Below are 64713 nucleotides of genomic sequence, written 5' to 3'. Positions count from 1 at the left end.
TTGGACATCCAATTGGAGTAGATGCCCATTTTATTTATGTCTTCTATGATTTAACCAATTTCCGAAACATAGGAACATAGCAGCAGGGGAGGCCATATGGCCCCTCAAGCCTGCTCCACCATAATTAGATCATGGCAGATTTTCAATCTCAACGCCATCTTATCCCATTATCCCTTGGTGTCACTGGTATCTAGAAATCTATCAGCCTCTGCTTTGAACATACTCAATGACTGAGCCTCCACAGCCCTCTGAGGCAGAGAATTCCAAAGATTCACGACCCTCTGATTGAAGAAATTCCTCCTCATCTCGGTTCTAAATGGTCTACCTCTTATTCTGAGACTGTGAGACACCCCAGCCAAGGAAAACATTCTTTCTGCATCTACCTGTCGAGCCCTGTAAGAATTTTGTACACTTCAATGAGATCACCTTTCATTCCTCTAAAGTCAAAAGAATACAGGCCCAGTTTCCTCAATCTCTCCTCATGGGACAAGCTTGCCATCCCAAGGATTAGTCTGGTGAACCTTCATTGCACTCCCTCTATGGCCAGCAAATCCTTCCATAGGTAAGGAGACCAAACCTGTACACAATACTCCAGGTGTGGTCTCACCGAGGCCCTGTACAACTGCAGCAAGACTTCCCTACTCATGTACTCAAATCCCCTTGCAATAAAAGCTAACCATTTGCCTTCCTAATTGCTTGTTGCACCTGCATGTTAGCTTTCAGTGAGTTATGAACAAGGACACCAAGTCCCTTTGACATCAACACATCCCAATCTACATACTCTACATTCCTGTTTCCCTACCTAACTTCACATTTTTCCATGTTAAATTCCATCTGCCATGTTCTTGGCCTCTCACTTCGCCTGTCGAAACCCCCTTGAAGCCTTTTTGAATCCTTCTCAGAACTCACATTCCCATCAAGTTTTATGTCATCAGCAAACTTGGAAATATTATTACATTTGGTCCCCACATCCAAATCAGCAAGGAGAGAAGCTGCAACGAGGTTCAGCAATGACTCCCTTCCATCCCTGATCCGTAGAGTCTGCCAGCATCTGGATGTCCTCTGCCCAGGGATGGCTCCAGGAGGCCCACCAGACTCATCTCGCTGGCCTGGAAGGTGGTTGCAAGGGAGGTCAGCTCATTGGGCAGCTGCTAGAGGAATGCAATCCAGTGCAGGAAGAAGATGAATGATCTCATCCGCTCCGCCAGGGTAAGTCAACTTTCAGTTCACTCCAATCTCACACTCTCATAGTGGCATCATGCACTCAAAGGGTTACAGTGATCAGGGATCTCACACAATATTAGCAGCTCCATCCACATCCTCATCTGCAACCAAGAGTGATGAGTTGGAAATAAGCAGCCCAGGAAACCCATCACCGCAGAGGGAGCAGTCGGCCCACGAGTGATTCTGGAGGTAAAAGTGTGTGTGGGGCCAGGCCTTTCGGAGCCTTGTGCAAACACTCTCACACGCACACAGATCCTTTACATTTCACACACATTTCAATATCCTGAGCATTTTGAATGCTGCCCGCTGGGGTTCGCTTTCAATTGTCCATCTGTGCTGACCTGCACCTCCGTCCACTCAATGATCACGCCCCAATGCAGCACCTGATCTCGCCCACCACAAATGTCATTTCACTTTCAATTCGAACAGCATGGTGCTAATTTGGTTTACTTTCTCTCCCCAGTCATTCATTTCCTCTCCTCCATCACAGTTGACACCCCCTCCAACCCCAGCATAACCTTCCACCTGCCCTCTGTCACCTATCAGCCACAGTCCTTTTCCTTCGGAGATGTCCAGGTGAATGTGCACATTCCCTTCCATCCTGAAAGTCCCACCCGCATCCACATCCGTCTCCCTGATCTCCTCCTTCCCAACCCCAGGGTCCATGTTTGCCTCCGGGTCCCCTCCAACGATCGTCGCTGTCCCTATCACTACCGTCAAACACTCACCCTCCCACCCTACCGCCTCTCTCTGCCCTCAGTCATCCTCACCCTTCCTCCATACCACGCCCACCATCAGTTCGCTGTCCAGGAGGCAGACATGGACCTATCCAACCCCTCTTGTTCACCTGAACATCTCCCCCTCTGCACCCCTTCCCCCACCCAGAACCCCTTCCCCACTGGAACCTCTTTCCCCCAGCTCCGCAGCACATGCTCCCCTGGAACCCCTTTCCCCATCCCCGGAATCCTTTCCCCCCCCCACAGTCCTACCAACACCCCCCCGCCAGACTTCCTTCCCCCCCCACTTAGTCCCTCCCCCCTTCCTGACTCCTTCCTCCAGCCTTACCTCTTCAGCCACCCTTAGCCCACAACTCCTTCCTCCAGCCTCACTTCTTCCTCCAACCTTACTACTACCCCCTTCCTGACTCCTTCCTCCACTCTTGCTTCTTCCTCAACCCTTACTCCCTCCCCTCTCCACACCTCTTCCTCCCCCTGGACACCCTCCCCTCTCCGCACCCCTGCCTCCCCACTGGAAACGCTCTCCTCTTCGCAGCCTTTCCTCTCCCCGGACGCCTTTCCCTCTTCCTTCCACCTCCCGGACACTCTCCCCTCTCCGGCCTCCTCCGGGGGTCCCCAGCATCACAGGTGCCAGTTTTCAGCCAATTCGATACACTCCGCATGATATCAAGAAACGGCTTAAGGCTTAACTGCAAAGGCTAGGGACCCTGACAATATTCTGGCATTAGTACTGAAGGCTTGTGCTCCAGAACTTGCCGCGCCCCTAGCCAAGCTGTTCCAGTACAGCTACAACACTAGCGTCTACTTGGCTATCTGGAAAATTGCCCAGGTATGTCCTATACACAAAAAAGCAAGACAAATCCAACCCAGCCCTCAACGCCCCATCAGTCTACTCTCGATCATCAGTGAAGTAATGGAAAGGGTCATCAACAGTGCTATCAAGCAGCACTTGCTCAGCAATAACCTGCTCACTGTCACCCAGTTTGGGTTCCGCCAGGGCCACTCAGCTCCTGACCTCATTGCAGCCTTGGTTCAAACATGGACAAAAGAGCTGAACCCCCGAGTGGAGGAATGTCCATGGCATGCTGGGTTGATTCTCATGGACATAGCTCTGCTGCGAACGGAAGTTGGATTGTTACCATTGATGCTCTCAACGGGTGATGGTTGAGGGGGTGGGAAAGGAAGGGCTAGGATCGGAGGAGGTGTCGGGTGCATGAGCTTGGGAGGGGGGCAATGGAGTTGTCAAGGTGGGGGAGGTTCAGAGGAGGGAAATGAAGGTGTCGGAGGGAAGTTGGGAGGGAGAATGGGGGAGGAGAGGTGCAACGAGGCAGAAGACTGCAACTGGGGAGGTAGGTGTAGGGGCGTGGAAGGTGCAAGGGAAAGGGTTTTTTTATTCATTCACAGGATGTGGGCTTCACTGGCTGGGCTAGCATTTATTGTCCATCCCTAGCTGCCCTTGAGAAGGTGGTGGTGAGCTGCCTTCTTGAACCGCTGCAATCCATGTGGTTTGGGCACGCCCACAGTACTGTTAGGAAGGGAGTTCCAGGATTTTGACCCAGCAACAGTGAAGGAACGGCGATATATTTATGACCTATATACTTCTAGATGGTGGTGTTCCCATCTATTCGCACCTTTGTCCTTCTAGATGGTAGTGATTATGGGTTTGGAAGGTGCTGTCGAAGGAGCCTTGGTGAATTCCTGCAGTGCATCTTGTAGATGGTACATATTGCTGCTACTGCGCGTTGGTGGTGGAGGGAGTGAATATTTGTGGATGTGGTGCCAATCAAGCGGGCTGCTTTGTCCTGGATGGTGTCAAGCTTCTTGAGTGTTGTGGGAGTTGTACTCATCAAGGCAAGTGGGGAGTATTCCATCACACTTCTGACTTGTGCCTTGTAGATGGTGGACAGGCTTTGGGAAGTCAGGAAGTGGGCTACCCGTCGCACTATTCCTAGCTCCTGACCTGCTCTTGTCGCTACCGTATTTATATGACTAGTCCAGTTCAGTTTCTGGTCAACGGTAACCCCGATTATGTTGATAGTGGGGGATTCAGTGATGGTAATGCCATTGAACATCAAGGGGTGATGGTTGGATTCTCTCTTTTTGGAGATGGTCATTGCCTGACATTTGTGCAGTGCCAATATTGTCCAAGTCTTGCTGCATTTGGACATAGACTGCTTCAGTATCTGAGGAGTTGTGAATGGTGCTGAACATTGTGCAATCATCAGTGAACATCCCCACTTCTGTCCTTATGATGGAAGGAAGGTCATTGATGAAGCAGCCGAACGTGGTTGGGCCGAGGACACTACCCTGAGGAACTCCTGCAGTGATTTCCTGGAACTGAGATGATTGACCTCCAACAACCACAACCATCTTCTTTTGTGCTAGGTATGACTCCAACCAGCTGAGAGATTTCCCCCCGATTCCCATTGACTTCAGTTTTGCTAGGGCTCCTTGATGCCACACTCGGTCAAATGTTGCCTTGATGTCAGGGACAGTCACTCTCATCTCACCTCTGGCGTTCAGCTGTTTTGTCCATGTTTGAACCAAGGTTGCAATTTAGGATGCATGAGTCATGGGAACTCCCAGGATACCTGGCACAAACGTGTATGATGTGCTTCTGATGATCGCACACCAGTTAAACATTCAGAAAGTGGAAGCCTTTCCTGTTAATGAACATCAGGGCTGCTGCCATGGAGCTTTCAAAGGCACATGTGTGCAATCGATTGCATCCTAAACTCTAGGGAAGCCTAAGATAACTGCAAACCACAGAAATCTAGTAGTCTGGCTTGCCTCGTTGAGTGTGAACTTCACATAATGATGAGTGTTCCTGTAAAGGATCTGTCACCTCCTTGCTACATTTATGCATTAAAGACTATGAGATGCCACATAGGTCTCCTGTGGATGCCTGGAACTATCACAGGCAAAAAAATTGAGTGCGGCAGTGACCTTCAGGGGCACTAACAGGGGATGTCTTCCCAGTCCATGGGGCATTGGATTGTCCCTCAGAATGTGGCAGATATAATCCACCACATCTCTTGACAAGCGCAGACGTGCTCAGCATGGTCTTTCGCTCATCTCCAAGTCTTCTTTGGTAGGCCCTTGGTCGTGTGAGTTGCTTCCGTGGGATGGATCTAACCTTCTCATCCTCTGGATGTTGATGGGACTCCCTGGACCATGGACCCCTGGCCGGGGCTCCTCTCGAAGCTGTGCTAGGTGGCGCTGGGCCATTCTCTCAATCAGATCACTGCCGTCAAGAAGGCAGCATTGAGTGCAAACTCCATTACTCAATCCTCCTTCTCCCTGTGGAGTAATAGATGCAACAGAATATCGAATACTGGGCAAATATAGTAGACCTCCTGCTCACTAACAGAAAGCCAATGTCATGCCCTGGAGCTGCATCTGCATTACAACCTTGCAGCTGGGGCATGAGCTCACACATATAGTTGACCAAGATATCAACCCTGGACTCAACATTTCAATCCCACAGAATTTGGAAGAGGTTTGGACGCATTCATGTAATGTCCCAGTTTACCAAAGGCAATCCCTAATCTGGTATGCTGATCAAACTCAGTTTACACTTCAGCAATGGCTGTATGCCCTTTGGCCTGTTATCCATGCTAATTGAAGGAAGGACATGATAGACTTTCATTGATGATCTGGCAGATATTCAGCAGCTGTGCTTTTTTAACACTTGCCTGTATTTTCCATTCTCACATAACTCTCTGTCAAAGCCCAAATGGACCAACTGTATTGTGAAGCCAATGACTCATTCAGTCTCTTGTTAAAGCATACCAGAAAACAATGGCTCCAACTGCACCTTCTCAAGGAAGTCTTCCTCTTTTGTCTCAGCGCTGACTCTATTTCAAAGTTGTGACTCTAAGCAGTTTGAGGATGCCCCCTTGATCCAGCTGTGGGCTCCCCCTACACTGCCTCCAACCTTACTCGTGCAGATTATTTTCCAGGCTTGATTTCAAACTGCACAACAACCTCGGGGTTTCAAGATAGTGGAGCTGCATTTTTATTTTGAGGCTAGCTTCCACCCTCCCTCGTCAATGTTCAGGTCCCTCCAATCTTCTTGGAACCTCACGATATGCATGTAGAGCTCCCTCCAGCCTCCCCCAGTAAGCCTGGATCCTACTGTAACTGTGGTGGACATTCCAACCCTCCTACCAGAACCCATTACTGCTGATGTCCCCATGCTCCATGTGGACCTTGTCCCTCCTATTATGACACAGCCGATGGTAAAGGCTGAGTTGTTCAAATCCTAGAGGGAAACTTGAAACAACTCTCATAATCCTGCAATTTGTATGTTTCAAGATGCAGGCTTTGAATTCAGTAGTAATAAGACCACCGAGTCTCAGGAGGTTTTTATAAAACTAAATTAAACATTTATTAATAAAAGAAAGATTGTAAACACATACATACGTCCACAAAATTACTACTAAAATAACTACAAAAATCCTGTAATTAATCTGACTCTCAGTTACACCACCATTAAAGCAACAGTAAATCTCATAGATTTATAGAGACACCTGGCAAAGTACATCCTGGAGAGTTGCATTCAAAATGACTTTCTTTCAGCTCTGGGTCCTTGCCAATAGCAGCTTGAAACTTAACAGGCTGGAGGCTTCTCACACTTGTTGGATCTTAAAATGCTTCTACCTTACACACAATCTCCTTTCTCCTTAATACATACCTCTCACTTTGAATGTAAACTTTCCATTGTATCACTAGGCTTTTAACTTTACCTCTTCTAACAAAAACATCCTTTCATCCCATCAATTTTATTAAGCTGAAAAAAAATAAACACATTGCTTGGTGTCTTCTAGCTAGGTGTAGGATTTCACCCGCAGTCTTGAATGGTTTCTTTCAACAAATGCAAATTTACACTTTACCTTCTACCCTCCTTACATTTATCTAATTAACATCTAAAAGCTAATACACATCAAAGTGCCCAGACTAGCTGGCTTTAATCCAATTAAGACACACACATAGACACAGATCCCACTAGAACTATTTTAAAAAATAATTTACATTAACATTATGGACATTAATATCTCTTCATGACACTCTTCATCTCAAGGCTGTGTGGACGGACACATAGAGGTGAACCCCCCCTCGCCTCCACCAAGGAAAGCTTTGAATAGCCCTCCCCCCGACCTTTATTTCATTTTTCCCATTTATAGGATGCAGATGCCTCCCATAACCATTCCATCTGCAGCCCAGTACCAAGGCTGACAACCCCATAGTAAGACCAAGAAAACACCCTGCACACCAAGCTGCGCCTTATCCCAGTTGAGCACACAGGCCTTGCCCCTCCCTGGAGTGGGACTATGATGTGTGTGCCATGCATAGCTCTGTAGCATGGCCCACAAATCCCCAGGACTGCCTTTAAACTCTTACTCTGACCTCTTGGCCCAAGGGCTATGACCGTCTTTCAATGAGCTCTCCTGTTCCTTTACGACTGATCACAACACAGTCTCCCTTCCCCCTCACCTCCATGAGTCTCTATACAACCTGTCCCTCATGAGCAAGCCTTTTCCCTCCCCCACTTTCAAGAATCTCTGTACAACCCATCTTTCTTGTGCCACACTAACACAACCCCGCCCTCGTATTTCGGAGTCTGTGTACACCTCCTCCCATCCATAGTTCAATTCCCATCCACCCTCTTCTGTATCTGCGTTCTAGTTTTCCATGTTGGGCTCCAGCTTCCCCATCCTCAATCTCCCCCCCTCCCTGCCATTGTTCCCCCCGCCTTCCCCCACAACCCCCTCCATAGCACACTGACCCTAGGTCTCTGTCATCCTTACCCCCATCCTGGTCGCAATGTTGGTCTCTGTTTCATTGTGCAGCCTTGGCTGAGACCCTCAGAACACACCATCCCGGAGTGCGGAATACGACTACAGTGAGCAGACCAGCTGACTGGCATTGGTGAGAAACTGGAGCAGCGCTGTTGCAGGCAGACTTTGCATTTTGCACTCACCTCGAAGTCACGAGCAAAGTGAGGGCAGCCAGCTACACACCACTTATATCTGATCGTAATTTAGACCAGTTTAATTTCCCATTGGCACTGCGCATAATTGGGAGGGAGCATGATTCCAGCAAGTAGCGTTTTTAATGAGCATTGATGCATGGTAATGCCAAACATTGATCAACAGGAAACCCAAACTGCCAACAGCCTGCCATGAAAGTGGTGAGGGGCAAATTCCAAAGATTTCCCACCAGCAGAAATTTGATTTTTGCCCTCTCTCTGAATTTTCTGCTCCCACCTGCCACGAAACCCACCAATTGAAGACAAGAACTGGGAAGGAAGACATGGGAAACCTACCCCCTCAACTCCCTCCATGCTCCTCACCTTGGTCCTCTGACTTTTCCTGGAGATCATACTGGAGATGGTGAGAGTCACACGGGAGGTACTCTGTTCTGTGGAAGAGAGGAAGAAACCAGTCACTCAAACTAAACAGGTGTTGCTGGGAGAAGTGAAGTGTGTGAGCCACAGGTGTATGGTGGCCAGGACCTGAATTCAGTGTCCTAAAGGGTCTAATGACCTCATTAGCTCAGAAAAGGTGAACGGCATTATCACTTCCAGGTGGCATCCATCATTCTCTGACTTCCCTAGTATTCTCCTGCACCAACACAACTTGCAGAGCCACACATTCCTTCCTCTTCAGGCACCTCCACAAATCTCCATCTGAACAGCGCACACTCACTGTCACCCTCATCTTATTCCCCTCTTGTACCCATCTGTCTCTCTCTATCTCTTGCAGTGCCATGTCTTGAGAGGACATTAGCAAACATGGACTTCAATGTATTGGTCCATGGTTATGCTTGTCAAGTTACTTCTGTAGTTTGTGGTTACCTTCCGCAGCTTCTGTCTGACCAGGAGTTATTCTTAACTTCCTGCTGTAAGCATATTGAAAGGATTTGCAGATTGATACTCAACACGTTTGGCCACATTACGAATGCACCTTCTGTGGCTATCAAGTCCCAGCGTGGGACTCAAACCCACAGCTCTGGCTCAGAGGCAGGGACTTCACTACCCACTGCGCCACAAGTCCTGCTGCACCCATCCCTCATCCCCCCTCAAGTGTTCTCATTCTATCCTCAAAATACGCTCATAATGTCCTGTTTTCTCACAGAAAGAGGGCACACAAGTCCAGGGGACATAGAGAACCCGAAGTGGGCCTGCAGCCATAGTCATCCTACCAGTGACAGGTAGGAGACAGCTTGAAGTTCAGCAGGGAGGCACACACACACACTAGGCGACAATGATTGGAGTAACCCAGAGACGTGTGACAGCATCATATTACACTTCCATTTGGCATTTAACAATCAATCATGTGGTATAATGTCACCAGTAAGTGAAATGTTATGATATGCATTATATTGAGGTTGAACACATTTCCAAAGTTAGCATTAATTGATCTTGTTGGTCTTCCAAACCTCCTTCAAGGGCGGCAGACTAGCTGATGAGGGAGCAGGCTAATGAGTCCCAAGAGGTGGGTGAGCACTCTGAGGATGCACCGTCACATGACTCCTGCGCACTCTCCATCAGCGTGGATACACAAACTTTGTGGATGCTGTACAGACAGCAAGTTTGTCAGATGGTGAGGCACACTCACATCAGATCAGAAGCATGTGCTGGAGACACAGAGAACACTAGGGAGTCCCCATTGGAGGGCACAGGGCACTCCAAATTATGCTCAACTGGATGTAGATGCTGAGCCTTGGGGATGATCAATGAAAAGGTGACTATTCCAATCCACATCTGGTTGGTCTACCACATTCTGCCATCCATAAATTTGAGGTCATCCAAAACTCTGCTGCTTATGTCCTTATCCGCACCAGGTCCTGTTCCCCTATCATTCCTGTGCTCACTGTTCCTACGCTGGCTCCCAGTCAATCAATGTCTTGATTTCAAAATTCTCATCCTTGTTTTCAAATGCTTCCATGGTCTTTCCTCTCTCTTTCCCTATACTCTCCTCCAACTCCACAACTCTCGGAGCTATCTGTGCTTCCCTGATACTGGCCTCTTGTGCATCTTTAAGGTGCTCCACCATTGGCGGCAGTGCCTTCAACTGCCGAAGCCCTAAGTGCTGGAGTACCCTCCCTCTCTTTCCCCCTGTAAGACACCCTAAAACCTACTTTTCAGACGGAGCTTTGAGTCATCTGCCCGAATATCTGGTGTGTCTCTTGTCAATGTAAAAAAAAAACAATGTCTCTGTGAGGTGCCTCGGGATGTGTTATTAGATTATAGGCAAGTCAAAAGAAGTCCTAGCGGACAGGGGAGTTGGCATCACGACACTCCTGTACTGTGGTGAGACCTGGACTGTGTATCAGCAACGCATCAGAGTGCTAGACAAATCCCATCAGCAATGCCTCCGCCACACTCTCTGGATTCAATGGGGAGGTGACCATCGAACCAACGCTAGTGTCCTTCTGGAAGCCAGATTGCTCCACAAGCAATCAGGAAAAGCACCTTCAAAATCAGCTTCCATGGACTGGTGTCCAGGGATGGCCAAAAAGTAACTCCACCCCCCCCCCCCCCCCCCCCGGCCCAGGTCCTGTTTTCTCAGTTCACAAGTGGTCAGCATTCCAGGAGAGGGCGGGCAAAGCTCCTCCAAGTCAGCCCGAAGCTCAGCCGCAGTGACATGAGCGAGAGGTGCCCGCCGCCCATCCTCGGGGAACGGCGGCCGCCTTGTGCGTTCAGGCTGCATCCCGCTCCGGGCACAGGCGCCTCCCTGACCGGCCTAGAGCGGCCAGCCCCCCCCCCCTGCTAGGGAGGCAAAGGAAGCAAATCCTGCACTCCGGGTCCCCGCTAACTCACTCCGGCCCCGTGTGGGGAATGGGCCTGTTCAGTCACATCAAGACACCAGGCAGAAACTGCCGACCCCTCGCCCTCCACTGACGGGGCAGCCGCCCATGTTGACATGAGAGGCGCTGTACTGATGTCAGTTTTGTAATCAGGGCAAAACAGCAACGCTCCTCGCCACTCTATCTCTGCGCTTTTCCGTCTCAATTTAAAAGGCGCCTCAGCGTCAAACTGATCGCACCGGCCGCCTACCCGGGCGAGCGAGAGTTCGGCAAAATCTGAACCGCCCCACCTTCCCGCCAACGAAAAGGAGAGGCTGTGATTGGAGGATCTGGAGCACGTTTGGTGGGGGGGGGGGGGGGGGGGGGGCGGTGGGTAGGGATTGAGTGAGCCCAACGGCCAAAGCGCGAGCGGCCGGGATGCGGGAGAAGGCGAGGCTGTGATTGGAGGATCTGGAGCACGTGGTTGGGGAGGGGTTCAGTGAGCCCAACGGCCAGAGCGCGGGGGCAGGTGCCGGAAGGATGGGCTGTGATTGGAGGATCTGGAGCACGTGGGTGGGGCGGGATTGAGTGAACCCAACGGCCAAAGCGCGAGCGGACGGGATGCGGGAGAAAGCGAGGCTGTGATTGGAGGATCTGGAGCACGTGGTGGGGAGGGGTTTAGTGAGCCCAACGGCCAAAGCGCGAGCGGCCGGAAGGCGGGAGAAGGCGAGGCCGTGATTGGAGGATCTGGACCATGTGGGGCCGGGATTCGTTGAAGCTCGAGCGGGCGCCAAGGGAAAGCGTCTCTGGAAAGTTCCACCGGTGCGAATATAACTGGAGGGGGTCTGGAGGGGGGAAACCTGCCCATGGCCCGTCCGCCTGGGGCGGGAGGTGTGCTGGCCCAGAGGGAAGCGTTACCGAGTCCGAAGCCGACCCCCGGGGTGTCTGTGTGAGAGCCCCGGCTTTGAGGGAGTGAGCGCTGAGGACGGCCGCTCCCGGGGTCAGAGATCCTTGGAGCTCGGGGGTGGTGAGGAGCCGCCGGCTCCCGGAGTGGCTCCTGCTGACCGTCCGTAACTGGGGAGAGCGAGGATCCAGCAGCTCCTTCCACTCATGGACATTGTGACAGGTGATCCAAAACACTCTCTGGGCGCTTTTATTGCCCGGGTCTTCACATCTGAAGCCCCTCCTTGAGGTGACTTACATACAATTGACAGCCCCGAGAGAGGAACCTTTTATACGTGGCAGCAGACTTTAATCAAAGGCGGCAAATGCTGTGTTGCAGAACGGTTTAGACATAGAACCAGAGAAGGTGGTGACTGACAGCATTTAAAATTATAGTTAGTAATAGGTACTGGCGAACATGATCTGTTCCTGCTGGGACCAGAGCAACACCATCACTGGACTGGCAACCACTGGCCAATAAGGTGGAATGAAATGTTAGGTGGAGATTAGACCACAGATAGATGGAAACATAGACCGAGCCTGCTCCGCCATTCAGTATGATCGTGGCTGATCCTCAATCTCAATGCCATATTCCTGCTTTCTCTCCATACCCCTTGATGCCTCTAACGTCCAAAGATTTATCAATTTCTTTCTTGAATATACTCAGTGACCTGGCCTCCACAGCCTTCTGTGGGGGAGAATTCCACAGGTCGAACACCCTCTGAGTGAAGAAATTTTTCCTCATCTCTGTCCTAAATGGCCTGCCCCGTATCCTGAGACGATGGCCCCTGGTCCTGGACTAAGACTTTTCCCCTTTAGATGTATTATCTGCAACTTTAATGCTTGGTGCTGTCTATTCCTGCCTATTATTGATTCCTATTTACTATTGGCTATTTATATTCCTGCCTATCATTACCAGCTGTTACTATCCATGACAGTCACTCTCTGGTAATTGACAGTAAGTTAATGCTCAGCTGGGAAAGAGTTACTTTCATTGATTTAAGAAAAGGCCTTGCACAGGTACATTGGAAGAAATGAGTAAAGGAGTAATGAAGCAACTGAAGGCATTCAGGGAAGCAATTATTTGGGCGCAAACAAAGCACACACCTTTGAAGGAAAAGATATGAGCATTCAAAGCATTGTGTCTGGGTTGACAAAGGAAATAACAGTTGAAGTAAAACAGATAAAGGAGGCTGATTGCAGGAGCAATGTTCAGTACATAGCCCAGAGGATTACGTAAATTACAGGGGAGAATTGAATAAGTTAATATTGGAAGCAAAGAGAGGTTAGGAGAAAAGATTGGCAGGTGATGTTAAATTGAACCGTAAAACATTTCTAGATGTAAAGTGTAAGAGATAAGCATAGAAAAAAGTTGAACCTATTAAGGACCCAAATGAAAATCTTCATGTAGGGATAAAGGACATGATTAAAGGATTAAATGAGATTCACAAAAAAATGGTTGGGATGATAGTTACATTAAAAGAGGGAAGGGAAGTTATGGACAAGATAGTAACAGGTAGAGAAGAAGTATTAAAAAATATATTGCTAAAAGTTGGTAAGGCACCTGGTTTAGATGGAATGCATCACAGGTTGCTGAAGATGCAAAAGTAGAAATAGCGGGGGCATTAATCACAATCTTTCAATCCTCATTGCGTACATGAACAGTGCCGAAGGACTGGAGGGTTGCTAATCTTATTCCACTGTTCAAGAAAGGGGAGAGGGATAAACCAGGAAACTACAGGCCAGTCAACCCAATAACAGTAGTGGGGAAGTTATTGGAAACTACTATCAGGACAAAATAAATTTTCATTTGGAAAGGCATGGAGCCAGCATGGATTTGTTAAATGCAAATTGTGTCTGACTAACTTGATTGAATTCTTTGATGAGGTAGCAGGGAACTTTGATCAACATAGTGCACTTAATGGACTTTCAGAAGGCAATTGAAAAAGTGCCACACAGGAGGCCTGTTGAGAATATGAAAGCCTATGGAATTAAGGAGAAAGTGGTGGCATGGATACAGAATTGACTCAGTGGCAGGAAGCAGAGGGTGGTCGTAGATGGAGGTTTTGCAGAGTGGGAGATGGTTTGCTGTGGTGTTTCCCAAGGGTCAGTTCTGGGACCATTACCCTTTTCAATATGTATAAACATACTAGACTTGGGTGTAGGGAGCAGCATTATAAAGTTTGCAGATGATATGAAACTTAGAAACATGTATTAGATAGTGATGTGGATAGTTATAGACTTCAGAATGATGGACAGGATGGTGAAATGGGCAGAATCATGGAAAATGGAGTTCAATGTGGAGAAGCGTGAAGTGATACAGCTTTGGAGGACTAATCGGGAAAGACAATATACTATAAATGGCAGGATTTTAACAAGTTTAGACAAGCAGAGAGACAAGCAGAGTTCATATACACAAATCCTTATGGTGGCAGGGCAGGTCAATAAAATGGTTAAAAAAGTATGGGTTACTTGGGTTCATAAATAGAGGCGTAGGATAAAAAAGCAATGAGATCATGTTAGAACTTTATAAATCACTGGTTAGGCCTGAATTGGAGTGTTGTGCATATTTCTGGGCACCACAGTTCAGGAAACATATAAAGGCCTTCAAATGGAAACAGAGGTGGTTTACTAGGATGTTATCAGGAATGAGTGACTTCGGTTATGAGGAGAGATTGGAAAAGTTGGATCTGTTCTCCTTGGGATAGTGGAGGTTAAGATAACAACTACTAGGGATTTTCAAGATGATGAGAGATTTTGATAGGACAGATAGATACCATTCCTTTTGGGTAAGTGGATCAGTAACAGCGGTCATAGCTCTAAAACTGTTGGCAAAATAGACAGGCTAGGAAGATAACTTTTTTCAATCAATAATCATGGAATGGTTGCAGCTACCTGAGAAGATGGTAGAAGCTCATTCCATAAATAATTCTTAAAAGGAGTTAGGCACTTGAGGATGAACAGAAGCGTGGGACTAAGAATGACACCTTTCAGAGAGCCAGCAGAGGCATGATGGCCCGATTGGGCTCTTTTTTGTTCTGCGTGCATCTAAGACTTCATATTTACTCCTCCTCCTCCCCTTTGGCCCTCCCCTTCTCATTGTGGGTGTGGCAGCTTTTTCTCCAGGCTCCACATCTATTAGGGACCTTCCACTTTCAGTGCATAATGTTCCTATGGCTCCCTACTATACTCTACTGTTCTCCTCACTTGTAGCCCATCCTGCCTGCTCACTGAGCTCCAACCTCCAACTGTGCTTTCCCTTCATTCATGTTCTCCCTGCCTGTGTCCTTCCCCTACCTTTCCTCATGTAGTAAAGCTGGTAGACAGGCAGTAATAGGAATAGCCAGTTGTAAACAGGATAAACAATTATAGGTAGGAATAGGCAGCACTAAATAGTAATGGCCACAGATAAAACATTTAATGAGAAAATTCTTAATTCTATCTTAGCTCTAAAAGTATCAAACTGAAGCTCCTTTTCTTATGTATTTCTGGTTACATTTCCTGATTTTCTATTCCTTCAATGTCAATTGAAGGGAATGACAGACAGAGTGTATAATGTACTACCAATTCGGTATCACCCAGTTCACGCTGTCATTCAAGGTTAAAATTACACAGTTTAGAAGGGTTGAAAAGTTAACCCTGTTTCTCCACAGATACTGCCAGATCTGCTGAGTTTTTCTAGCACTTTTTGTTTTTATTTCAGATCTCCACATCTGTGGTCTTTTGCTTTTATATTAAAATTACACTGGTTGTGCTTCTGTAATTGCAGTCTTTAAAAAATCATAAAGTATGAATTGAGATATGACAATCTGGACTGGTGGAGCCTGATCTCTCCGCCTACAAGGAACAACCCACTGGGCCACTGACCCTACTAAAATGACAACCTCCTGAGGGAAGTGCAGAGTTTCCACCTGTCCCTTCCCTGCCTCTAATATGGAAAATCAGAATATCGATTTAACTTTACATCCTACATTATTCAATCTGATACGCAAGGTATCACATTTCCACCATGCCAGGACCTCAGGAAATCTCCTACAGAGGATTTCATTAATTCCATCTATACCTTTTCCCATTTTATACAGGTCTCTATTGAGCCGCTGAATTTTTCTTCAAATGACGCTCTAATCTTAATGGCTGGCTAAATTACGGTGTCCTCATCCTGCACTGACGTATTGTACAGATTACCTTGGAGGGATTTCTGAACCTTTTTAACAAGTACGTGGAGGTAAAGTGGCACTGAACATAGAAATTGGAATTGCTGTGAGGTATATTATATGGGTTGGATTTGAAATGGTGTTGAATGCTAAGACTTTTTTACAGATGAAATATGTAACTGACTGGTTTACAGAAATTAACCAAGAATAAACTGATGGAATTGGCAGATAAGCTGGAGTTAGAATTACCCAGAGGGGTGAGGAAAGCAGACATAGTTGAGATAATAGCATAGCATCTAAAACTGGAAGGGATAACAGAGAGACCATGTTTTCCAGAGAATGAGTCACAGCTGGAAGTAGTGAGACTTCAGTTATAAAGGAAGAAGCTTGAACTTGAACAAGCAAAGGAAGTGAAAAAAAAACTTGAACTAGAGGCAGCAGAAAAAGGCATTTGAAAGGGAGCAAGTGGAAAGGCAGTAGAAAGAAAGGAAGCTCGAACTGGAATTCCATGCAAGAGAGATAGACAAAGAAAGAGAGGCAAGGGAAAGAGAGAAGGGGCGAGAAAGGGAATACCAGCTTAAAAGGCTGAAAGTTTAAAAAAAGAGATCTCAGATTCTGAGGAAAGTTCTGATGAGGAAAAAACCTTCAACCTAAAATTAGGTAGTGAGATGTTTAAGTTTATGCAAGCTCTCCCGAAGTTTGAGGAAAGAGATGTCAAGTCATTCTTTATTTCATTTGAAAAGGTAGCGAGGCAAATGAAGTGGCAAAAAGAAATCTGGACATTACTTTTACAGAGGAGCTGGGTAGGTAGAGCTCATGAGGTATATGCTTCACTTTCAAAAGAGGTATCGGTGGATTATGATGCAGTAAAAAAGGCTATTCTGAGTGCATATGAATTAGTCCCTGAGGCATGCAGGCAAAAATTTCGGAATAAAAGGAAACAGCCTGGGCAAACATTGAATTTGAAAGGGTGCCATGAAGAGATATTAATGTTTATAATGTTATTGGAATTGTTTTTTAAAAAGAGGTTTAGTCTTTCTGTGTGTTAATTGGATTAAAGCCAGCTAGTCTGGGTGCTTTGATGTATCGTAGTTTTGGAATGTAGACAGTAAGGTAGAGGGTACATTTGCATTTTGTTGAATAGAGCATTCAAGAGGGGGAGTGAAGTCTTGTACCTAACTAGGAGACACCAAGCAATGTTTATATTACTAATAAAATTGGTACTATGAAAGGGGTTCAAAGGGCCTTGGTGATACAATGAGAATTTACATTCAAAGAGAAAGGCTGGGTATAACAGAAAAGAGTATGTGTGTGCAGGTCAGAGACATGTACGATCTAAGCCTGTAAGCCTACTACTGTGTTTGCGAAGGAACAAATTGAAAGGAACCTCATTTTGAATTTGTAAGGTGAAAAATGCTTTGACTGATGTCTGTTTAAGCCTATTCGTTATTGTTGCCTTAATGGAGATTCATTTGGGAATTTGTTAAAAAGTTATGATAGCAGTAATTTGTAGCCATGTGTATGTGTTTAATTTGTTGTAAATTAATAAATGTTTCATTTAGTTTGATATAAAAACCTCGAGAACTGGTGGTCTTATTCCTGAATTTAGATCTGCAACTCAAAACATACCAATTGAAAATATAGGTTATAACAATTATTTAAAATTTTCCTCTGGGATTTTAAATAACTCAGCCTTTATCAACTGCTGTGTCATAATAATTGGGGGCAGTTGGCAGGATAATATTTATAATTCCTTGATTTGTTTGGAATTGGTGAATCTTAAGGTTACGAGTACGAGAAGCACTTTGAATTCAGGAGTTGGTGAGGTTTTTTAGAAGTGGTGAGACTGCAAGATGGCTTTGGCAATTGCTAAGACTTGTCTGGGAGTAGAAGATATAACTGATTGGGTTGCAACAAATAAATAAGTTAACAGAGTTGGCAGATAAGTTACAGTTGGGGTTACCTGCGGGGCCTAGGAAATCAGATATAATTAAAGGTATAGCACAGCATCTACAGTTGGAAGTGATACCTGACACTAGTGAGTCACAGCTGGAGGTAGTGAGACTTTAGTTACAAATGAAGACGCTTGAATTTGAACAAGCAAAGAAACTGAAAAAACTTGAATTAGAAGCAAAAGGCAGAGAGATGGCTTTTAAAAGGAAATTAGAAATTGGGAAGGAGGAAAGAGAAAAAGATAGAGAATTCCAACTGAAAATGTTGGCAGTTAAAAAAGAGATGCCAGTAGGTGAGGAAGAGTATAACCCAGTGGGGAGATATTTAAATTTGTACAAGCTCTTCCAAAGTTTGAGGAAAAAGATATTGAAGCATTCTTTATTTCAATTTGAAAAGCTAGCTAAACAGATGAAATGGCCACAGTTCTTATTACAGTCAAAGTTGGTGGGAAGAGCGCATGAGGTATATGATTTGCTATCAAAAGAAATGTTGGTGAATTATGATGTGGTGAAAAAGGCTATCTTGAGTGCATATGAGTTGGTTCCTGAAGCATACAGGCAGAAATTTAGGAATATGAGCAAACAGCCTGAGCAAACTTATATTGGGTTTGAAAGAGTAAAACAAAGTAATTTTGACCGGTGGATACGGGCATTAAAAATAGAGACAACGTATGCAGCTCTTAGGGAAGTAATTCTTTAGGAAGAAATTGAAGATTCAGTCCCTTCGGTAGTGAGAACTCATGTGGAGGAACAGATGATTGATTCTGTAAGACAAGCAGCAGAAATAGCTGATGATTATGAATTAGTTCATAGAGCTAAATTTTTTTTCATCCAATTTTCAAATTGGAAAAAGATAAAAAGTGGGAAGGTGAAAGGAAGGTAGGTAGTCACTGAAGAGAAGGAGTGGCTGGCAATTCCCAGGAAGTTTTTTTTTCAGAATAAAAAGGAAGTTGCTGATGGCAAAAGTGACATTCGAAAATAGAGGTGTTTTCATTGTAATATTATTGGGCACACAAAGTCAGTGTGTTGCAAATTGCAGGAAAAACCTGTTGGAATTATTGGGGTACAGAAAAGCTCTGGAAGTGAACGTACTGTGGGTTCTGAGGTTCAGGCACAGGAGAAACCAATGGTTTGTGTACAGGTGAAACGGAGAATCAGTGATAGGTGAAAGAGTGGGAATGTGTTCACAGTTTACACAAGAGAATTCTGAGGAGCAGGTTGCAGAAATATTTAAAGATTTTGTGTGTGGAAGGAGAGTCTCCATGTGTACAGGGCAAAGTAGGTAAGGATGTTAAAATTTTAAGAGACACGGGCTAGTCAATCCTTAATGTTGTGGGATAGTGATATTTGTTGTTCATGGGAGTATTGCAGGAGCAAGTAATAATAAGTGGGGTTCATGGAGATGCTAAATCTGTTCCATTGTAGAAGGTAAATTTAACGAGCAAATGGAAGTCGGGTGAAGTTATTGTTGGAGTGGTGAAAAAATTGCCCATTGCAGGGGTGCAATGGCAAAACTTTTATGTAGCTTCTCAATTGTAGCAGTCGATGTTGGTGACTTCACCTCAAATGTCCATCCATTTTGAATGGGCATCAACAATGAGCAGAAACATTGTTCCCAAGAAAGGTCCCATATAGTTCAATGTGTAACCGCACCCAGGGTCTTCCTGGCCACTCCCATGGCTGTAACGTGCTGTCGATGGCAACTTTTGCAGTTGCTGACAATGCATACAATTCTTCACTGAATTCTCTATTTCGCCATCCATCCCAGGCCACAATAGGTCGCTACGAGCCATGGTTTTCATTCGGGAAATTCCTAGATGGGCACTGTGTAGTTCAAAAGTGGCTCCCTTCCCTTTGGAGGTACTATCACTTGTGCTCCCCTCAATAAGATGCCATCCTGGCTAGTTATTTCATGTCTTCTGTTGAAGTACGGTTTTATTTCATCAGATAAGGGCTCTTGTGACCAACCATGAAGCACTTGTTCTTGTACTTGAGATAGGACTGTGTCCCGACTTGTTTAGTTTCTAATCTGTCGTGCGCCTACCAGCAAGGAGTCTAAGAAATTTAACAGTAAAACAAGTTCCTGTGGAACTGGGACGTGCTTATCATTATCTTGTAAAGACAAATGACTAAGTGCATCGGGGCTTGCGATTTGATTGCCAGGCCTATGTACGAAATTGTATTTGTATGGTGCCAGGATTAAAGCACATCGTTGTATTCTTGCGGCAGCTATTGGTGATATAGCCTTGTCCTCACTGAACAATCCTAGCAATGGTTTGTGGTCTGAAATGATTGTAAAATGGTGACCGTGTACGTACTGGTGAAATTTCTTGACACCAAAGATGATTGACAGGCCTTTTTTTCCAACTGCAAGTGTCCCTTTTCCACTGTGGTGAGTGTCCTTGATATATAACCTATAGGCCATTCTGCGCCATTGTCCATCCAATGGGAGAGTACTGCTCCCACTCCGTATGGGATGCGTTACATGTCAGCACCAATTCTTTCATCTGGTCATAATATACTAATAGGTTGGACGAGTGCAACAATCGTTTCACCATTATTGAAATTATTCTTTGATTTCGCTGCTAATATATTTTTCCTTATTCTTCAGCTAGCAGGGGCTGTTTCCTGCTTCTCGGCAGAGTCTTGCATTTTTGCGCCCTTTTTGGCTGGGGTTTCCCGCCCGATGTGGAGGACAGTGCCATTTTGAGTGCCCGGTATTGCTTTTAAATCTCTTACTGTGCTTTCCATGGCTACTGCCATCTCTAGCGCCTTCTTGAAATCCAAATTCACTTCAGGCAATAATGTCTTCTGAATAGTGTCTTCGTTCACACCACACACTAATTTATCTCTGAGCACGTCGTTTAGCGATGTACTAAATTCACAATGTTCCGTTAACTGCTTCAAATTTTCCACATAGCAACTGTCTCACCCGGGGCTCTATTTCTCGAATTAAACTTCAACCTTTGCATCGTTACTGTGGGCTTTGGTTGATAATGACCCTTTATGAGGTCTAACAATTCATCAAAACTTTTTGAATCTGGAGCACTGGGTGCTGTCAAACTTTGAAACAAGCTGTTGGTTTTATTTCCACATATACTTCAGAGGATTGCTCACCTCTTCTCTCCCTCCATAATCTGGTTCACTTGGAAAAAGAACATGAGGCATTCAATGTAATGAGACCAATCATCCGTGGCTGGATCGAAAGGATCAATTCCCCCAATAGTGGCATTTTGGGAGGGAATTACTTCTTCAATTCGAACGGAACTTCTACTTACAATTACTGGGCAAAGTACCGTGCCGATTTCTTTTCACTTGATTTCTTCTGTTAAACTTGATCCCATCTTCGTCGCCACTTTGTTGTGAGTGGTGGCCGAGTTGATACTGTTGATAGAGTTGATCTGCAGATATTTCTTAGGTGGAAACTTTAAGTTTATTTACAAGGTACTCAGCAGCAGCTACATATGCGCTTTCAACTCAAACTCTATTTCTACATAACTAACTACTGAGGTAGCCCGCGCTACTCTCCTATTAGGTACTAAAGATCATGTGATCTTCCTTAACAAGTATTATTCTTAAAGGTATATTACACTAAATAAAACCATAATTATTACAGGAACTTATCAAATTAAAATAACATTCCCAGGGCTGATGATGTACTCCAGCCCCTGCAGCAGTATTGACTTATACTCTTTTAAAACAAATAAACTAATTGACAGCCCCTTAAAGGGGCACTGTAACAAAAAGGCAAAACTTTAAAGGAAACTTAACAAATTTGGAGAGTTTCCAGAGCTGATGCTGTACTCCAGCCCCTGCGGCATCCACCGGTTGCAGAAGACCTCTAACATACCATTGGACACCATGTGCTCCCTCTTCAAGGACACCCGGGTATGAATAAAGCCACAGAAGGGTATTGCCTTATATGCTGTTTTGAACGAAACAGTAAATCAATAAAATAAACTAATATAAAGGCATGACAGCCCCTGATGGGGCACCGTAATAAAAACAAAACTTTAAAGGAAACTTACATAATTAAGCTAAAATGTCATTCCTGGGGCTGGCGGCGCCCACTGGTCGCAGAAAGCCTCAAACATACCGGTGGACATCGCGTGGATTATTACCTTATATTCTCTTTCAATAAAGCAAAAAAACATAAGTTAATAGACGGAGTGACAGCCCCTGCTGTGGCACTGTAACAAAAATCAAATTTCAAAAGGAAACTTAATGAATCAAACTAAAATATTATTTCCAGGGATGATGGTGATGATGCATCCCAGCCCCCGTGGTGCCCACCGCTTGCGGAAGGCCTCAAGCGTACCGGTGGAAACTACGTGGAGTATTGCCTTATATACTCTTATGATAAAACAAAATTCAATAAATCAAACAAAAATCAATGAGAGGGTGTGACAGCCCCTGGTGGGCATTGTAACTAAAACAAAACATCAAAGGAAACATACGCCTCCGCGGCGTCAACTGGTCGCGGAAGGCCTCTAGCATACCAGTGGATACTGCATGTTCCCTCTCCAGGGCCACCCGGCTGTGAACGTAGCCGTGGTAGAAGGGCAGACAGTAAGGTCGGACAACCTCCTCGACCGCCCGCTGCCTGGACCTTTTCATGGCCACCTTGGCCAAGCCCAGGAGCAGGCTTATGAGGAGGTCCTCCTCCCTTCCGTCCCCCCTTTGCACCAGGTGACCAAAGATCAGGAGCGTGTAGCTGAAGTGCAACCATAAATTGAGGAGCAGCCCCCTTAAATAATAAAAAAAGTGGTTGCAATCCCTGGCATTCTACATATATGTGGGACATGGACTCCCCTTGGCCACAGAAAACACATGTTACCTGGGAGTCCATGAAACACTTTAACCTCCTATTGCATGGCACTGCTGCATGCAATTACCTCCATGCCAGGTCCCCAGTGGAAAAAGGGAGGACTGCCTTGTAGGGATTCCTCCACTGGGGACCTCTCCCACCACCAGGCAGCAGGATAGAACACCACGGCGTATCCTGATCGTGGAGGAAGGCAAGGAAGTGGAGAGTGTGCAGTAGGAGGCCATACAGGAAACCCCTCTGCGCCAAATGGAAAGGCTCAAATTGTGGGGCCGTGGTTCCCAAGGGAGGTGTCGGGATGCAGGACCAATATGAAATTGCGTCCGAACTGGGGTCAGTTCAGACAGAAGTCCACCGCATGCTTGAGTGAGTATTGCCTTATACTCTTTTAAGTAAAACAAAACATCGATAAATAAACCAAGATATCTGTACCAGGGGGTGGATGATGCACCGCAGGCCCTGCGATGCCACTGGTCATGGAAGGCCTCTAGCGTACTAGTGGACACCACAAGCTCCCTCTCCAGGGTCACCCGGCTGCAAACATAGCCACGGTAGAGGGGCAGACATTTGGGTCAGATGACCCCCTTGAATGCCTGCTGCCTGGGCCTGATGATGGCCACTTTGGCTTACGAGAAAGTCCCCCTCCCTCACCACCTGTTATGGCACAGCAGATGCTAAATGCTGAGCTGCTCAAATCCCAAAGGGAAACGTGAAACAACTACCACAACTGTTTTTCAATTTGAATATTTATTTCGAGATGCATGTCTTGAATTCAGTAGTAATAAAACCACCGAGTCTTATTGGTTTTTTATAAAACTAAATTAAACATTTATTAATAGAAGAAATGATCTTAAGCAAATACATAAGTCCACAAATTACTGATATAATAACTGCTAGCTCCCCTGATTAACTCCCAGTTACACCTCCGTTAAGGCAACAGTAAAACAATAGATTTCAACAGTCCCAGGCAAAGTAACACGAGACTCTGAATAGCCGAATTAAAAGTGAGTTTTTCTCAGCTTCGGTTCCTTGTAGACAGCAGCTTGAGGCTTAGATGCTGGAGGCTTTTCACGCTTGTGTTAGATCTTAAAATGCCTGCCCTTACACATAGCCTTCTCTCCTTTATACATATTTTCCCCTTTGAATGCAAATTCCCATTGTTTCACCATGTCTTTGGACTTTATTGCTCTAATAATAAAAATCCTATCATAGTAATAATTTTACCAGTAATCTTTGGGAAAAATAAACACACTGTTTCTTAACTTTTTCTGGCTAGGTGTAACATTTCACCCCCTCTTTTGAATTCAAGCTACTCTGGTTTATTAAAAAAATACAAATTTTCCCTTTACACCTCACATTCTAAAACTTCACCCATGTTTACCTATTTAGCATTTCAAACCTAGCTTCTCTTCTTACATCAAAACCCCCAGACCAGCTGTCTTTAATTCAATTCAGTCACACACACAGACACAGACCCCACTATTACTCTACAATAAATTCCAATAACATTCTGAAAATTGCTATATCTCCCTGACACCCACCACCCCCCTCCCCCCACTCCACACTGGGAGACCAAAGATCAGTTGCAGGACTTTCCCTTCGTCAGGTGGGCATGGCGGTCAGGCCCAAGAATGGCCACAAAACAGACTGCCACCTGCGATCGGGCTCCAATCGTGATTTCACGCTGGCCCCAGCGCTGCTGGGGTGGGGGTGGGAGGAGCGCAAGCGTTGAAGCCTGCGCATGCTTGAGGGCACACCCACTGAAAGCTCCCTGAAGACACAGAGCTGCCTCAGGGAACTGAAGATTTTTAATATGAAAATTAAAGATTCTACAAATAATATAAACATGTCCTCACATGTGACTCAGTCACATGAAGATGGACATGTAAAAATGATTTTTAAATTTTTTTTTGTTTACTGTTGGAAACCTCATCGTGCCCGTGGATGAGGTTTCTCAAAAAATGCAAAGGCTGCCTGGCCTATTTGTCCACTCGCCAACCATAAGGTTGGACGGGCAGTTAAAAAGTTTATTTAATTGCTTGCTTAAAGGCCTTAATAAGCCCCTTAATTGTCGGCGGGCGCGCTGACAACTTTTGCGCATGCCAACCAACTGAAATATCGCACAAATACGGAATGATGTCGGGATGCTCGCCCAATGTCATCACGCACTATTTTAGTCTCGATTAGGTCAGGCACGCGCCCGCCCGCGGGACGAAAAATTCTGCACCTGGAGTGTGGGGCTGAAATGCAACCAAAAATTGAGGAGTAGCCCCTTCACATAACGAAAGAGGGGCTGGATCCTCTGGCAATCTATGTATGCGTGGAACACAGACTCCCATTGGCCACAGAAAACACTTGCGGCCTAGGAGTCCGTGAACCACCTTAACCTATGATTGCATGGCACTGCTGCATGCCTGGTCCCCAGTGAAGAAAGAGAGAGCTCCCACGTAGTGGGCTTTCCACTGGGGGCCTCCTCCACTGCCAAATGGTAGAACAGACTGTCACGTCCTAGTGGTGGAGGAAGGCAAGGAAGTGGAGCATTTGCAGCAGCAGGCCATACAGGAAACCCCTCCAAGCTGAATGGAAAGGCACGGAGAGAATTTCCATGAGACAGCTCAAATCATGGTGACACGGCTCCCAAGGGAAGTGTCTGGATGCAGGACCAATGTGAAATTCTGTTCGAGAGGTGTCAGCTTGGACGGAAGTCCACCACATGCTTGAGCGAGTATTGCCTTATAGACTCTTTTTAAAGAATAAAATCAATAAATCAGAAGGGAAACAACCCCTGGTGAGGACTGTAACTAAACTGAAAATGTGAAAGAAAACTTACAAAATTAAATCAAAATGTCATTTCCAGGGGTGATGATACACCCCAGCCCCCGCGGTGCCCACCGATCACAGAAGGCCTCTAATGTACTGGTGGATACCGCGTGCTCCTTCTCCAGGGCCACCCGGCTGCGAACATAGCCGCGGTAGAGGGACAGTCGGCCGGGTGACTCCCTTGAATGCCCGCTGCCTGGATCTGTTGATGGCCACCTTGGCCAGGCCCAGGACCAGGCTTACAAGGAGGTCATCCCTCCCCGCCTACCGCCACACCGGGTGACCAAAGATCAGGAGCATGGGGCTGAAATGCAACCAAAAATTGAGGAGCAGCCCCCTCAGTATTGCCCTATAGACTCTTCGGTAAAAAACAAAATCAATAAATTAATCTAAAAATGATAAATGAGAGGGCATAAACAGACCCTGTGGGGCACTGTAGAATTACCTTGTAGACTCTTGTTGAGAAACAAAATCAATAACTTAAACTAAAATCAATAAGTGAGAGGAGGTAACAGCCCCTGGTGGGGTACTGTAACTAAAACAAAAACGTGAAAGGAAGCTTAACTAATTAAACCAAAATATCATGCCCTGGTGATGTTGCACCCATCCCCGATTTACAGACTCTTTTTAGAGGACAAAATCAGTAAGCTAAACTAAAAATCAAAGTGGTGGGGGGGCGGATTGACAGCCCCTGGTGGGGCACTGTAACTAAAAATTGTGAAAGGAAACTTACAAAATTAAATCAAAATATCATCAGTGTTACCTCATGTGTGATCAAACTACTTAACTAATCAACTCACTCCACCTGTATATCCTTAACCTTAATAATACAATTAACAAAGCATCAACACGGTGATCTTTTGCATGGCCTGGCCCCTGCAGCATCCAACATTGGTGGAGGTGTCAGCTGTGGCTCAGTTCATAACACCCTCGCCTTTGAATCAGAGGGTTGTGGGTTCATGTCCCACTCCCGGAAACCAAGAACTGTGATTGTACTCGAAAGAAGTTGCAATCTGTGACTGTTGATAACTCGAAAGAGTATCCAACATTGGTGGAGGTGTCAGCTGTGGCTCAGTTCATAGCACCCTCGCCTTTGAATCAGTGGGTTGTGGGTTCATGTCCCACTCCTGGAAACCAAGAACTGTGATTGTACTCAAAAGAGTTGCAATCTGTGACTGTTGATAACTCGATAGAGTATCCAACATTGGTCAAGACTTTGAGCGGGGGTGAGAACAGAATGTCCGGTCGCGGTAAAACTGGAGGCAAAGGGCGTGCCAAGGCCAAGACTCGCTCCTCCAGAGCCGGGCTCCAGTTCCCCGTCGGCCGTATCCACCGGCTGCTGCGCAAGGGCCACTATGCCGAGCGGGTCGGGGCCAGAGCCCCCGTCTACCTGGTCGCCGTCCTCGAGTACCTGAGGCCGAGATCCTCGAGCTGGCCGGCAACGCGGCCCGGGACAACAAGAAGACCCGCATCATCCCCCGCCACCTGCAGCTCGCCATCCGCAACGACGAGGAGCTCAACAAGCTGCTGGGCGGGGTCACCATAGCCCAGGGTGGGGTCCTGCCCATCATCCAGGCTGTGCTGCTGCCCAAGAAAACCGGACACCCCAGCAAGGTTTACGCCTGAAGGGGGGACACCGAAAAAAAAACATCAGAAGTAGGCCTCAAACCTTGACAAACTTTATAATTACTTATGATTTATCTGTCTGCCAGGAACCCTGAGCCAGATAAAGGATGCTTAAAACAATTCACTTTAGACTCCTAGCTTTGCTCGTCACTGTAAGATTCTGTTGAAGATTTCAGCTGATTCCTTGCCTTACTAAACAATAAGTCCAAGAGTCAAACGTCAGCAACTTTAATGGTTTATTAATATAGAACCTTGGTGTCACATATTCAATCTGACATTCTTACTGTTTATTCCTTTTAGTGAACAATCCACATTACCTGACAGACCCCTGACCTCATGTTTGGTCACTGCAAACCTACGACTGTAACTGGTCTCCTCTCTTATCTATGTTTCACAAGGACACATTTCACAGTTCTGATGAAGAGTCATACGGACTCGAAACGTTAACTGTCTTCCTCTCCGCAGATGCTGTCAGGCCTGCTGAGTTTTTCCAGCAATTTTTGTTTCTGTTTCACATTTCACAGACTGAGCAGTCTTCCACCACTTTCCTTCAATAATTTTTCTCATAGTTACTAAACTAATTTGTTAGCTGTTAAATACATTATTCATTACAGCTTCACAATCATAGGTACAAACATCCCACATTACAATCCAATCTACTCTATTACTTACTCTTGCTTGAAAAATGTTTTGTGGCTAAAAATTGGCAAGGTCCTGTTTCGTTATTCTCTTAAGTTGTTCCTTTTAGCTGACCACAGTGGTTATCTAATCAATGTTGCCTTTATGAACTATGTGCATTAAAGTTCCTGTTTGTTTACTTCAGCTTTTTTCTGTTTCCCATAATGCATATTGTATCAGGCATTAAATGTTAACATATTTCACCATTTTATATTAATATGTCTACTTGCACACTCAGTGGAATTGGAATACACACACTTGGGAATGGGAGTACACATGCCAGGTTGGTTCAGATCTGAGATATGATTCAAAGGCGTGGAAAGCCATAAGGCAAAATTTTTTAGTTCAGCAGGTGGGCACGCACCCAACCCGCTCGAACGTGAAATCACACGCGTTGATGTCGGGCGAGCGTCCCAACGTAAGTGCACAGTTGTGCGATATTTCGTTCAGCAGCGCGAGCTGGAGTCGACAGCTCACCCGCCAACAATTAAAAGCCCTGTTAAGGCCATTAAATTATCAGTTAAGTTAAATTTTTCGCTGCCCATCCAGCCTTACAGTTGGCGGGCAGGCGAAAAGGCCATGTGGCCTTTGCACTTTTAGGAAACTTCATCCACGGGCGGGATGAGGTTGCCTAAAGCAAATAAAAATAGAATAAAATTTTTAAAATTGAATTAATAACATATCCCTGCTCAGAGTCACATATTCAATCTGACATTCTTACTGTTTATTCCTTTTAGTGAACAATCCACATTACCTGACAGACCCCTGACCTCATGTTTGGTCACTGCAAACCTACGACTGTAACTGGTCTGCTCTCTTATCTATGTTTCACAAGGACACATTTCACAGTTCTGATGAAGAGTCATACGGACTCGAAACGTTAACTGTCTTCCTCTCCCCAGATGCTGTCAGGCCTGCTTCAAAAATTATTGAAGGAAAGTGGTGGATGACTGCTCAGTCTGTGAAATGTGAAACAGAAACTCGTCACTGAGTCACTGACAAAATTTTGCCTTATGTAAATTATTACATTTTTCAATTCTTTATTTTTTTGTTTGAAAATGCTTCATCTCCCTGAGGCAGCTCTGGGCCTCAGGGAGATAATGAAGCGTGCATGCGCGAAGGTCGCGCTCGCCCTGCTTGTACTTCTCCCCCTGCCCGCACAGGTAGCGCTGACACTCGTGTTTCAAAGCACGCCAGCGTGAAATCGCCTTCCGGCCTCAATCACGGGCAGTGGTCGGCTTCCCGACCGCCCGCGCCCTCCTCCGCCGAGCCTGCCCGACAAGGGTGAAATTCGGTCCATAAAGTTAAAAGTGTGGCAAAGACACTGGGTTTAATAGGATTAGATAAAGCAGCACTACCCCTTTTGGCCATATAAATGAGGAACTTTAAATTCCGCAGAATTTTCTGGCTTTTGTAACTAGTTACACTACACTACAGAACTAAATAACACCTGGGGCAGAATTTTCCCCTCATCTGGTAGGCTCAGCGGGGGTCGGCGGGGGCGGTCAGGAAGCCGGCCGCCGCCCGTTCTCGGGTTCGGACCACGTTTTCATGCTGGCAGGCCAATTAAGGCCCACCCAGCATGAAACGTGAGTGGCAGCGCTCAGCGCTGGGTGTGTTGGGGGGGGTGGGGGGGAGCGAGGGGGAAGTGGGAACTTCAAACACTTGCGGGGGCGTGTGCTGGAAAAGCTCCCTGAGGCACAGAGCTGCCTCAGGGAGATGAACAGCTTTCAAAATAAAAAATAAAGATTTCTAAAATGTTATAAACATGTCCCCTCATGTGATATGACCCTGTCACATGAGCTGGACATGTTATTAATTAAATTTTAAAATTTTTATTTGCGGTTGTAAATCTCATCCCGCCCGTGGATGTGGTTTCTTAAAAACTGCAAAGGCCGCTTGGCCTTTTCGCTTGCCCGCCAACCATAAGGTTGGACAAGAAATGAAAATTTTGTTTCTTTAATAGGCCTTTTCATTTTCGGCGGGTGTGCCCGCCAACTGAAATATCGTGTGAATTGGCAATGACGTCAGGATGCTCACCCGATGTCACCACGCGTCATTTTAAGATCAGCCGGGTCCGGCGCGCGCCCACCCGACAAGCTAAAAATTCTCCCTCTGGAATAATTCTCTTCACTGGCACACTTATTGTACCCAGTAGCAGCCCAGAGAACTGAAGATCACTTTAACTTGTGGGCCCCTACTGACAAACTGAGGAAGATTTGTATAAACCCTTACCACCACCATAAACAATGTTTTCAGAGCACTTCAGGCAGGAATGCCTGACAAGACAAATATCTCAATCTCATCAGTTCAGAGCATCGCCATTTAAACCTATCAGCAAAAAAAAGAATAAATTATCTTAGTGTCCATCAGACACAATTTATAGTTGTCGTTTTTCAGAGAAAAACTAAAAACACAATAGGAAATGTGTGAAACAAAAAGTCACATTTCTGTAATTGTTTCTCACATGTTCTCCACAGATAAAGAGCTAGAAATTGTCCTACTCTATTAGGACACCCACTTGATTGAAATGATTGTGGTGTGAAGCCAAGCAGATTTTGTTTCGGTGGTGCTGCCGGAAGCCTGTGAAAACCGGAGCTGAATAGAGTTGGGCTGAAAGCACATGGTACAGGCAGCCTTCCTTTCTTAACAGCACGCACTTTATAAAAGGGAAACAGCACTAATGATCTGAAAGATTTTGCATGATCCAATCTGCAGGAAAATGTCACAGCAGACAATGGAGAGGCCTCCTACATTTAGCAATGGTACTTTGGAAGGAAATGTCACCCATCTGGAAGCCAGGAGGGAGAGGTTAAGTTTCTATGTGAGGACAGTAAGCCCTCAAGCAACACTCTATGAAGGGAATGGTGCATGTTTCATGGAGTTGAATGAACAGAGTCTGATCCTGAGGACATGGCAGCAGCCCTGAAAAAGTAATTTAATGTTCTTACGCAAGTGTTCAAAGTGAGTGAATGGATTTTCATATCACATCTCAGACCAACTTCTCTCACTGCTCAATGCAATCCATAACCATCATTCATCCAGCAGCATTCCCTGGCACTCAGGATTAATATCTAATGTTCACATGCTCCACTTATTAAAAATTCATCCACGGGATGTTGGCTTCGCAGGCTGGGCCAGCATTTTTTGCCCATCCCTAGTTGCCCTTGAGAAGGTGGTGGTGAGCTGCCTTCTTGAACCGCTGCAGTCCATGTAGTGTAGATACACCCACAGTGCTGATAAGTAGGGAGGTCCAGGATTTTGACCCTTTCACCCATACACAGCTTCCAATTATGCTAATCTCACAAAAGCATAAGTCTTGTTGCCTATACAGAACTTTAGCTTTCCAGTTATGGCCAGCACATCACCCAAGCAGAGGGTCACACAATTACAGACATTATAGCCTCCCTCTTGCACAAGGAGATGGCATATAACATCAGGGAGAGCCAGACGACTGGCAGGATGTCAAAATTGCAGAGGGCTGATGCAACTGTCACAACTATATCATCTGAGCCCCTCAAGGACATTGTGCTCTGCATTATTGGGGCTGCAGCAACAGAACCTGCGGCATCTGGCCACCCAGGATCAGGATAAGTGACTGCTCTTCTTCACTCCCAATTCACCCTCCTTTGAGATGATGCAAGAAGTGGAAGCTGCCCCCACTCCCCATCATCGCCAACTCTCCCTTCTGCTTTTATGCTTTCAGCTAATTAAGAACTGCTGCCTGCACAGCCTGGATGAACAGCAAGAGCAACCCCACACCAGTGATGAGGCACTGTCACTTCCTCTGACTCTCACAGCCACCAGTTCAAATATTGACAAACTTTAGAGGCTGGTAGTGAGTCACTGCGAGTGGGTTGCAGTCAGGTAGCAGGGAAAAGTTAACTATTGTGGCAACTCACCAGAGGGCTAGGTCACAGGTGAATTCTACTGCAAGAGATTCAGATGAGAAAGCTGATGGCATGACATACAGGAGAATGCTGATAGGCATGGACATTGATGCTTAGTGCATTGGCAGACGCACCAGGCAGCTTCTTGTCATTAACACTCCCTTTGTCCTTTGGTCCATGACATCTTTTTCAATCTCTTCTTTGTCCCCACCTATCACTGGCCTTCTATCCAGCCTCACCTGCTCCACACCCCTTAAACAGTATAAATTTCATCACATTTCCACTTCTCTCCAGCTCTGAAGGGTCATACGGACTCGAAACATTAACTCTGTTTCTGTCTCCACAGATGCTACTAGACCTGCTGAGTTTTTCAAGCATTTTCTGTTTTAGCTTCTTGTCATTGTCTAGGGGCATTGAGGAGTCTGGCTGCAATGTGGTAGAAGCATCCTACAGAACTCGGAGCTTATCCATTCCACCATCAAAGTGGTGCCTAACTCCATTACAGCACTGGCAGATTCAGCCATGATGCAGCATCTGTCGGTCACTGTCTCAGTTTCCACAGCAGCATATTTAATCCACCCATGTAGATACGATGGACTGAGTTTTCCTAGCACTGTGCAGGCAGCTTTGGAGGCTCGGGTGGTGTAGATTTTTAGAGTGTTGCAGTTTGATTTGGCTCCATGAAATCATCCCTCACATTTCACAATGCTTTGTGTGGTCTGTAAATGTTGAAATTGTGCCCTGCGCACCCGAGCCTAGGCCGTTAATATAGATAAAAAGAACAGCAGTCTTATTACTGACTCCTGGGGGACCTTGCTCCAATCCAAAGAACAACTGTCTACCACTAATCTCTTTTCTGTCAGTCAGCCAACTTTGTATCTGGGATTCAATTTTGCGGACAAGCCTATTATGTCGTCCTTTATCAAACATATTCAGAAGTCTATGTACACTGCTTAAATCACACTACCTTTATCTACCTGCTTTGTTACCATATCAAAAAATTCAATCAAATTAGTTAAACATGATCGGCCCTTAATAAATCCACTTTTGCCCAGTTGAATATTCATTTTCTTCTGGATTATCATTTCTAACAGTTCTTTTTTTAATTCTTTGATGAGATGTGGGTATTACTGGCAAAGCCAGGATTTGTTGCCCATCCCTATTTACTCATGAACTGAGTGGCTTGCAGCCATTTAAGAGCCAACCACATTGCTGTGGATCTGAAGTCACATGTAAGGATGGCAGATTTCCTTCCCTAAAGGGCATTAGTGAAGCAGATGGGTTTTTACAACAATGGTTTTGTGATTATCATTAGATTTTTAACTCTAGATTTTTTATTGAATTCAAATCCACCGTCTGTTGTAGTGGGGTTTGAATCCAGGTCCCCAAAGCAGTACCCTGGGTTGCATGGTTACTAGCCTGGTGACAATATCACTACACCCCCACCTCCCCCAGCTTTCCAAAAGCCTCGAGGTTAAACTGAATAACTTGTAGTTGCTTGGCCTTACCTTACACCTTTTTTTGAACAAGGATGTAACAGTTGCAGTTTTCAAGTCCCCTGGCACCACCCTTGTATCTAAGGAGGATTGGAAGATTATAGCCAGTACCTCCACAGTTTCCACCCTTAGTTCCCTCCATATCCTCAAATGCATCTCATCCAGTCCTGCTGACTTATCAACTTTAATTTCGGCCAGCTTTTCCATTACCTCCACTCTATCAATTTTTAGTCCATCCAGTATTTCAGTTACCTCGTCTTTCACTACGACTTTGGCAGCATTTCTTTCTTGTTTAAGACAAATACTAAGTACTCATTCAGTGATTATTCCCTCTTTCTCCCTGCATATAACCTCATTTTAGACCCTAATTAGCCCTACAACTCCTTCTATCCTTTTGCTATTTATATAAGCGTAGAAGACTTTATATGCCAATCACTGAGTTTTCAAGCAGCTTTGAACAAACTTCTGGAGCGAGTGAAACTTTCCAAGTACAAAATTGATACCAAGAAAATGTAGCATTTTGCAAACAGGATGGTTTAGTGCTCGAAATCACTGCACTCAGATCACAGTCTCATCGAGAGGTGAGGGTTCAAATCCCAGTTCTGATATTTGGTATTTTTAATTACTTTGCAGAACTGTCAGGAAGGATTAAAATAGAATAATTAATGAGGAACTGCTTCCAACTGCAGAAAGGTGGGTAGCCAAAGGGTACAGATTTAAGGTGACTCATAAAAGAACCAGGCTTGAAATGAGACAAAACCCTTTGTGCAACAAGTGTTAGGTTTTCAGTTATGTGGATAGTGTTAGTCTCTGTAAAGACCGTTAACATTGATAGGGAAATTCAAACAACCAGTCATTAACTGAAAGAAATTACGCCACGAGGTTTAGTGTTTTGAAACAAAAACAAACTTCACTGTATATTTAAAAAAATAAACAAAGCAAACGCTGTTAACATATCACTATTGTTTGTCAAGACTTAGGCCGGAATTTTCCAGCCCCATTGGTGTTGGGTGTCATGGTGAGGGGGGGGTGTCATCATGGCGAGAAGGTCAAAAATCAGTTTCACGCCAGCATGAATACACAGCAGGAGCATCCAATGGTGAGAAGGTGAATCCCACTGGAGGCCAGCATGAACCTGATTTGCATCCCGGTAATAAGATGCAAAGTAAGGTCCAACCGGAATCATCCCCTCACGCCAGATTTACCATTACGCCGGCGGAAAAACATACTGGCCCAGAACATGTCTGGACAAATGTGACGTGCTAAAGTTGGGACTTACCTTTAGGGCCTTGCTCACGTTGCGGATGTCCAAGGAGAAGAAGATCCTGGAGCCCTACAGCTATCGGACCCTGGAGGAACATGTGCTCACGTGCTGGATGGATCTTCATGCACATGGAGCCGCTGTGAAGCAGCTCACGGAAGGTGGGAGGTCTCTGTTGACGTCTCGGGTCTGCTTTGAAACATCACGGTCTTGACCATGGGCTACTATAGATAATCGGCGATGGGGGTTGGGGGAGAAGAAGGTCAAGCTGTGAGTGGGAGAGGAAGGTATACTGAGGGGAGGTGGGCATTGGGAGAGGAAGATCTAGGTGTGACTGGTACCAGGCAGGGGAATGGGGGAGGAAACGAAGGTGTCAGGGGCGGGGAGGGGTTGGGCGGGGACGAAGGTGTTGGGGGGGTGGGGGGCGTGAGGTTGGGAGGGGGGAGGAGAGATTATGGGGGAGGAGGGTGTAATAGGGGGAGAACGTGGCAAGTGGAGAGATAGGTGTAAGGGAGGGCGTTCGGAGGGGGGAAGGAGTTCCGGGGGGGAGGCGGGAGCAAGGGGTGGGAGATTTCCAGATGAATGTGCAAGCGAGGGGTCTGTGACGTCAATGACTACCTCCAGCGGTGTGAAATTAAGGTCGGCGTGATAAGTGGGAATGGTGACTATGAGAGGGGACAAAGGGAGCCGGAAGGGTGAGGGTGCATCGATAGTGGTCGAAGGGACGGCAAGAGTGGTTGGTGAGGTCTCGGAAGCAGACATGGGTGGGAAGGAGGAGGCCAGGGAGGTCAATTTGGATAGGGGTGGGATTCTCTGGAAGGTAGAGAATGTGCATGTTCACCTGGACATCCTGGAAAGACAAGGGTTCAGATCGGTAAGTGATGGGGAAAAGGACATGGGTGACTGAGGGAGGGGAAAGGATGGGGGAGCTGTTCAGAAATTGAAGAACTACCATGATTGTCGAAATTGAAAGTGAGTAAGATGAGTGTGATGGAGGAAGGCTCTGCATGCATGGGAGAGTGCTTGCATGAGATTCCGAAAGGCCCTGCTATACACACACTTCTCCCTCCAGAATCTCTCATGGGCCGGCTACATGCAACTGAATTGCTAGTGGGAGTGGTGCGGGGGTTGCAATGGGAGGACTCGCAAAGCCTGTCAATGAAGCTGAAAGACAACATTACATATTATTCAGTGAAAGGGAATATATTTTCAGGTTATAAAGTGACAAAATGTGTTCACCCGTGGTATCACTTGTGAGCAGAATTTCTTAACTTTTTAAGGCGTACCACTTCTATGTGCTGCTCTGACATTCGCTGCAGGGGTTGAGACAGCCTGTGCAATGGCTGGCCTTTTGCCTCTGATGACTTCAGTGTATGTCCTCTGGAGAGCCAAGGCGTTGAGGGCCCTAGCTTACTTTGGCTGCCTTCCTGTTGGTCGGCTGTCTTCCTGTTGGTCAGCTGCTCCCTCTGTGGTGACAAAGGACAAGGTTGAGGGGGGTCACAGAAAAAGGGGACTTGGAGGGAGTGGACAGCCTCTGACATTCCTGAGTGGATGACCCAGGGGTGTCCAGCTGCCACTCCTCCTCCCTCCGGTTGCCCGAGGACTCTGGCCTGACTCCTTGAGGGGAAGGAACACCTGGAGGGAAGTCAAGGTGCCCCATTTCCCTCTCATGTTGCCGCTGCAGAAACTCACCCATGGCCACCATGATGGAGTGCAGGTCTGTGTGCATCATCATGTTGTGCTGGACCAGGGTCTCCATGGCATTCACCATCATTCCCATGGAGACCTCCATTCGCGCACATGTGGGCACCACTTCATCAGAAAACAGGTGGACACATTCCTCTGACTCACGTATCACTCCATTGAGCGTTTCCAACAGCTCTCTGTGATGTTCCCCCCACTTCTGCTGACTCTCCACAATGAGTTGGAAGGCCAAATCCAGAGGCTCGTCATCTGACTCAGACCTCACAGATGCCTCTTCCCCAGCAGTCCTCCAAGTGCTGGGGATCTCAGCTGAACCTGCCTCCTCCTGCTGCAGACTGTGTCCGTGCAGTGACCACCAGATTGTGAACCCAAGTCTGCTCTAGATCTAGGTCCCACCAAAGTGTCTGTCTCTGTGCTGGTGGAGGGTGTGGGTTAGCGCTGTGATGGGTCTTCCAGACTGCTTATTTCCAGCTCTTCAGTGGAGGAGGTGTCCTCTTGGCTGGACGTGTGGACTTGGACGGAGCTGAGGGACTGGCTGGCTGAGGGTGTCGGTCACTTGGCAGAAATCCCCGTGAACTAAAATTGAGATAATTAGTACATGGCAGCAGAGTCAAAAGCGGGAGAGAGAGCATTCACAGTGGCATTGAGAAAGGGATGAAGTGGTGCAGGATCCTCACTTGGGTGTTCACCACTGAACTGAACATCGCTGCAAGCAAGGTCCACGTCCTCACCAGTCAGCCCAATGGCACGCTCAAAAGTGAGTGAGGGGCCTAATGTGGCCCACTCCACCCCTGGTCTGGGACCTCTCGCTGCTGATGTCAGCCAGCTTCTCCTGCGTGAAAACAGATAGAGAAAGTGTGAGCAGGATGCACAGCACTGTGGAATGTTTGTGTGGTGAGCGGAACCATGGACGGGATGAGGATGTGAGTGCCAGAGGATATGAGCCTGATGGAGATGTGAGGTTTGTGTGAGAGTTACTGGCATTGTCTCTTGAGGTGTGAGATCCCTGTGGATGTGTGATGGGTTTGTGAGTTGAGAGTGATGAGGTGGTTGACTTACCCTGACGGAACAGATGAGAGCATTCATCCTCTTCCTGCACTGGATGGCTGACCTCCTCTGCGCTCTGGTGGTGCCGACTGCCACTGCCACCGCCCTCGAGGCCAGATTGGTACTTATGGACCTCCTGCGGCCAGAGCAGTGGTAGAAGACATTGCGGTGGCCTTCAACTGTGTCCAGCAGGTGCCCCAGAGAGGCATCACAAAATTTGGGGGCTGCCATCTTCTTAGGCTTTTGGGGCCATTTGTCACCTGGAGCAGTCGCGTTCTGAAGACATGAAGTAGGCACGCACTTTAAATATGGCACCCAGAGCAAGGAAGGGCTGAGATCACGACATGGTGGGTAAATCCGAGCCTACCCGTCAGCGATCAGGAGTGTTTCCCATCAATACATTAGTGATGAGGCGGGACGCGGCGGGAAGGGGACAGTATGGCGTGAAAACCCACCATTGCGGCCAGCAGGTAAAACAATTTTTTTCATGATTGCTACTGCACTTAAATGCAAATCTGTGATGATTCTGCGCTTAGAGTATAAATCCAGTTCTCCTTCACATCCTAATGCCAGCTATGAGTTCCATTGTACATGATGAGATCTTGAGGATTTGTTTATTTCACCTTTTGGAATTCAAACCAAGTATGCTACAGTTTTCTGGAATTCACTTTAATTTCTCCTCAGTGTTCTAGCTATTCTCCAAGGTACAAAATTTCATGGGGATCTTTCCATTAGCTTTTGGCTAAATGATCATCCAACTTTTCTTCAAAACCAAATGGCTGTGGACTTCTTAGCTCAAGGTTGGGCCTCACTACATTCGTGGTCAGTGATTTTAAAATCAGGAACACCCTGGTTCCTAATGGCCTCGATGCTCCTTATTCTGGCTTTGGAAAGACACAGCTCCTAGCAGCTCCTCTCTCTCGCTCTCTCTCTCTCTCTCTCTCTCTCTCTGTCTTCTTCAAGCTAGCTGCTTGTTTTTCAGGAGAATTACTGTAGATTTCTTCCTCTAGCTCCATGCTAGGCAAATCTTCCAGCTTCTTTTGCTCCAAAAATTCTATCTCCAAACTGAGCATGAGCTCCCACCCACATTCCATGTGGTGAACAATAAAGTTAGCATTTTCTCTGCTTAAGGTGCTGGCCTGGCTAACATGTGTCTGTTTTTCTCCCTCGAGTCAGTGAGGTGCAACTGTCTCTGTTTGTTGCTAAACTGCTGAACTGTTGACTGCCTACAGATAAATAAGCAAAGGACCCTCCCTAGTCCCCACAGTCCATCTCCATGGCTATGTGGCATACTTGGGATGTTGCAAACAGAAATGTCTTTTACCTTCAAAACAACTCATTTGATTCTGTGACCTATATGAATAATTTATATCTCTAATGGAGTTAACGACCCTTTCTCCAGACTCCCTGGTTCCAAGGAACTCTCTTGTTAACAAAAGTGTTTTTAGCTTTTTTGATCTGGGACCAACATGAATATTTTAAATCCCGTATTGAAATAACTGCAGACCTCCTGGCTCTACCAAAATTTCAAAGATGGGTCATCCATTATTTAACCTTTTCCCTTCCAATTCTGGCCTCTTTAAATAAGCACACGTTATGCTCTAAACTGTGATTACCATAGATTTGTTTGAATTGCCCTTACCTCAGGATTGTTTAACAGTTTCTCAATCATAAATTGCCACTTATCTTACATTTAACACTTAAAATTCCTAGAACTGAAAATTATGCCTCTAAAACGCATTAATTATGGAATCAGATATTCATAACAATAGGTTGGAGAATCTAGGATTGTCCTTAAAGAAAAGAATGTTGAGAGAAGATTTGATAGCGGTATTCTAAAACATGACAAAGTGGATAGGGAGAAACTGTTCCCACTTCTAGAAGTGTTGAGAATCTAAGGACACTGATTTAAGGTGAATGGCAAACGAACAAATAGTGATATAAACAGCAAGCAAACAACTACTTGCCTTGTCCATTACCCTAGTTGTCGATTAATGTTGGGTTTATCTAGGGCATTGGTTCCCTAACTGTGGTCTGCAGAGACCTTCTAGTTGGTGCATGATGCAAGGCCAGTGTTACAGTTCAGCGATATGGATGACTGCCCAGGGTGCCATGGTTAAATGAAAGCAATTTCCCAGTGGCTGGAGATATGCTGTGGCTCTCAGGACTCCTACCCTCTCCATGCTCCTTTAGACCTCTCTCTCTCTCTATGCTCCTGCGCTCACCTTGTTCCTAGCTTCTGCATGCACCTGCTGCCCAATGATCCACCTCTCTCCATGCTCCGGCTCTCTTGCTCCTGCTCAAGGATAGCCTGACTCTTCAATGAGCAGCACCAATATCTATAGAGAAATGCAATAGCAAAATACTGTGGATGATGGAAATCTGAGATGAAAACTGATAATGCTGGAAATACTCAGCAGATTAGGCAGTATCTGTGGAGAGGGAAACAGAGTTAGCTTTTCAGGTCAATAACCTTTCATCAGCACTTGTTTTCCTAAAAGCATCACTTTAATGTGATTAATATACAGTATTCTAATTTATGTGAGGATCTGTGAATATCAATCCATTTGAAAAGTGGTGCTTCAACCAAAAAAGTTTGAGAACCACCGAACCCATTTGAACTGTGCAAAGCTATGGGGCTCAAAGAAACTATTGGAAATTGATTTTGTATAGACTCATGAAGAGCTGAAACACAATATCGCACTGAGTGAAGGTACATTTAATTTGTAACAATTGTACATCTTTTATTAGGAAAAGAATTCAGGATACATTGGACATTCTCAATTTTTTTCACACAGTTTTATTTTGGAACAATGTTTCCGCAATGTGGTGTGTCCATTGTTTGTGCAATAGCTCTGTCATCCAGTGTGGGAATTAAAACAGAAACCACCCAGTCCTATCTATGCATCCACTTGTTCGGTTGGTTAGAGCACAGTGCTCAGAACACCAAGGTTACAGATTTGATCCCCTTGTGCACCATGCCACACAAGTGCCAGGCAATGACCATCTCCAACAAGAGGGAATCTAACCATCGCCCCTTGACATTCAATGGCATTACCATCGCTGAATTTCCCCACTATCAACATCCTGGGGGTTACCATTGACCAGAAACTAAACTGGACTAGCCATATAAATACTGTGGCTACAAGAGCAGGCCAGAGGCAAGGAATCCTGTGGCAAGTAACTCACCTCCTGACTCCCCAAACCCTGTCCACCATCTAGATGGCACAAGTCAGAAGTGTGATGGAATATTCTCCACTTGCCTGGATGAGTGCAGCTCCAACAGCACTCAAGAGACTTGATACCATCCAGGACAAAGCAGCCTGCTTGATCGACACCCCATCCACAAATATTCACTCCCTCCACCACTGACGCACAGTGGCAGCAGTGTGTACCATCTACAAGATGCACTGCAAGAACTCACCAAGGCTCCTTAGACAGCACCTTCCAAACCCACAACCTCTACCATCAAGGACAATTGCAGCAGACACATGGGAACACCACCACCTGGAGGTTCCCTTCCAAACCACTCACCATTCTGACTTGGAAATATGTCACTGTTCCTTCACTGTCGCTGGGTCAAAATCCTGGAACTCTCTCCCTAACACCAGTGTGGTGGCACCTACACCACATGGACTGCAGCGGTTCGAGAAGGCAGCTCCCACCACCTTCTCAAGGGCAATTAGGGTTGGATAATTAATGCTGGCCTAGCCAGCGACGCCCACGTCCCATGAATGAATAAAAAAAGTTACATTGTTAATTTTATGGTTTTGCATAAAACTTAAAATCCAAACATTAGAAGAAAACAAGTTTACACAAAATGTCAAGCCGGTCTTTTTTTGAAATATGTCACTGAGCAGGAGTAACACAGAATTCTTTTTAATTGCCTTCCATTTACTCATAAAGTTTTAGCACTCAGCCTGTTCCTGTTAATGAGCACAAGTGGTAACAAGCAGGCAGAGTGTGTCTGACTGCCCCAATATTTGGAAAAGACTTCAGTTTAGGACAAATGCTGCAAAACAACTGTTTACCCAGCACTGAGGAAAACAAAAAACGTGAGACATGGACAGAAGGAGATAGAGAATAAGATAAGTACAGGATATATAAATCCTTCCCATCCTTGATGTTTCGCTATTCTAAACCAAGCCCTACAGTGCTGCATAAATAATTCCAGTGTAAATCATACAGCTTGAGAACCGACCCAATGAAAGAGACAAAAATAAATGACAACTGCAAAAACCCAGATTTGAACCAGGGATATTTTGAGTTTCATGCTAATATCTTCTGAACTGAGCCACCTCAAGCACATGATACATTTTGTGGTATTATTTTGGTAGAAAATATAATTCTTATGGAATTATCCTTCACTCTCATTCCTCACTCGTGGGAATGGGAATCGACTAGATCTTGAAACTCAATTTATGTTAATGTTCTGCTGAAGTGTTTCTGCTGAAAGCTGACATATCAGGAGAGGCCTGACAATTCTGTACACATGATATACTTTAAAATACTTATAAAAACTTACAGAACACAACAAGTGTGTAATACTGGAATAAAAACAGAAAATGCTGGAAAAACTCAGCAGGTCTGGCAGCATCCGTGGAGCGAGAAACAGTTATTGTTTTGAGTCCGTATGACTCTTCTTCAGAATGTGTAATATTCCTCATTGTTTTCTTGTTTCCTCCCAATCTTCTATTGGATGGAGGCAGCTGTTGACTCTGCCCAGGAAATCATTTTGCTCTACAAACCGTGATCCAGCTTTCTCTCAATTCCTAGGGTGATCAGTAAACCAATCTTTTTTTATTCATTCAAAGGATGTGAGCATCATTGGCAAGGCCAACATTTATTGCCCATCCCTAATTGTCTTTGAGAAGATGGTGATCAGCCATCTACTTGAACTGCTGCAATCCCTGTGGTGCATTTAGGAAAGGAATGCCAGGGTTTTGACCCAGTGACAGTGAAGGACTGCCGATATAGTTCCAAGTCTGGATGACACGAGATTTGGAGGAGAACTTGCAGATGCTGCTGTTCTCATGCGTCTGCTGCCTTGTTCTCCTAGTTAGTAGAGGTCATGAATTTGGAGGGTGCTTTTGAAGCAGACTTGGTGAGTTAATACAGTGCATCTTCCACTGACACAGACAGCAGAAGGGGCTATACCATAAGACATAGGAGCAGAAATTAGGCCATTCGGCCCATTGAGTCTGCTCCGCCATTCAATCATGGCTGATACGTTTCTCAATCCCATTCTCCCGCCTTCTCCCCGTAACCTTTGATCCCCTTACCAATCAAGAACCTATCTATCTTGGTCTTAAAAACACTCAATGACCTGGCCTCCACAGCCTTCTGTGGCAATGAATTCCATAGATTCACCACTCTCTGGCTAAAGAAGTTTCTCCTCATCTCTGTTCTAAAAGGACTTCCTTTTACTCTGAGGCTGTGCCCTCGGGTCCTAGTCTCTCCTACTAATGGAAACATCTTCCCCACGTCCACTCTATCCAGGCCTTTCAGTATTCTGTAAGCTTCAATCAGATTCCCCCTTATCCTTCTAAACTCCATCAAGTATAGACCCAGAGTCCTCAAACGTTCCTCATATATTAAACCTTTCATTCCTGGGATCATTCTCGTGAACCTGCTCTGGACCCTTTCCAGGGCCAGCACATCCTTCCTGAGATACGGGGCCCAAAATTGCTTACAATATTCTAAATGTGGTCTGACCAGAGCCTTATAAAGCCTCAGCAGCACATCCCTGCTTTTATATTCTAGTCCTCTCGAAATAAATGCCAAAATTGCATTTGCCTTCCTAACTACCGCGTCAACCTGCAAGTTAACCTTAAGAGAATCCTGGACTAGGACTCCCAAGTCCCTTTGCACTCCAGATTTCTGAATTCTCTCCCCTTTTAGAAAATAGTCCATGCCTCTATTCTTCCTACCAAAGTGCATGACCTCACATTTCCCCACATCTGACACTGTCTTTGCCCATTCTCCTAACCTGTCCAAATCCTTCTGCAGCCTCCCCGCCTCCTCAATACTACCTGTTCCTCCACCTCTCTTTGTATCATCTGCAAACTTAGCCAGAATGCCCTCAGTTCCTTCATCTAGATCATTAATGTATAAAGTGAAAAGTTGTGGTCCCAACACTGACCCCTGCGGAACTCCACTAGTCACCGGCCGCCATCCTGAGAAGGACCCCCTTATCCCCACTCTCTGCCTCCTGCCAGACAGCCAATCTTCTATCCATGCTAGTACCTTGCCTCTAACACCATGGGCTCTTATCTTACTGAGCAGCCTCCTGTGCGGCACCTTGTCAAAGGCCTTCTGGAAATCCAAGCAGATAACATCCATTGGCTCTCCTTTGTCTAATCTACTCATTACCTCCTCAAAGAATTCTAACAGATTTGTCAGGCATGACCTCCCCTTGATGAAACCATGCTGACTTTGCCCTATTTTACCATGCACTTCCAAGTATTCTGAAATCTCATCCTTAATAATGGCCTCTAAAATCTTACCAACGGCCGAGGTCAGGCTAATCGGCCTGTAATTTTGCCTCACTCCCTTCTTAAATAGGGGGTTACATTAGCGATTTTCCAGTCCTCTGGGACCCTCCCTGACTCCAGTGATTCCTGAAAGATCACCACTAACGCCTCCACTATCTCTTCAGCTATCTCCTTCAGAACTCTGGGGTGTAATCCATCTGGCCCAGGTGATTTATCCACCTTCAGACCTTTCAGTTTTCCTAGCACCTTCTCCTTGGTAATGGCCACCATGGTCACCGCTGCTCCCCAACTCTCTTGAACTTTGGGGATGTTACTTGTGTCTTCCACCGTGAAGACTGACGCAAAGTACCTATTCAGTTCCTCCGCCATTTCTTTGTTCCCCACTACTACTTCTCCAGCGTCATTTTCCAGCGGCCCAATGTCCACTTTTGCCTCTCTCTTATCCTTTATATATCTAAAAAAACTCTTGCAATCTTCTTTTATATTACTGGCTAGTTTACCCTCATATTTAATCTTCTCCCTCCTTATTTCTTGTTTAGTTGTCCTCTGTTGGTCTTCGTAGGCTTTCCAATCCCCTGGTTTCTCATTGCTCTTCGCCGCATTGTATGCTTTCTCTTTAGCTTATATGCTGTCCCTGACTTCCCTTGTCAGCCATGGTTGCCTCGTCCTCCCTTTAGCATGCTTCTTCTTCCTAGGGATGAATTTTTGCTGTGTCTCCCAAATTACTCCCAGAAACTCCTGCCATTGCTGTTCCACTGTCTTTCCTGCTAGGCTCATGTCCCAGTCAGTTCTGGCCAGCTCCTCCCTCATGCCTCTGTAGTTGCCTTTATTCAACTGTAATACCGTTACATCTGATTCCAGCTTTTTCTTCTCAAATTGCAGGGTAAATTCTATCATATTATGGTCAGTTCCTCCTAAGGGTTCCTTCACCTTAAGCTCCTTTATCAAATCTGCCTCATTACACATCACTAAATCTAGAATTGCCTGTTCCCTAGTGGGCTCCGTCACAAGCTGCTCCAAAAAGCCATCTTGTAGACATTCCACAAATTCCTTTTCTTGGGATCCACTACCAACCTGATTTTCCCAGTCTACCTGCATATTGAAATCCCCCATGATCACTGTAACCTTTCCTTTCTTACACACCTTTTCTATCTCCTGGTGTATCTTGTGCCCCACATCCTGACTACTGTTCGGAGGCCTGTACGTAACTCCCATTATGGTTTTTTTACCTTTGCGGTTCCTCAACTCTACCCCCACAGATTCTACATCATCTGACCCTACATCATTTCTTGCTATCGATTTAATTTCATTTCTTACTAACTAAGCAACCCCACCCCCTCTGCCAACCTGCCTATCTTTCCGATAGGATGTATATCCTTGGATATTTAGCTCCCAGTCCTGATCCCCATGTCTCCGTAATGCCCACCACATCATATCTGCCAATTTCAATCTGTACCACAAGCTCATTTACTTTATTTCGTATACTGCGTGCATTCAGATACAACACCTTCAGTCCTGTATTTCCCGTCCCCTTTCTCATTGTCGTCCCTTTATCTGATGTGCTTGAAGTTAGATTCCTAGCCTTTTCCAAACACTCTGTCCTATTTTGTGTTCTGGAGACTTTAATAGCCTCTCCTGGGCTCTTCTTTCCATAATTTTCCATGAAGTTGAATCCACCCCCCCACATGCTAACCTGCTGCTTTGTTTCCCATTAGTCATACTTCTTGGAGTTTTACCCTTCCCCCCTCCACTTTCTAGTTTAAAGTCCTGTTGACCACCCTATTTACCCCTTTCGCTAGAACATTGGTCCCAGATCGGTTCAGGTGGAGACCGTCCCAACGGTACAGATCCCTCCTGTTCCAATACTGATGCCAGTGCCCCACGAAATGGAACCCCTCTTTCCCGCACCACTCCTTTAGCCACGTGTTTACTTCCCTTATTCTCGCATCCCTATGTCAATTTGCACATGACTCGGGTAGTAATCTGGAGATTATAACCCTTGAGGACCTGTTCTTTAATTTAGTTCCTAGCTCCTGATAATCCCCAAACAGGTCCTCTTTCCTAGTCTTACCTATGTTATTTGTCCCGACGTGGACTACAACAACTGGATCCTCCCCCTCTCTCTCCAATATCCTTTCAAGCCAGTCAGAGATGTCCCTCACCCTGGCACCGGGCAGGCAACATACCATGCAGGACTCTCGATCCTGCTTACAAAGGAAGCTATCAATTCCCCTAATTATAGAATCCCCTACAACTACCACTTGTCTTTTTGCTTCCCCCTCTTGAATGGCCTCCTGTGCCACGGTGCCGTGGTCAGCTGGCTCATCCTCCCTACAGCCCTGTTCCTCATCCACACAGGGAGCAAGTAACTCGTACCTGTTGGACAAGGTCAAGAGCTGAGGCTCTTCTCTTCCTGAACACAGGATCCCTCTAACTGCCTCACTTGCAGTCACACCCTGCTGACCCTGACCACTGACCGGACTTGAGGTACTTAATCTACTGGGTGTGACCGCCTCCTGAAACAAAGCGTCCAGGTAACTCTCTCCCTCCCGGATGTGCCGCAGCGTCCGGAGCTCGGACTCCAGCTCATCAATTCTGAGCCGGAGTTCCTCCAGCAACCAACACTTGCTGCAGATGTGGTCACTGCGGCTCACAATGGGATCTGCCAGCTCCCACATCATACAGCTACAGCACATCACCTGCCCAGCCATCTCTACATAGATAATTAATTTATTAATTAGCTTTGCAGTGTTTTTTCAAATTTCGTGCAGATTTCCTACCAACCAATCAGGTCACAGCTTTCCTGTGACGTCACTTTTTCAGCTTTGGCTTCAGTTACTCTGTTCCCCGAGGTTACCACTCCAGTGCACCTCCCTCCGAGTCTGCTCCCTAGAGACAAGGCCGCGAATCCCTGAGGTAAGCTAAATTTATACTCACCGCTCTGGTGCTCCTCCCTCCGAGTCTGCTCCTAGGATTTACTCACCAATCAGCTGCTTTTTCTTTAAAATCCACTTTCAGAGGCAGGTCTGGTGCACTCCTGAAGGCACTGCCTCTTCTCTCTCTTTTTTTGGCTTGAGGAGGAGGGAGGGATGGAAACACTACAGCAATGTAATGTTTGGAGCTATTCCGTTCTTTGACAGTGGGTCCTTCTCAATTCCCTCCTGAGTAACGGTGGCTGCGATGACTTCTCCCAGAATGCTTCAGTCACTTCTCACCAGCGCCCTCTGTTGGATGCCCTTCCTCCTGTTGAGTGCAAGAGTCCTTCTCCTCGATTCCCTCCTGAGTCGCGGTGGCTGCGATGACTTCTCCCAGAATGCTTCAGTCACTTCTCACCAGCGCCCTCTGTTGGATGCCCTTCCTCCTGTTGAGTGCAAGAGTCCTTCTCCTTATTCCCTCCTGAGTCGCGGTGGCTGCGATGACTTCTTCCGGAATGCTTCAGGCACTTCTCGCCAGCGCCCTCTGTTGGATCGATCCATATGATGCACTATGGAAGATTGGAGCCAGTATGTAGAGAGCCACAGATTTTATTTCGTAGCGGACAAAATTACTGCGGAGGAAAAGCTGAAAGCCACCCTTCTGAGTGTATGTGACAGTAAGACATACAATCTCATTTGCAACCTGCCGGCCCCGAGCGCGCCCAATTCTAAGTCCTATAATGAATTAGCGGACCTTGTGAAAACAAACTTACAACTGAAGCCATCCATAATAATGCAGCGTTTCAAATTTAATTCCAGAGTTAGGGGGCCCCGGGAGAGTCCATCACAACCTATGTGGTGAACCTTAAGCAGCTGACAGAATACTTTGACTTTGGGGACACATTAAATGATTTGCTGTGGGACCGATTAGTTTGTGGAGTTCAGGATGATGCCATACAGCGTAGTTTACTCACCAAGGTCAACATTGACTTTAAGTGCACCCTAGAAATCTCCCACGCCATGGAAAGTGCTGCGAGGGACTCACAGGCTTTGCAACACATACAAGATGGCGCTGTTCTTCATGTGGAAGAACCTACCGCTGAGCGTGGCGTGAAAACCAGACCCACAGCATTGCAACAAGATGCAATGTCCGCTGTTAGAAACATGAAAAGGCCTAGTAGAAATGCTTCAGCAGCGACTTCAAGATTTAGTTGTATAGATGTGGAGGTGACCACAGAACAGAAACCTGTAAATTCAAGGAGGCAGAATATCATTGCTGCCATAAGAAAGATCACGTAGTAAGGCAATGCCGGGCAAATCAAAGCAGCCTGCAAAGCAGCAAACCAACATGATTGAATTGAAGAATACAGCAGAACCTGAAGCTGCTGACATCGACATTTATTCTCTGTATAACGTAACCGCTGTAAAAACTGAACCTATCACTGTCACAATCCAAGTTAATGAGAAGCCACTAATCATGGAGGTGGATATGGGTGCCTCAGCTACAGTGGTGGGAGAGCACACTTTCAAATACCTTACTGAAGCCAATAAACCCGGAGTGGACAACCGCTAAATTAAAGACATACACTGGAGAATCTATTCAGGTAAAGTACCAGTGTCTTACAGACAACATACAGCTCAGCTGCCTGTGGTAATAGTGAAAGAAGAAGGACCCAGTCTTTTAGGCTGAGACTGGCTACAGAAGATCAAGCTTGACTGGCCTGAGATAGTTCACCTGAAATCAGGAGGAGTTCCTGAACTGCTAAGGAAATACGACATGGTTTTTCAGGATGAATTAGGGAAGTTAAAAGGCAAACAGGCCAAGATATATGTGGATCTTCAGTCAACATCACATTTCTTTAAGGCCAGACCTGTGCCTTATATGTTGAAGGAGAATGTGAATGCAGAACTGTGCCACTTAGAAAAGCTGGGCATCATCCAACCTGTCCAATTCTCGGAGTGGGCAGCACCCATAGTTCCAGTGGTTAAGCCTGACCAAACAAACGCATTTGTGGGGACTAAAACTTGACCATATTAAGGCAGCAAATTAGACAAGTACCCCATTCCAAGGATAGACTTATTTGCAAAGCTGGTTGGAGGCAAGTCCTATACACAATTGGATATGAGTCACGCCTACCAACAATTAGAACTGGATAACATGTTGAGAGAATACGTGAGTATTAACACACACAAGGGTCTTTATCAGTACACCCGCCTATCCTTTGGAGTATCATCTGCATGCGCTATTTTCCAGAGAACAATGGAGAGTCTTTTGCAAGGACTTCTCCGAGTGGTGGTACACCTAGATGATGTTCTGATCACAGTGTCAACCGAGACCGAACCCTTGGCCAACCTAGAGGCTAGCGTATGGTTAAAGAAGAAAATATGCACATTTCAAGTGCCAAAATGTACTTACCTGGGTCACAGGGTAGATGCCATGGGTTTGCATCCGGTAGAAGAGAAAGTTCGGGCAATGAAAGATGCACCCTCACCATCCAATGTAACCGAGCTCAAGTCCTTCCTGGGTATCATCAACTACTATAGCCACTTCTTGCCTTAATTATCAACTGTGTTGGCACCATTGTGCCTGCTGTCAAAAAAGAATAACCGTTGGTTGTGGAATTCACAAGAAGAAGAAGCCTTTGTGAAAGTAACAAGACTTGCATTTGTCGTGTTTATTGGTACACTACGACCCATCACAAGTGTTGGTATTAATATGTGATGCCTCTCCTTATGGTGTAGGAGCCGTGTAATCACATAGAAAGGAAAATGGATCTGAAAGGCCCATTGGCTATGTCTCGAGAACCCTCTCCACAGCCAAGAAGAGTTATCCTCAGCTAGAAAAGGAAGTTTTATCGGTGGTATTCCTGGTGAAAAAATTCCATCAGTACCTACATGGATGACATTTCACCATTGTGTGGGACCACGAACCATTAATGGGTTCAGTGAGGATAAGGCCATTCCTCCAATAGCATCAGCAAGAATACAATATTGGGCTCTGACATTTTCTGCATATGAGTATACTTTTATGTACCGCCCTGGCTTACACATTGCAAGCGCGGACACACTCAGTCATCTTCTGTTACCAGATAGCATTGCACATGCTCTTGCTCCACAAGAAGTTGTGGTATTACTGAATTTCTTGAATTCTTTGCCTGTTTGTGCGAAGCAAATTAGAAATTGGATGAACAGAGATCCAATATTGTCGAAAGTCAGAGACTTTGTTTTGCAAGGATGGTCAAATTCACCTGCATCAGAGGATTTGAGACCATTCCATGCCAGAAACGCAGAGTTAAACTGTCAAGATGGAATTTTGTTGTGGGGATCATGAGTTGTTGGCCCATCACAAGGTGGAGAACCACTCTTGACAGAGCTTCACAGTGCACATCCAGGCATATCAAAGCTATGTCAGGTGGCCAGACACTGATAGTGACACGAAAGGATGGTCAAGCACTGTCTGCATTGCCAGCAACAACAGAAGTTGCCTGTTTCAGCTCCCCTGCATCTCTGGGAGTGGCCTGATCGACCCTAGGTTAGACTACATATCAATTATGTAGGACCATTCTTAGGTACCATGTTTTTGTTGATTGTAGATGCACGCTCTAAATAGATGGATGAATACGAAGTCAAATCGTCTACATCAAGTGCAACTTTCGAGAAGCTGTGTCACTGTTTTAATGGCCTAATGGGTAAGTTACTCTTCTCATCACTCTCCACTCACACTCACAAACCTATCACACATCCACAGGGATCTCACTCACTGCCAATTCAAGGGACATCACCGTTGACTCTCTCCCACACACCTTCATTGTCCTCAAACCGTTCATGGGACCACTCACTACCCAGACACGCCAGGCATACTTAACATCTGGCCTGGCAGCCATCCCACTTTCACTGTCTCCATCTGTATTTATGCAGGACATGCTGGCACATAACAAGAGGGAGAGGTTGCAGACTGGTGGAGGAATTCCTGACATCAAAGCCCTCACAGACTTTGAAAATCGAGTAATCTAGCTGGCCAGCGAAGACCTGGACGTTTCGTGTGCTGACGGTGAGGTCAGCAGTGCTCAACCAAGTGAAGATCTAGCAGTACAACATCCATCAGACAACCATGCTGTGAGTGCCACTGCCATGCACTAATGATCTCTTCTTGCTTTTGCAGGCACATCTGTAGGGGGTGGTGGTGTGTGTCAGCTTCATTTCTGACTTCTGAGTGGTCCGAATCGCTCCCACTCCCTAGGTTCTAGACCTTGGACTTATTTGGGGGTTGTGACAAAGTGCAGCAGACAACTGGTTTTGGTGCAAGAAAAAAACTGAGTTTATTGAAGTCACAAATGAACTTATACCATTAGGATTACATTGAGATTATACAGACCTACAAAGTACACTTAGTTAAGAATGGGGAACACACGGTATAACGAGGGAAAATCACACTACTAATCCCCTTACCCTTGTCCCACCCCCAGAAGCTAACTAAATTGAACTAGGAGAGGTCAGGAATCATGCTCACCAACCAGGGTTCCTTGACAGTTCGAAATCCAGCCAGGTAAGCCGGTTGCAGTTTTGGGGTACGCTCTTTGTGTCCTCTGGGGCCTGCCGTCCCCACGTGGTCCTGGTCTGTGGAACCTGCGAAGGTTCTTCAGTTTGGGTGGAGGGCGCGGTTGTGGGTGGTCGATCTTCGTGGAGGGCTGCGGTTGCGGCCTTGTTGTCTTCGGTTGAGCCTGCCACCCCGTGCCCCGCGCCGTGATGTTGACTGCGGGCCTGCAAACCTCCAGATCTCCTTCCTCCGCTTGGCTCAGCTCCCTGCTTAAACTCTGCTTCAACCGCTCCAAAAACTGCTCGCCCTCCACAACTGCCCACCCCCTTCGTAACTGATGGCCCAGTTATACTGTTTTTTTCGAATTTCTTATCTCAATCCAAATCAATGTTAGATCTTTGTCTGATTTTGGTGGGCTTCCCCAGGTGATTGTTGTCTCGTTGCTTTTAATGGGCTCGCATGATGTTTATCGTTGTCTTCCTGTGCCCGTAACTAGTCTTGAACTGCAAGCCATTGTATATGTGGAGTATTGATAGGTTCGCATTAATTGCATTGATTGCTGCCTTCCTGCCTTAGTAGTTAGTAGCAATTATTTATGCAAGATTTTGATGGGCTTTAGTTTCGTGTAAGATGAAGTCTTTCTCTGGGTTGATTGTTTTAAAGGGAAGAATGCATATTCTGTCTCCTCTCGTTGTCTGGTTACAGGCAACAATCCATACTGCACTCAACAAGCCCGGGCATGTCCAGTCCCAGGCCTTCATGGGCTGCAGGGTTCTACACGTAACTCAGCAGTTGGGTCCTCTGCCATAAAAGTCCAAAAGTCATATCCTTGTTGATGATATATAAAATGTGGAAATTTTAGAACCCTTCACATCTGGTAAACAGCCGAGAGGGTCCATGACCCAGGGCCTCCAATCAAGCCCAGAAGTCATCTCTGAAGAAGAATCTGAAGGCACCCTCATTGAAGACCTATCATAGCGCTCACCCACACCCGCCACTAGCGCACACACCTTGCTGGGACCTAGTTCTAGAGTAGTCTCAGGATCACAATCTGGTGAACACATCGCACTGTCTGATTCACAGCAGGCGGTGGCAGTGACTTCCCAGGTGTCTGGCACTCAGAGGACTGTTGGGAGGCCAGAAATCTGCTGAGTTCCAGTCAGATGAAGAGCCACTGGACTTGGTCATACCTTAGTTGCTGGAGTTGCAAAGGCAAGCTCGGAACATCAGGAAGGGATGTCCGCTGCACTCCTCAGATTGCAAGACATGATGGAGGAGTCCACCACCTTCAGTCTGAGGTAATAGTGCCGGCATGTCAGCGCGTTGAGGTCAACACTGGTAGGATGGTGGCCACCATGGAGACCTTGGTCCAGAACGTCAGTCCAGCACTGCTGTACATCCCGAGGCCATCCACCCAGGTAACTCCAGGAGTGACCGGTCCATCCAAGTCCCCTATTCCTGTGACCCCAGCAGCTCCAGCTCCACAGGCGGAGGAGGGTGCCACTGCCACACAGCAGGACACTGAAAGCTGGCCGGGGCCCTCCTTGTCCCGGCCCTCCAGAAGACGCTCATCAAGGTCATCACAGACAAGGTGTAGCAGTCAGCAGGCTGCCTCCACCTCTGCTGTGGATGTAGGAAGAGCACCAAGATGTAGCAGCAGAATTAGTAAGGTTAAGAAGATGTAACTCTTTCGAGTACATTCACAGTTCTTGTTTTTTTTTCCGGGAGTGGGACATGAACCCACAACCTTCTGACTCAAAGGTGAGGGTGCTATGAACTGAGCCACAGCTGACACCTCAAGAAGATGTAACTCTTTCGAGTACATTCACAGTCCTTGGGTTTTTTTTTTTTCCGGGAGTGGGACATGAACCCACAACCTTCTGACTCAAAGGTGAGGGTGCTATGAACTGAGCTACAGCCTGGGCACGGTGTTAATCACTTGTAATTAGTGTTCATTATTGTAAATAAACTCCCAAGAAGGTCTCCTTGTTATGATGAGCAGTGTTCGTGTCACTCAGATGTGAAACCTTGGTTCCTGCACAAGGTAAAGGCAGGCGTGTCAGTCCAGAGCTTCTTCCCTGTGCTTTGTGCAGCCTTCAGACCAAAGTGATGATCTGGCTTCACACTCACTTGACACATTAGTGATGCCTGTACCTCAATGGTGCTTATCATTGCTGCCAGAATGTCATGGGCAGGCGTCACAGAGTACCGTGATTTTCTCCGTGTGCTTTCAGTACCTTTGAGGTGGGTCTTGCCCCCATCTCTTCAGCATCTGTGATCGGTGACGCTATGCTCCTGAAGGGTTACAGGTGCTGAAGGCTGACAAGGGATCAGATGCATTTAAAGTTTCACGGCTGCATCTCCATGATATAACCCTGATCACAGAGCGCAAGTGACAGGAGCCTTATCACAGAAGGTATGTGCACTGCCCTCAGGTAGACTGCAGTCAAACGTTCACAGATGCAATGTGAGGATCTATGGTGTCTCCTTACTGTATTTCGCCATCATCCTCCATGAATCTAGCATCTATGAGGTCCCCCCAAGTGCGTCTAACTCGTTTGACCAGTGTGATGGCATTGCCGTCATCCTTGACTTGGAGGACCTCCTCACCCTCACCCCCATCAACATCCTCCTCACCTGAGGAGACGTTCAGCTTCTCCATCTCCTCCTCAGCCAGCTCTTTTCCCCATTGCAGCGCCAGGTTGTAAAGAGCGCATATAGTTTGTTCCATAAACTTCATTGTACCTTCGCTCTGCTGCACGGGTGTCATCAGCCACATTCTCTGCGGGTAGCCCTTGTCCCTGAGGAGCCATCCCTACAGCCTCTGTGGACCCTGGACAACATCAGGGATCTTAGATCTGCTGAGAATGTAGGAGTCGTGCGCACTCCCTGGAAACCATGCACAGACCTGCAGGATGTGTTTGTGGTGGCCACACATCAGCTGAAATTTCAGTAAATAGAAGCCCTTGCAGTTGACATAGTTGACTGTTTGTTACCACGGAGATCTAAGTGCCACTTGAGTGCAGTCGATGCCACCTTGCACCTGTGGGATTCCTGAGATCTGGCCAAATCCCAGTGCTCTTGCATCCTGATTTTCCTGATCCCAAGCAAAATGCGCAAAGTTGTGTGTCTTCGCAAAGATGGCGTCTGCGACCTCATGGATGCATTTGTGGGTGGAGGCTTGTGATATCCCAGGGGGTTCACCTGTGGAGCCCTGAAAGGAGCCACCAATGTAAAAATTGAGCACCGCGATCACTTTCATGGCCACTGGTAGTGGATGCTCTCCATGGCACCAAATCCTGCAGCAGGTGGCAGTTATAACTGACCAGTTTCCAGGGCATGCACAGTCTTCGGCAACACTAATTCTTGGTCATTTGCAGGAATGAAAGGCGGCGTATGTAGACCCTGGGCTCAGCTAGGCGCCAACCAGCGACAGCTCGCTGTGGCTCTTCAGCGGCGTGAGCGGGAGCCCCAGATGTTCCTTCCTCTTCACAGCCAAGTGCCTCTGCCACTCTTCTCCTTCGTCTCTGCTCTCTTTAAGCCATGAGGCATACAACTAGGTTACCAGGCTCCTGATGGAGCCCCTCCTGCAGAATGAAAGAGAGAGACGTGTGGTTTAACTTGGGAATTCTAAGAACCTCCGTCGGTTAAGCCTTAACACATTCCAGAGAGTGCTACCCAGCACTTAGATGACCTGATCGATTGGTGGCAACTTCGCCCACAGGACTGCATGCTGTGCTCTCAGTTCAGGTCCAGGCATTCTCCTAACCCACACTGCAAGGCTTCCATCCATGGAAGCACCACGGATGCTCCCTCATAGTGATAGAAAGACATTAAGAGTTGAAAAGTGAAATTCTTGGGCTCTCAAGCCGATCACCATAATGGATTCTCTCAGTTTCTCTTGTTTTAAGCAGAGGTGTCATCATTTTCTAGATAGGAATGTAAGAGCATAGGAATGAGTAGGCCATTCCGTCCATCGAGCCTGCTCCGCCAAACAGATCATGGCTGACCATCTACCTCCACGGCACTTTTTCCCACTAACTCCATTTCCCTTGATGTAATTAGATTTCTGTTTCGAACATGCTCAATGATTGAACTTCCACAGTCCTCTGGGGTAAAGAATTCCAAAGATTCATCACCTTCTGAGTGAAGAAATCCTTCCTCATCTCAGTCTTAAATGATCTGCCCCTTATTCTGAGACTGTGTCCACTGGTTCTAGATTCACCAGCCAGGGGAAACATCCTATCCACATCTACTCTGTCAGAAATTTATACATTTCAATGAGATCTGCTCCCATTCTTCAAAACTCTAGAGAATGCAGGCCCAGTTTCTTCTCAACTTCTCATCATAAGACAATCCCATCATCACAGGGAGTAGTCTGGTGAACCTCCATTGCATTCTATGGTAAATATATCCTTTCTTAGAAAAGGAGACCAAAACTGTACACAATACTCCAGGTGCGGTCTCACCAAGGCTCTCTACAATTGTAGCAAGACATCTTTACTCCTGTACTCAAATTCCCTTGTGATGAAGGCCAACTTAACATTTTCCTTCCTAATTGATTGCTGCATTTCTCTTGGATGTTGTTGGCGTAGGAGGAGATTAATTCTGGTGGTTTTAAGAATTTAATAATTTATTTGCAGGCATTGCGAGACATTAAATATTACAGCATAATTGGGATCTTGAATAAACAGGTTCTTTCTTCATAACATACAACCTTCATAGGATTTTCCAAACAGCGTTGATTCTCTCTCTAGAAAGAGATTTTCTAAATACTTTGACCTCGAAACAGTCTTAGTTCAGGCTGCCATGTTGACATTCCTAAACTGTTACGATGGCACTTTGTGCACCCCTTACAGAAACATAGAAAATAGGAGCAGTAGTAGGTCATTTGGCCCTTTGAACATGCTCTGCCATTCAGGATGATCACAGCTGATCCCCTATCCCAACACTGTACTCCCGCACTCTTCCCATATCCCTTGATGCCTTTAGAGTCCAGAAATCTATCTGTTTCCTTCTTAAATATAATCAGTGACTTGGCCTCTACAGCTTTCTCTGGTAGAGAATTCCATAAGCTCACCACCTATGAGTGAAGAAGTTTCTCCTCATCTCAGTCCTAAAAGGTGTATGCCTTGCTCTAGACCCCGCCCCCCCATACAGAGGAAGTATCATCTCTGCATCCAGTCTGTACATCCCTGTTAGAATTTTATATGTTTCAATGAGATCTCCTTTCATTCTTCTAAACTCCAGTGAATACAGGCCGAGTTGGTTCAATCTCTCCTCATACAATAACCCTGCCATCCCAGGAATCAACCTGGTGAACCTTTGCTGCATTCCCTCTATGGTAAGTATGGAACCATAGAAGTTTAAAATTTCTATAGAACCATGGAAAAGTTACAGCACAGAAGGAGGCCATTCAGCCCAACTTGTCCATGCCAGGCCAAGGACACCCAGGTGCCCTTTCTAATCCCACCTTCCTGCACCCGACCCATTGCCCTGCAGCTTACAACACTTTAGGTATATCATTTTAGTATATCCTTTCTTAGGTTAGGAGACCAAAACTGCACACAGTACCCCAGGTGTGGTCTCACCAAGGCCCTGTACAGCTGCAGTAACACAACCTTGCGGCTGTACTCAAGTCCTCTCGCAATGAAAGCCAACATACCATTTGCTTTCTTAACTGCTTGCTGCACCTGCATGCTTTCAGTGACTGGTGTACAAGAACACCCAGGTCCCTTTGTACACCAATCTATCACCATTTAAGTAATACTCTGCCATTCTGTTTTTCCTACCGAAGTGAATAACTTCATACTTATCCACGTTATACTGCATCAGCCATGTATTTGCCCATTCACTCAACCTGTCTAAATTGCCTTGAAACCACTTAACACCCTCCTCACCGCTCACATTCCCACCAATTTTATATCTCATCCAAAGCATTGCTATATACTGTGAATAGCTGGCGCTCAAGCACTGATCACTGTGGTACCCCACTAGTCACCGCCTGCCACTCCGAAAAAGACCCACTTGTACGCTTTGTTTCCTGTCTGCTAACCAATTCTCAATCCATGCCAATATATTACCCCCAATCCCATGTGCTTTAATTTTACACACTAACCTCTTATTTGGGACTTTATCAGAAGCTTTCTGAAAATCCAAATACACCACATCCACTGGCTCTCCCTTGTCTATTCTGCTAATTATCTATGCAAGTATTTAGCAAGGGCCAGGATATGACCCTCAACATGATGCAAACTAAAAAGCTGACCCCGAGCAAGGTGACGCACAAAGGGGGTGATAACCACTCTGACGTTTTGAGTACCTGCCCTGTGTCCATTGGTCAGAATAGTTTGAATAGGTAATTGACACTGGGTAATCTACCAGCCCCTCAAAAAGGGTATGCATGGGGAGGTCTTGGTGAGAGGTGCTGGTGAGGTCCTCAATTGTAAGGTTCTGGTGAGGTTGCAGTACTCTTCGGTAGCTACCTTAATCGGAATGGACAAGGAGGAGGAGGGAAGTGAGATCAACACTTTTTTTTATTTCATTCATGGGATGTGGGCTTCGCTGGCTGGGCCAGCATTTTTTGCCCATCTCTAATTGCCCTTGAGAAGGTGGTGGTGAGCTGCCTTCTTCAACCGCTGCAGTCCATGTGCAGGTACAGCCACAGTGCTGTTAGGAAGGGAGTTCCAGGATTTTGACCGAGTGACAGTGAAGGAACAGCGATATGTTTCCAAGTCAGGATGGTGAATGACTTGGAGGGCAACTTCCAGGTGGTGATGTCCCCAACTATCTGCTGTCCTTGTCCTTCTAGATGGTATTGGTCGTGGGTTTGGAAGGTGCTATCTAAGGAGCCATCGTGAATTCCTGCAGTGCATCTTGTAAATGATACACACTGCTGCCACTGTGCATCGGCGGTGGAGGGACTGAATGTTTGTGGATGTGGTGCCAATCAAGTGGGCTGCTTTGTCCTGGACAGTGTCTAGCTTTGCATTGTTGTGGGAGCTGCACTCATCCAGGCAAGTGGGGAGTATTCCATCACACTCCTGACTTGTGCCTTGTAGATGGTGTGCAGGCTTTGGGGAGTCAGGGGGCGGGTTACTCGCCGCACAATTCCTAGCTTCTGACCTGCTCTTGTACGTATTTATGTGGCTAGTCCAGTTCAGTTTCTGGTCAATGGTAACCCCCAGGATGTTGATAGTGGGGGATTCAGTGATAGTAATACCATTGAACATCACGGGACGATGGTCGGATTCTCTCTTGTTGGAGATGGTCATTGCCTGACACTTGTGTGGCGTGAATGTTACTTGCCACTTGTCAGCCCAAGCCTGGATATTGTCCAGGTCTTTCTGAATTTGGACATGGTCTGTTTCAGTATCTGAGGAGTCGCAAATGATGTTGAACGTTGTGCAATCATCAGCAAACGTCCCCGCTTCTGACCTTATGATGGAAGGAAGGTCGTTGATGTAGCAGCTGAAGATGGTTGGGCCGAGGACACTACCCTGAGGAACTCCTGCGGTGATGTCCTGGAGCTGAGATGACTGACCTCCAGCAACCACAACCATCTTCCTTTGTGCTAGGTATGACTCCAACCAATGGAGAGTTTTCACCCTGATTCCAGCTTGACTCCAGTTTCCCTGGGGCTCCTTGATCTCTGTCAAATGCGGCCTTGATGTCAAGGGCAGTCATTCTCACCTCACCCCTGGAGTTCAGCTCTTTTGTCCATGTTTGAACCAATGCTGTAATGAGGTCAGGAGCTGAGTGGCCCTGGCAGAACCCAAACTGGCTATCAGAGAGCAGGTTATTGCTAAGCCAGTGTCGCTTGATAGCACTATTGGTGACCCCTTCCATTACTTTACTGATGATGGAGAGTAGACTGATGGGGCGGTAATTGGCCAGGTTGGATTTGTCCTGCTTTTTGTGTACAGGACATACCTGGGCAATTTTCCACATAGCCAACCTTTTGTCCGCCCTCTGGGATCAGTAAACTGCTCTGAACTGTTACAGGTCATGTACATCTTTTCTGTCTAATTAATAAATGTATCATACCTAAAATGTTGTTTCTTAATAAACTTAATAAACCATCTTAAAATTACTTATGACTAGTCAACTGCCTATTTAGGTATCTGTGGGCCCAAAGCCCGAAATCTTACAATAACTATTTTCAATTAAGAGTTTATCCTGCAGAGTCATTTGTTATCTTTTGAGGCAAAGTGCACGAGAGGGAAGAATGTAAGAAATAAGAGATGCATTGGCCTTTCAGTCTTTCGAGACCGCTTCTGCTTAGAAGTTACCTCCACACACTCCTTGCAGCACTCCTGTCTCTAATGTAAAGATACCAGCCTGAGCATCAATTGTTTCTAAAAATAAAATGATTAAATGAATCGATGGATTGCTGTTCAAGCACTTGAAAAGAGAAATATATCTGAAATTTAAAGTAATAATCAAATGTTATGCTTGAAAATGTCCAGTCTAAATGATTCCCGTGCAATAAAGTGTATTAAGGGCCAACATATTGGTGCAAATGTAGTCCAACTTTAATGGTCCAGTTTATACTTATTTCTGGTATAAAAATGGAGAGTCTACTGTATTAAAGGTAATTAACTTCACTCATCTTTTGCATTGGAATGTACTCTAATATTGATATCATTCTGAAGCGATAGAATGGACTCAGGAACAATAGTTTGAGAAATAGAAAAAAGATCCAGTAAGAGCTTAAGCAAAATGAGAAAACGGCATTGAAAAAGTAGATTTTTTATGTAACTATGTTGCAATTATTACGTTGTATTTGATGGCAATTTTCCTTCAGAGCTCCTGAATGAAATGACATGATAATATAAACGGATTGGTTCAGAAGACTAAGGATATAAGATAGAAAAAGGAAAAATTGCAACACCTGGAGCAGAATTTAATGGGCCCCCACTGGATTTGCATGCTGGGGCCATACAATTCTCCAGGTGGCTTTCCAAATGCCTACCCACGCGACCCTGCCCCATAAATTTAGAGGGTCAGGACAAGACCAAGGATGACCCACCAGCCCTTGCCCCAGTTGCGGCCCTTAATTGGCCAACTATTGGCACTTAAGGGCTGTTTCCTGCCCAGGCTTCAATTTTGAAACTGGCGGGAGGGGTTCAGGCAGAGGACAGATTTCCAGCAGGTTAATGTGCCCAGGCTTCAGGTGGGAACGAGGGGCACCTCCATTACTAGTACCCTTTCAAGATTGGATGCCACCCACCGCACCCCCACCCCCAATATCTCACCCCTGGATGCTCCCTTCCCACCTGCCCTACAAATCCTCACCTTCAGCCTCGACCCTCACCACCGGGCTTCCCCTCCTCACCCTACCACATGACGCCGGACTTACGTTGTCCTCTGGGCTCTGGCAATTTGACACGGGGGATTACTTACTATCCCAGCTGTGGCTACTGCTCCTAGTGGCGCTGCTGGGACTACAGAGCTGCCAGCCAATCAGATTGGCCAGCAGCTGTCTGAAGCAGGATTTCGCTGAGTGAGTGGCAAATGTCTTTCCTCCATTGACTATGGAGCATTTAATGGGTATGGGGCAGCCCTGTACAGTGGGAATTCATTGTCCACCAACTTGCCTGTGGTGGGGCGGGAAATCCCAATATCGAAAAGACTCTGCCGCTATTTATTTCCTAAAGCCATTTTCCTAGGCCATTATATGAGGTTGGTGGGGGGGTGCGGGGTAGAATTTCAGGAACCAGAACAGGGGTTAGGAAAAGATATGAGTAACATAAATCACCTGATCATGATTCCTAAAAGACACTTCAATTTGATAACAATGTACATTCTACTGGAAACCAGGAAAATGTAGGTGAAAATCATTTATTGATTGGTTTGCCTTGCATATACTGAGCAATGGGTCACATGCATTCGATAGCCTGACCGCTACCTGGTACTGGAAGCATGAAACCATGCAGGGAGAAGTGAGAAAACATTTCTGGTTTTTGATAAGATGATTTAAAAAAACTGGAGTGACCTGCATCTGATGTCAAGTAAGGTATGATATTGAGCTGCCAGTCTATGTGCAATTTTGATATATTGTGCATGAGGCAGATAGAAATTCATGGTTAATATGGACTGAAGAATGGGCCTCAGACATGCTCAGTTAACAACAGTACAACATGAAATGCTTAAAATGGCTTAGGACCATGAGGAAACTTTTATTCCCACACTAACATGTACTCCATCGTGAAACAGTTTTTAATTAAATACTATGGAGTTAAACACACTCATGCCTGTAGAGGATTTGGAGACAGACACACTTGTACAGTATCTGCAGCTCACTCTTGAGCTTATAGACTTTTTAAAATGTATTCATTCATGGGATATGGATGTCTCTGCTTAGACCAGCATTTATTGCGCATCGCTAATTGCCCTTGAGAACGTGGTAGTGAGCTGCCTTCTTGAGCTGCTGCAGTCTCTGTGGAGTAGGTACACCCACAGTGCCCTTAGGGAGAGAGTTCCAGAATTTTAGCCCAGCAATAGTGAAGGAACAGTGATATATTTCCAAGTCAGGATAGTGTGTGGCTTGGAGGGAAACTTTAAGATGGTGGTATTCCCATTTGCCTGCTGCCCTTGTCCATCTAGGTGGTAGAGGTCACAGGTTTGGAAGGTGCTGTCAAAGAAGCCATGGTGAATTGTCGCAATGCATCTTGTAGTTTGTAGACTGAATCCAGAGGAAGGGTTGGAGCCCCTACGTCTGAAGCTCAGTCAGTTGCAGGAGTTACCAGAAAGTGCTTGCTTAAAGGGATCACCAGCCACCCAGTGCCTTTGACTCTCCTGAACCAAACCCACAAAGCAGTGGGATACTATTTGACCCATAGCCGGAATCTGGGTAATGGACACTAGGGCATGTCCACAAGCAGGTAGGCCTGCTTATTGGATTTCTGGGGGCCAAGATTCATCCAAGGTTCGTCCAAAATCCCCTGCTGTTCAGCCTAGGGCCATAGTGTGCCTAGTTGCATGTTTCACCGAGGAGGCAGTACAGAGCCTTGGTGATGCTAACACTGTGTACTAACAGGAGAGACTTATGCATTCCACTCGCTGTTTTCAGTAAGCGAGCCAGCAACTGTGGATCATACAACTGCACTTGATGCACAGCATCACCCTGTGACAAACCACTGACACAAAAAAGTTTTTTTAAAATGAAGTACAGAGAGACACAACATTTGGATTGTAACGAGCAAGGGCGAGGGAGAAATAATTCCAAATAATTATTATTGACAAGGCCCAAACAGGAAAAGGGAGAGCTGAAGTCCATGATTTCTTGATTATGTGGTACACTAGCTTTCTACATATTCTATCACAATTTTATTTGTCTGAATTATGATTTGTTTCTTAGAATTATGCTTAAGTGACTTAACCAGTGAGATAGAAACGTTGCATTAGCGGACCTTTTACAAAAGGGCAAGGGATAAGACCGAGAAAAGAATAGGGGTTTTCATCTATGGGTTTTGAAGGGTTTTTGGAAACTGTTCCAAAATAATTTGAAATAACAGCTTGCATATAACAGCAGCTTCACTTTAACCTGCTTCAGACAATAATAGGCCTTGCCAGTTTAATTTTTATGTTGCTTATTCCTTCATCCAATCTCCAACCACTTTGATTAGTTTATAGCATTGGACTTTGATAGACTACATTTAATCTTTTAACTTTGATAGGCCTTAGTTGCATTCATTCTTCTAATTAAGTTACAAAGAGGGCAATGTTTAATAACAGTAAGCTAGGCAATTAGATTCAACATCTGAATTGGGAAGTCACTTAACAAATTAGAACATCATGAATGGTGGGAGATAGCTACTAATGAGGATCTACACTCATAGTTAGATTCTTTCAAGTGTGGTTGGATTTGACACGTTTAGCGGCATTAGCAATCCGGATTATTGTGCTATGCTGCACGAGGCAGCCGATAAGGCATGCAGAGAATTAAAGCAGAGATAGGAGGGGTACGGATGGTAAAGCGCAAGAATTCGAATAGAAATAGGTTTTTTTTTAATTATTCATTCACGGGATGTGGGCTTCGCTGGCTGGGCCAGCATTTATTGCCCATTCTAGTTGCCCTTGAGAAGGTGGCGGTGAAAATTGAAACCCTGTCAATAAAATGGTCGAGACTATAAAAAACTATAATTACATCTTTAATCACGTGATGGTTGGGGAGGCTGTTTTTAGATTTCTGCTTCATACAATGTGAGGAACACGTGTGTATGTTTAATTTTGTTCTGCCTGCTGATGACTACTCCATTTGAAATTCCCTGGCATGCTGAAGAAAGGAATAGAATTATTGTGACTTTGCTACTACTCAAGTGTACAACACAGATTTCCAATATCATTGTCCCATCAAACACTCTCAGGGCTGATATAACACGGGTTGGATACAGAGTACACCTCTACAGTGTCACATCAGACACTCCCATGACTGATACACCCTGTCAATCTAATGCGTTTGATGCAAGGTATGCCTCCTTCCACTCTGTCAAACACTTTGGTGAGTAATAGTGAATCAAGAAGGGTCAGATTCGGGATCCATGTCTGACCAAAGTCCTGTTCTAAATATGCTATTCTACATTTCAGAGATTTCCCGCAGTGGATTCCGCTTTCAATTTGCTGCATTTCCCCCTGTGCTTTCCCACTCTCCTTCCACTTCTAACACATCGGCCTTAAATAAGAGCAATATGAAGCTGATATCAATGCAATGAGTTTTATTCCTGAGTTCAGCCAATTATTCAGACAGCGGTAATACAATTTGTAGGGCCTCCTGGCCTGAACAAGCAAACTGTATCTGCAGTGAACAAAGATTTAATTCAGTGAGAAATTGGAGTCCTCAGGCTGGTAGAAATCCATCACTAGAGGACCTTCCACTTCATCATCTTGCAACAGTCCAAAGTGCCGGGGCATTTTAGCGGGAAAATCACCTCGTCTGGTTCACAGAAGCCCCGACGACATGCTGTTCCAGGCTTGTTGCACTGGCCCAAGTACACTGCAACATAAATTAGGCAATGAATTATTGACCATTCTGTACTCAGAGGGAAGAGAGTAACGAGAAATCATGAAGCTGGGCTTGTTACTGTCCCTCCAACTATTTCTGGACCACACCTTGGCTCTTTTCCACTTAACGCAACCTTCACAGACTCACTCTTTGTCCTGAATCGCAGCCCAATGACTTACCACAGATTGCATAGAAAGACTTGTATTTATGTAGCGCTTTTCATGACTACCGGACCTTTGAAAGTACTTTTAAGGGAATGAAGCACTTTGTGAAGCGTAGCCACTGTTGTCATTGTAGTCATTAGTGAAGCCCACAATACCCAGTTCCCGAGACCAGAAACCAAGACAAGAAAAGTATGACATTTAGATAGAAACTTCCCAGTCGGCAGTAGGGCCTAAGTGTTCCACAATCTGCAGTGCCTACACTCTTTCATAGGAAGCGCTGGGGTCAATGTGCTCACAGCAAAGTCCCACAAAGAGCAAATGAGGTTTGACAGGATGTGGTATTTCTGGTCACTCTGCCTGAAAGAATGATGTTGGTCACAGACACCGGTAGACTTCCCAGCCCATCAAATAATGACGCCAGATGTTTGCTGCCCTGTGAACAGGCAGT

The 64713-nt window shown here is 45.9% G+C and overlaps 1 pseudogene; it reads left to right on the top strand.

Annotated features, from left to right (window-relative positions):
• The first annotated feature begins 26684 nt into the window (after positions 1-26684).
• Positions 26685-27073, top strand: LOC144668751 (histone H2A-like; annotated as a pseudogene).
• Positions 27074-64713: the final 37640 nt, after the last annotated feature.

The sequence above is a fragment of the Cetorhinus maximus genome, chromosome 28 (assembly GCF_964194155.1).
Source record: "Cetorhinus maximus chromosome 28, sCetMax3.hap1.1, whole genome shotgun sequence".
Lineage (NCBI taxonomy): Eukaryota > Metazoa > Chordata > Chondrichthyes > Lamniformes > Cetorhinidae > Cetorhinus > Cetorhinus maximus.
This window is presented reverse-complemented; position numbering and strand designations above follow the sequence as displayed.